This window comes from Nothobranchius furzeri, chromosome 12 (assembly GCF_043380555.1).
Source record: "Nothobranchius furzeri strain GRZ-AD chromosome 12, NfurGRZ-RIMD1, whole genome shotgun sequence".
Taxonomy (NCBI): domain Eukaryota; kingdom Metazoa; phylum Chordata; class Actinopteri; order Cyprinodontiformes; family Nothobranchiidae; genus Nothobranchius; species Nothobranchius furzeri.
The window spans coordinates 62,541,041-62,613,129 of NC_091752.1; the positions used below are offsets into that span (position 1 = coordinate 62,541,041).

The 72,089-nt window shown below is 45.9% G+C and overlaps 2 protein-coding genes across 4 annotated transcripts in view; both read left to right on the forward strand.

Moving 5' to 3' along the window:
* Positions 1 to 6,262: 6,262 nt before the first annotated feature.
* On the forward strand, positions 6,263 to 33,244 carry LOC107396232 (transient receptor potential channel pyrexia). Of its 2 annotated transcripts, XM_015975837.3 has the most exons (20): positions 6,263 to 6,354; positions 6,428 to 6,606; positions 6,945 to 7,065; positions 7,140 to 7,291; positions 7,727 to 7,813; positions 7,960 to 8,110; positions 8,208 to 8,369; positions 9,392 to 9,501; positions 9,585 to 9,696; positions 9,788 to 9,816; positions 14,657 to 14,748; positions 14,825 to 14,939; positions 15,018 to 15,188; positions 15,532 to 15,602; positions 20,982 to 21,149; positions 21,266 to 21,384; positions 30,632 to 30,836; positions 30,987 to 31,191; positions 31,268 to 31,326; positions 31,402 to 33,244. In XM_015975837.3, the coding sequence occupies exons 2-20, from the start codon at positions 6,520 to 6,522 to the stop codon at positions 31,700 to 31,702; spliced, it is 2,517 nt and encodes an 838-aa protein (XP_015831323.3). In that variant the 5' UTR covers positions 6,263 to 6,354; positions 6,428 to 6,519; the 3' UTR covers positions 31,703 to 33,244. The 2 variants fall into 2 exon arrangements, with proteins under 2 accessions (XP_015831323.3, XP_054590610.2); XM_054734635.2 differs by having other exon boundaries at positions 6,290 to 6,606.
* Positions 33,245 to 63,661: 30,417 nt separating this feature from the next.
* The window catches only part of ubr2 (ubiquitin protein ligase E3 component n-recognin 2), an 89,835-nt gene continuing 81,407 nt past the window's right edge, over positions 63,662 to 72,089 (forward strand). For both annotated transcript variants that reach the window (XM_070542801.1, XM_054750651.2), the window contains exons 1-2: positions 63,662 to 63,807; positions 68,796 to 69,064. In XM_070542801.1, the coding sequence (XP_070398902.1) occupies positions 63,679 to 63,807; positions 68,796 to 69,064 (398 nt within the window). In that variant the 5' untranslated portion in view covers positions 63,662 to 63,678. The remainder of the gene's footprint in view (positions 63,808 to 68,795; positions 69,065 to 72,089) is intronic.

The following is a 72,089-nucleotide window of genomic DNA, read 5'->3' on the forward strand; positions in this document are numbered from 1 at the left end:
GGATGTAAGTCACGGTCGGATGGTTTCATTATATTTATAAGTCATTAAATTTCAATGGTAAGGTTTTCCATGCACGTCTAGCCGGGAGAAGACCCAGGGCATGTTGGAAAGACTATGTCTCTCAGATGGCCAGGGTGCGGCTTGGAACTCTCCCGTAGGAATTGGTTCAAGTGGCTGGGGAGAGGGAAGTCTGGGCCTCTTGACTTAGGCTACTGCCCCCGCAACCCGACTTCGGATAAGTGGGTGAAAATGGATGAAAGGATATTTTCAAAAAGGTATACAGTCCTCAGCATAAATGAGTCCACCCGACTACATTTGTTAGAAAACCTTTCAGAATCAACATTTTCTATCAGATACCAAACTACTAAATACTCCCACTAATGTGGGACATTGATTGCAAACAAGATTTGTTCATTTTCATACAGAAAAGTGATTTTCCTATCAAATCCATGTTACAAAAATGAGTACACCCCAATTATAGTCTTAGGCGAAAAGTCACTGCAAAAAACATCTCAGCCAGAAATGCAACTGACTTCAGACATCACACAACATAAGTGCCCACTAGGTGGGGTGGTGGGTTTAGGACTCTCCACATGTCAGTTCCTGCAGCCACGATAAGCAGCGCACGTCGCCTCAGTCTGGACAGGGTAAGGAGGTCGTTGAGGTTTAGAGGGCACAGTGATTCCTGGAACAATTCGGCGGCCTTCACAGCCCGCAGTCCCGCCCAGGCTGGGATAGGAGACAGAGTTGCCATAGCGACGGCAGCATTCCACATTTCTTCTGAGGGGGAGTATATGCTACAGCCTTACAGGCTCAAGGCCACCAGATTCAGATTAGAAATTGTTTTGGGGCCAAACAGAGATACTTTCCTCTCTGTCTTAAAGTTCCGTTGGTCCTCAACCTCTCAAAATCCCAATAATGGCATAAATTAATCTATCCTAATCCGTGCTGATTCGTCCACTTTCTCCTTGATGGCATCCATCTTTTGTGCCAAAGCATGAATCTCAGCCAAAGTTCCAAGCTTACAATTCATCTCGACAATTATGTGAGTCTGTGAATTCACAGTGTGGTAAGCTGAATGTGTTGAAAGATAAAGAAGCAAAAATCACCAACAAGCAAATAAAGCACAAAAATTAAGTGAAGAATGGAGAAAAATAATCCTAAATAGCAAAAAACTGAAATCTGTGAACATTGTATAAAATCTGGACAGCTAAAATGTCTAAACACTTGTTATTTCAGTTGGACAAGTTTAACAGTTTAATCTTTACATTTAGCTGAACTGTGAAATTAGCAGCTAATGCTAAATTTGGTAACTGATTGCTGAAGTTGTTGAATAGCTGAAGTGAAGCTGAAACTAAGCTAAACTGGCAGATGAGCAGAATGTAGTGAAAGATGTGAAAGCAAACCAACAAGTAAATAAAGCACAAAAAGTAAGTGAAGAATCAAGCATACTAATCCTAAACAGCAGAAAACTGAAATCTGTGAATGTTGTTTAAAAAACTGGACAGCTAAAATGTCTAAACACCTGTTATTTCAGTAGGACTAATTTAACAGTTTAATTTTTACATTTAGCTGAACTGTGAAATTAGCTGAATTCAGAAACAGATAGCTGAAGCTGCTGAATAGCTGAAGTGAAGCTGAAACTAAGCTAAATTGTCAAAATGAGCTGAATGTATTTAAAGATTTAGAAGCAAAAATCACCAACAAGTGTAATAAAGCTCAGAATATAGGTGAAGAATGGACAAAAAATGCTAAACAGCAGAAAACTTTAATCTTTGAACATTGAGTAAAAACTCGAAATTTGAAATGTTAAACAGCTGACATTTGAATGAGAATAGTTTAATGGGTACTTTTTTACAATTGGCTGAACTGCAAATTTAGAAACATTTGCTGATATCTGAAACTGATAGATTAACATATGTTCAGACTTGATAAGGGATGGATGAATGATTGGATGAATGAAATGACGGATGGATTGTTGGATGGATGTTAGATGGTTTACTGGATGGATGGATGGATGGATAGTAGCATGGATGGATTTATGTGTGGATGGATGGATTCTTTAGGCCAAGCCGATCGATTTGATGTCCCACTTGTGTGGGTGTGTAATTCCATTTAGCCAGAAGATGATTGACCTCTCTCAACCAATCAGGAAGCAGGGAGGGAGCGGTACCAGGTAGTACTCAAGGTACTTAGTATGTATGTATAGGTGGCCTAGTGTCCTTTTACCCCAATACTATTTTATCCCATCTCAAACACAGCACTTTTGGCTTTTTGGACATAATTTGAAGGACAATTACTGAAAAAGTAGACAGTAAAAGTAGTTTATACTTTGATCCCAGGTAGTACTTGAGGTACTTAGTATGTATGTATAGGTGGCCTAGTGTTCTTTTTCCCATATCTCATTTCAAACATGGCACGTTAGCTTTTTGTACGTATTTTGATGTACAATTACTTAAAAAGTACACAGTAAAAGTAGTTCATACTTTGGTACCTGGTAGTATTTGAGGTACTTAGTATGTGTGTATAGGTGGCCTAGTGTCCTTTTTCCCAAATACCATTTTATCTCATCTCAAACACAGCACTTTTGGCTTTTTGGACACACTTTGAAGGACAATTACTGAAAAAGTACATGTGACGCGCACAAGGTGTGCAGTCACATTTGTTTTTCTTATTTTTGTAATGAAAGTTAGCCGATATCTTGGTTGCTGCATTTGAGTTAGGGGAGCATGAGAGTTCTGGCAGGAATGAATCATTTCTCTGGTTAAGTTCCAAGTGCATATGGTTGTGGAGTATGCCACCAGGGGGCGGTGTAATGAGCAATTGTGGGTTCGCCAGGCGGGGGCACCCTTCTTGTTAACATGCGGCAGCTCTCCTCATACAAGGAAGCAAGGCTGCATCAAACCCAGTTAACTGCCTGCTGTCTCCTCATTTCTCCTGTTATTCAGGACATTTCTTCTGAGGCGGGTCTGCCCCCTAGACCGGACCCGTAACATACACAGTAAAAGTAGTTCATACTTCGGTACCAGGTAGTACTCGAGGTACTTAAGATGTATGTATAGGTGGCCTAGTGTCCTTTTTCCCAAATCTCATTTTATCCTGTCTCAAACACGGCATGTTAGCTTTTTGTACATATTTTGAAGTACAATTACTTAAAAAGTACACAGTAAAAGTAGTTCATACTTTGGTACCAGGTAGTACCATCGACATATATACTGGACAATTCTTTTCCATAGGCTCCAATAACGCGTTTTGTGCCAAAATGGGAGGTGGCCAACACCGCCATTTTGACCGTGCCACAGGTTCTGTCAAGCCCAGACAATTCCACAAAAGGGAAGACAGGTGGAGCTAAGGGTGGGGCTGTAAGGCTGGGATCAACTGACGACACCCGGTCGAACTAGCTACAAGCTAACCTGAATCTAACCCAAAGCTAACGCGGAGGTGGGAGCTAAGCTAACGGAGGTAGCAACTTAGCTACAACCGGAGTTAACTGTGCACAACACCAGAGCTTCTGAGATAGAGATACGCTGGGCTGACCGCTGGGTAAAACCGGGTGGAGCACAGAGGTCTCCCGAAAGCTGCTGAAAGCCGGCAGCCTGCGCAGCAGACAGAAGTCGCGATCAGACAGAGATGCGCCGAGCTGCGGGGAGGGGAGAACTACAAGCCGGCCGGCAGCCCGCGCAGCAGACAGAAGCCACGATCAGATAGAGATGCGCCGAGCTGCGGGGATTAATCTGCCCATCATTTGTGTTGAGAGATCAGCAGTGTTTGGATCAACAAAGTATGACTACTTTGATAGTGGAAAGTGTATTTATGGCTTATTTTTGTGCATTTAAAGTTCAGCCGCCATTGATAGTTGTTAAAATTTGTAAAACCTGTGCATATGAAACAAAAAACGCTTTTTGTTTATCAATTTATTGTGAAATAACGGAAGTTGTGCTTGCTCCCTTTCCTGTTGGGCGGTTGTGATTTCTGTCCATTGACTGCGGAGGTGCTTCCTTCGTTCGGCAAAAATAGAATCGATCCTATTTTTGCCGGATGGCGGAACGGCAGGCGGCGCATTGCGCCGCACGACCGCCGTAATGAAACAGCTCTGATTGACTACAACGGGACCGATTTTACTGCAGAGTTCATGCCGGAGCGGAGCGGAGGTGGAATTTTAGAGTTAGTCTGGCTTGCAGGCCAGACCGGCAGTCCCGCTTTTTTTGCGTTCCTTCCGCCTCCTACAACGCGTAACTGAGCCAACAACGATCCACGGAGCGTCCAAAGGCCTCGCTATATTCGGAGGGATGTTGTGGGAGCTTTGATACTCCTTTGTCATGGACATCCGGCAGTTGTATCTGATGCTGTATAGTTCCCCTCGGTCATACGTGAGTTTCGTTCCGCAATAGTCCATAATAAAACATAAAAAGACGGCACAACACATGGTAAAAAGCCTAAGTGAAGAGCTCAGATCCGCTATATCTGTGCGTGCCGCCATCTTGATCAAGATAGCTCTATCACCTAGGGACTGTGGTTCCCTAGACTGACTCTGTCAGTGTTTGGAGCAAGTTAATGAGTGGATGCAGTCAAACTTCCTCCAGGTAAACGAAGACAAGACTGAAGTTATTGTCTTTGGAAGTCAGAAGGATAGGATGGAGGTTATTGCTCAGCTTGGCTCTTTGAATTAATGTTCTTATGCTGCACCTTTTGCCCTGTATTTGCTCCCCTTTTAACTTTGTTTCTTTTTCATTTTTAAATTGTATTTTATGTCATATTGATTTTAATGTTCTTTATATTCTTACTAATGGAAAGCACATTGAATTGCCTCTGTGTATGAAATGTGCTATATAAATAAAGCTGCCTTGCCCCAAAATGCTTTTTTAAAAAAATATCTAAAGCAGTTATTTTTGGTTGGTTATTTACTTAACAGTTGCAGCTTCGATGGCTAGCAGGTAGTAACTCGCTTACATATTTAATTTAACCAGTAGATACACAATTCGAAAAGTAAAAGGCTCATTATACAATTGTACAAAATATAATGTTACAAAGGCCTCTGCACAGCCCTGCCCCTAGTATACTAAATGTGTAGTGCAGTGAGGACAGACTTGGTTCAGAAGAGCGAGGCGGACGCTGATATCACTCTCCTGCGCTGCTCAGGATGGCCAATTCAATTTGAATTATGAAACATTTTATGCAGGGCGGGCATGAAAAAGAAAAAAGCAGTTCCCCTTTCTGTATCCTTTTCATTAAGTCACAGAATGGGCAGTGATGAAGAAAATTGAATAGCAAATTATAGGATTGCTTCTTCATTTTTTGTATGTCAGATTTGGCAGTTCTATAAGGATAATGAAAAAGCATTTCTGCTAATGCATAATAATTAGAAGGATGTTACACATTTGCTTCCATAAATACCATGGTAATTAGTTAAAAACGAGTTAGCGGAACAAGCATCAATCGACCGACAAGACACTGAGACTAGACAGGGCTTAAATAAACTGGGGCATGATGGGAGGCAGATGAGCTGCAGGTGTGTGGGGAGAGGACCAGGTGAAAGCAATACGTAATCAGGGAGGGAACTCACATGACTTAAGAAAAACCCTAAAAACAAGAAAAGCAACCACATAACTAATATTCTAATGGGAAGGAGAACTACAAAGACTGGTGGGACAAAACGTATAAAAGAGACTAATAAAATGAAAGGCTGAAACTATAAACACTGCAGAGGGGTGACTGGCTGCAGAGGGGTGACTGGAGAAGACTAAAGGAACACAGGACCTGAGACATATATTTGGAAGGCTGAAGACCAGGGGACACATGAGGAACACAAAGAGACACATAAATGAGATGCAGACAAAGGACACACGAGGGCGCTATGAAACACAAAAGGAGGACCTGGAGTGGGAACTGGAGGGGCTGGGGAACAAAGGGACACAGAACATGACACCCTGTTTTAGGCGTAGGGTGAGGTGTAGAGGTAAGATGTGAATAGAATTTTTGTTACAGTTAGGTTTAGGAATAAAGTGGTGATGGTTAGGGTTAGTCATAAATGCAGTTACTAAAATAAATGGAAGTCAATACAATGTCCTAATATGGATAGAAAAAGACCGTGTGTGTGTGTGTGTGTGTGTGTGTGTGTGTTTTATTTCCCTGCATCCAAACTAAAACTTGTTGAGTTCATTACAAATCAGCTTGAATCCTTCAGTCATAAACTAAACCGCGGACCTGGATCAGGACCATCCCTACTCCACCCACTGATAAGACCAACCTTTGGTCAGGCAGCCACCTGACAATCGTTAGAAGACCATGTGAGAGTCAGTTCAGTTCTTCACAACAACAAAGTGAAGCCAGGTTCTGGTCAGAGATGGTTCTGAGGTAGGTTTCATTACTGAACCTGGATGATGGACCAGAAACACCAGATGCAGCTCAGATGGTCTGGTGGTTTTAGTTACAGATCCCAGAGCTCTCTGTGTTCCTGCAAATAAAACACATCCAAAAGTTCTACCACAAGTCATCTTTGGAGAACTCCGTGGAACCAGGATGAAACAGGACAGCAAAGTCAGCTGGACAGGTCTGCAGAATCATGGCTTGGAGCTGGAGATGACAGAAACAACCAACACAACCCAGGTGAGTTTGAGGGTTTATTCCCATCTGCTGATTAATCTGATCAAGCCTACAACTCCTGGTGCAGTCCGGATCTCTTCTTGTCTTCCTGGCTTCCCTCAACAAGTGGTTCTGGTTTGGCGCTTCTCCAGACTGTCAGGTCTGAAGAAGGTGTTCTTTGGACATTGGCTAATTTTTCTCTCTTGTCAGCAGCCTGTCACAGAGACACAAACACTAAAGAGAACTCAGTTTAACGGGATCATTGAAGGCGTGACTGAGAATAACCAAAGTGAAAATGAATGAAGAAAGTCTTTGAACTGATTAAGAACACTGGATGTTCTCAGGTCTCTATTTATTTCCAGAAATGTGGATCTAAAGCTCAGCGGACTCCTCCAGAGACCAGATCCCCTGGGTTCATGGCTGCACCTCACTGGGCATCTTACTCACAACGCCGCTGGAGGCAAAGCAGAAGAAACTTACTTGGTAAGTGCATTAGCTTTGGTTCTGTCCACTCAGCTGCTCAGCATTTGGGACTCAGTGGCTTTTTTCCATTTCAGGAGTCCATCTGGAGGCAAGGTACAGCGGCCTGGCTGAGGCTGAGCAGGACCAGAGGGATGAAACGGACACCAAAAACATCAGCCAGCAACTCAATGAAAAACTCCTGGGTCACTTCAGAGAGCTGGCAGCTAACAACCAGGAGACCGACCAGGTAGGACTAACCAGGTTTGACTGACTAGATAGGACTGACCAGGTAACTCTGACCAGATAGGACTAACCAGGTAGGACTAACGAATTACTTATTCACAGGGATGCAGTCATGTATTTAATTATTGAGATATGCGATTGTTTGTTTTGCACTATCCTACATGGTGCTACTGTAGATCATTTTTTAATGTATATATTGCATATCATATTTCTATTTCACCTGTTCCTTTGTCTCTGCGACTGCTTTGAGCATGTACATGACACAAGAATTTCCCTCGGGATAAATAAAGTTGTTCTTATCTTATCTTAACCAGGTCTGACTGACTAGATAGGACTGACCAGGTAACTCTAGGACTACAATGACAAATGTAATCACTTACGCAATGAAGGACTCTCCACATGGCTTGTGAAGTCACAGTGTGTGTGTGTGTGTGTTCAGGTGGATTTTCAGTTCCTGGACCATGTGATCGCAGATGGAGCTGATCCAAACAGCTCGGACAGATTTGGTCAAACTGTCCTGCATGAGGTGATGTGTCTGATGTTTCTTCTGCTTGGGTTTCCTGTGATGTAATTACTGGCGTGTATACGTGGACGGGGGTCTCCAGGTACCTGTGTTTTGTCTCCTCATCTGAACTCAGGTGTGTGTGTGTGTGCGTGCGTGCGTGTGTTCAGATATCCAGGGCTTGGAGTGTGGATGTGATGAAATTCTTTCTGGACCGGGGCGCAGACCACCTTCGCTCAGACCAGTTTGGAGTTACTCCTCTTCATGTGGCCTCTGCGCTCGACTATGAGGATATGGTCTGTTTCTTGCTGGACCAAAAAGGTTTGTGTGGTGGTCTCCAGGGTCAACACTGAGCAGACCTCTACCCTTCAGGGAGAATAATAAAAGTGCAGTTTTGTGTTTCTGTGCTTTATGTCAGCTGATCTAGGGGCTTGCACCATCCTGGACCAGCAGACTCCTCTCCACTATGCTGCAAAGAATGATGCCGTTGGATCCATCAGACTCCTGCTCCAGGCTGGAGCCTGCATCACCTGCACCGACTACAAAAACAGAACACCTCTTCATCTTGCCGCCAACATGGGTACTGCGGACTTCATCACCAGTGACAGTGGCGTAGCAGGTTTTAGCTAGTCCCAGTGCAAAATCATTTCCCCGTGTAAACTTGTCTTCTGTTGGTTTGCACTTACACTAGAGGTCCTCTAGTTCCTAGTTTCTCTTTTAACCCTCCCACTGTCTTCATGGGTGACCCCGCAAAGAAAGTTGACCTTTGCGCAGGAATGATGGTTTATCCCTTGAGGTCCATGTGGCAGGGGTGAGGTGGTGCTCATTCCTCACCCCTGCACCCAAGAAGACAGTGGGAGGTTTAAACCTTGTGTAATAAACCCCTATGACTCTTTTATGACAAGTGCAAGGATTGGGCCCTTTAAACAGAAGAAGTGTTACGGCCCGACCACACAGGTTTCCTATGGGGACGTAACAACAATAACACCAACATTTTTTGGCCAACATTTTTATCTGAGTAAAATTTTGTTCACATTTATGAGTCGACTAATCTGTAATAGTTAGAGTGTTTTTTTTTTTCTTTTAAATCCCACGAAAGAGAAATTTGGGTCTCAGAAGGCAAAAGTTGAATTTAACATAATTTAACATCACCTGGTCCCTGGCCCATGAACAAAAATACTATAGTTTAGCCAGAACGTCTGACCCAGCAGCACCATGTTGTTACGAGTTCTTATATCTCTCTGTCCACAAAAAGGAGACGAGTCTGATCATCATCATCAGTAGGCTACCTGACAGTGGCTGTTTCTCACAGCTGGTATCCACCCTAAACCAGTTCCCCCAACATGTTCATGACAATCCCAAATGCACTCGAGTTACGTTTCATTAGCAAACACACAGAACACACCATGGACCATTAATGCGTCGTCACGTTTCTGATTTGAGATGCGTCCTCATCTCTGCTGTTGCAGCTCTGGCTGGCTGACTCTCTCTCTCTCTCTTCTGGGCCCGCGGGCCCTGTTGTACCGCACCGGTTGCACCAGATGCACCATACACCAGTGACATCACAGTTAACCACTGACATCATGGTGACTCTGCTTGCAGAGCGAGGTGAAGCAGCTCGTGTCCTGTTGGAGCTCGGGGCAGACGCAAGGGGGAAGGACTCTGATGGACAGCTTTGTATAACCGCTCTGATTGGTCGAATGAGTCATGTGGTAAAGAAGGACATCCCACTGTGGGGCATCAGCTCAATAATTGGCTTGTCTATGTTGTAGTGACATGGTAGTCTTGTGTTTAGGCTCAACTGGCACTTGGTCAGTTCCACGTGACGGACAAGATGACCAGGCAACAGTACTTTTACCTGAACCTGCTGGAACCAGAACTACACTCAGCCGAAGACAGTCTGCAAGGTACCATAGTCCGATACTTCATCTTAGGTTATCAGACTGTCCAACATGTCTCCTGGACTCAGAGCGTCCAACTATGGTTTCTGTGTTGCAGAAGCTGGAATGACAGAACTCACCTCTCCAGTAAGACTGAACATTACTCATGGAAAAGGATGGAATTGAAAGGAAACATTACAGATTACAGACAAAACATTACAGATAACAGATTAGATATTACAGATTACAGACTAAACATTACAGATAACGGATTACATATTACAGACAACACATTACAGATAACAGATTACATATTACAAATTACAGGCAAAACCTTACAGATAACAGATTACATATTACAGATTACAGACAAAACATTCAGATAACAAGATTACATATTACAGACAACACATTACAGATTACATATTACAGATTACATATTACAGACAAAGCATTACAGATAACGGATTACATATTACAGATTGCAGACAACACATTACAGATAACGGATTACACATAACAGACAAAACATTAAAGATAACTGATTACTTATTACAGATTACAGACAACACATTACAGATAACAGATTACATATTACATATTACAGACAAAACATTACAGATAATGGATTACATATTACATATTACAGACAAAACATTACAGATAACAAATTACATATTACAGATTACAGACAACACATTACAGATAACAGATTACATATTACAGACAACAGATTACAGATAAAAGATTACATATTACAGATTACATTTACAGACAAAATATTACAGATAACGGATTACATATTACAGATTGCCGACAATTCATTACAGATAACGGATTACACATAACAGACAAAACATTACAGATAACTGATTACATATTACAGATTACAGACAACACATTACAGATAACAGATTACATATTACATATTACAGACAAAACATTACAGAAAATGGATTACATATTACAGATTACAGACAAAACATTACAGATAACGAATTACATATTACAGATTACAACGGTATTACAGATTACAGATACCACATTACAGATTACATCTTACCTATTACAGACACCACATTACAGATAACAGATTACATATTACAGACAACACATTTCAGATAACAGATTACATATTACAGATTACAGACAACACATTACAGATAACAGATTGCATATTACCTATTACAGACACCACATTACAGATAACAGATTACATATTACAGATTACAGACAACACATTACAGATAACATATTGCATATTACAGATTACAGACAACACATTACAGATTACATATTACCTATTACAGACAACACATTGCAGATAACAGATTACATATTACAGATTACAGACAACACATTACAGATAACAGATTGCATATTACCTTTTACAGGCACCACAGTACAGATAACAGATTACATATTACAGATTACAGACAACACATTACAGATAAAAGATTACATATTACAGATTATAGACTACACATTACAGATACAGTGGAAAGTATTCAGACCCTCGCTATTTTTTCACTCTGTTATATTGCAGCTGTTTGGTAAAATCAGGTAAATTCCTTTTTCCTCATTAACGTACACACAGCACCACAAACTGTCAGAAAAACACAGAATTTTAGAAACCAATGCATTTTTATTTTAAAGTAAAATAAAATAAATGCCCAGCCCGAACCGGATACATGGGCTCGTCCAACTGTGGACCCACCACCCGCAGGAGGAACATGAAGGGTCCGGTGCAATGCGAATCGGGTGGCAGACCAAGGCGGGAGCCTTGGCGGTCCAATCCCCGGACAAGAAAACTAGTTTTTGGGACATGGAACGTCACCTCGCTGGCGGGGAAGGAGCCGGAGCTTGTGGCAGAGGTTGAGCGGTACCGGCTAGATATAGTCGGACTCACCTCGACACATTGCATTGGCTCTGGAACCCGAGACCTGGAGAGGGGTTGGACACTCTACTTTGCTGGAGTTGCTCCGGGTGAGAGGCGGAGGGCTGGGGTTGGCTTTTTGTTAGCCCAGAGACTCTCTGCCTGTGTGTTGGGGTTTACCCCGGGGGACAAGAGGGTAGCTTCCTTGCGCCTTCGGGTCGGGGAACGGGTCCTGACTGTTGTTTGTGCTTATGGGCCAAATATCAGTTCAGAGTACCCACCCTTTTTGGAGTCCCTGGGACGAGTGCTAGATAGTGCTCCATCAGGGGACTCCATTGTCCTGCTGGGGGACTTCAATGCTCACGTGGGCAATGACAGCTTGACCTGGAGGGGTGTGATTGGGAGGAACGGCCCACCTAATCTGAACTCGAGCGGTGTTTTGTTATTGGACTTCTGTGCAAGCCGCAGTTTGGCCATAACGAACACCATGTTCGAACATAAGGATGCCCACCGGTACACTTGGTACCAGGGCAGCCTAGGTCACAGGTCGATGATAGATTTTGTAGTCGTATCATCTGACCTGCGGCCGTATGTTTTGGACACCCGAGTGAAGAGAGGGGCGGAGCTGTCAACTGATCACCACCTGGTGGTGAGTTGGATCAGATGGCAAGGGAACATGCCGCGTAGACCTGGCAGACCCAAACGCATAGTGAGGGTCTGCTGGGAACGCCTGGCAGAAGAACCTGTCAAGACGGTCTTCAACTCCCACCTCCGGCAGAGCTTTGACCACGTACCGAGAGCAGTGGGGGACATTGAGTCCGAGTGGGCCTTGTTCCACTCTGCGATTGTCGAGGCGGCTGTTGCTAGCTGTGGTCGTAAGGTGGCCGGTGCCAGTCGTGGTGGCAACCCCCGTACCCGCTGATGGACACCAGAGGTTCGGGGAGCCGTCAGGCTGAAGAAGGAGGCCTACAGGGCGTGGCTGGTCTGTGGGTCTCCGGAGGCAGCAGACAGGTACCGGATAGCCAAGCGGGGTGCAGCAGTGGCAGTTGCCGAGGCAAAATCTCGGGCGTGGGAGGAGTTTGGTGAGGCCATGGAGAAAGACTATCGATCGGCTCCAAAGAGGTTCTGGCAAACTGTCCGGCGCCTCAGGAGAGGAAGGCAGCAACTCGCTCACACTGTTTACAGTGGGGATGGGGAGCTGCTGACGTCAACTGAGGCTATAGTCGGACGGTGGAAGGAATACTTTGAGGAGCTCCTCAATCCCACCAATGCGCATTCCGAGGAGGAACCAGAGCTGGGAGGCCTGGGGATGGACTGTCCGATCTCGGGGGCAGAAGTTGCTGAGGTAGTCAAACAACTACACAGCGGCGGAGCCCCGGGGGCGGATGAGGTTCGTCCTGGGTATCTCAAGGCTATGGATGTTGTAGGGCTGTCATGGTTGACACGTCTCTACAACATTGCGTGGTCATCGGGGGCAGTTCCTAGGGAGTGGCAGACCGGGGTGGTGGTCCCCATCTTCAAGAAGGGTGACCTGAGGGTGTGTTCCAACTATAGGGGGATCACACTCCTCAGCCTCCCTGGAAAGGTCTACTCCAAGGTACTGGAGAGGAGGGTCCGATCGATAGTTGAATCTCAGATAGAGGAGGAGCAATGTGGTTTTCGTCCTGGCCGTGGAACTGTGGACCAGCTCTATACCCTTGCAAGGGTGATGGAGGGGGCATGGGAGTTTGCCCAACCAATCCACATGTGCTTTGTGGATTTGGAGAAGGCTTATGACCGTGTCCCCAGGGGCACCCTGTGGGGGACGCTCCAGGAGTATGGGGTGGGTGGCTTTCTGTTAAGGGCCAGTCAGTCCCTTTACCAGAGGAGCGTGAGTTTGGTCCGCATAGCCGGTAGTAAGTCGGACCTGTTCCCAGTGAGGGTTGGACTCCGCCAGGGCTGCCCTTTGTCACCGGTTCTGTTCATCACTTTTATGGACAGAATTTCTAGACGCAGCCGTGGTGTGGAGTGTGTCGAGTTTGGTGGCAGGAGAATCTCGTCTCTGCTTTTTGCGGATGATGTGGTCCTCCTAGCTTCATCCAGCTCTGACCTTCAGCTCTTGCTGGGTAGGTTCGCGGCCGAATGTGAAGCGGCTGGGATGAGGATCAGCACCTCCAAATCTGAGACCATGGTTCTCGACCGGAAAAGGGTGGCTTGCCACCTCCGGGTCGGGGGAGAGGTCCTACCTCAAGTGGAGGAGTTTAAGTATCTCGGGGTCTTGTTCACGAGTGAGGGTAGGAGGGATCGGGAGATCGACAGGCGGATTGGTTCGGCGTCTGCAGTGATGCGGACGCTGAGCCGATCTGTCGTGGGGAAGAGGGAGCTGAGCCAGAAAGCCAGGCTCTCGATTTACCGGTCGATCTACGTCCCAATCCTCACCTATGGTCATGAGCTTTGGGTAATGACCGAAAGAACGAGATCGCGGATACAAGCGGCCGAAATGAGTTTCCTCCGTAGGGTGGCCGGGCTCAGCCTTAGAGATAGGGTGAGGAGCTCGGACATTCGGGAGGGACTCGGAGTAGAACCGCTGCTCCTCCGGATCGAAAGGAGCCAGTTGAGGTGGTTTGGGCATCTGGTCAGGATGCCTCCTGGACGCCTCCCCGGGGAGGTGTTTTGGGCATGTCCTGCCGGCAGAAGGCCCCCGGGTCGACCCAGGACACGTTGGAGAGGTTACATCTCCAATCTGGTCCGGGAACGCCTTGGGGTCCTGCCGGAGGAGCTGGTGGACAAGGCCGGGGAGAGGACGGCCTGGAGCTCCCTAATTGGGATGCTGCCCCCGCGACCCGGACCCGGATAAGCGGAGGAAGACGACGACGACGACGACGACGATAAAATAAATGTACATATATTTTTTTAGGGAAGTCATTTGAGTGGGTGGGCCCTGGTTAAAGTGGGTGGGCCTAATAGCCACACCCCTGATCTGTGTGCAGCAGGTACCAAAAAGCAGCTTCACCCTGTTTGGTTTTGGCCCGGGGTTCTACTAGGATCTCTGAGCGCTGCTGGTTGTAGACACTCTTAGATTACAGGTATTACATGTGAACAGATTACAGACTACTCTTCTGTGGTCACCAGCTGCAGGTCGTCGTTCAGGAGGGAAAACTGGACCTCATCATGAATCCTGTCTTTCTCAAACTAATCCAAGTCAAATGGAAACTCTATGGCAGGTAAATGTTTCTGATTGGTTGTATTTGTTTGACATCATCACTGTTGTGCTTCATGTCTGTTTGTATTGTGCTACAGGTTTGGTGCATGGCTTCTACTTGTCCTCAACTTCCTGCTAAATGTTTCTTGGACAACCGTCTCCATCTCTGTGTCTGTCAACCGACAGTCTCCTTACCGCTATGTCTTTCCCCAGGTACTGTGTCTGTCTCTCAGCTGCGTCTGATCGGTCTGTCTTCCCTGTCTTTACCTATCTGACCTGGGTCTTCCTCAGGACTGGTGGCGTGTTGTCCTGGTGGTCCTGGCACTCCTGCTCACCTTGGGTGAGGTGTGGAGGGAGGTGCAGGATATCCTTCATTCAAAGAAGAAGTTCCACTTGAGGCAGCAGTGGATGGAACGTCGTCTCCAAGAGGACCTGAAGTGCTCACATCCTATGTGGCCTCAGGTGGGATACCTTTTCCGATGACATCATCAAGACAAATGTGTTTACTGTGTGCAGGTAGTTTCAGATTCAAAGCTCTGTTTCACTCATCCTTGGCCCCACTGAGTCTGAAGCAGTTTTCCTGATTCTGCTCTGGTTTTGGCTGCGGAACACGAGTTTATCCAGCAGCAACTAATAACTGTCTGAATCACTTTAGCATCATGAAGGAACCTGAAGGTCCTCTTATACAAATATGCCAAGTGGACCAGCCACAGCTCAGGCAATTACCTTTCTGACAGCATGGACCATGGACACTGCTGTAGGATCTGTCTGTGAGAGGCTAGAAAAAGACCATGTGTGTTTGCAGGAGAGACGTTTTCTTCTGGATGAGACTAAACGGATTCACAAGATGAGGGGAAGCTATAGCCAAGATCTGTGGTACGAACACACACTCTGGCATCTGTGTAAATGGCCTGTATTTGTAAAACACCTTCTTAGGGTTCTACAACCCCCCAAGGCGCTTCACAACACTATCAGTCACACACACATTCACACGCTGGTGGGGATGAGCTGCGATGTGGCCACAGCTGCCCTGCCGAACTCTGACGCCACTGGTCTCTCCGACCACCTGTGTGAAGAAATTAGTGTCCACATCAAAGGACTTGAACCAGGTTGTAATCATGACTCATGACAGATCTGACTCTAGGATTTACTCTAGTCACATTGCTCGCTTGTTCTTGTGATGGTTGCACTAGAGTTCCAAGATGTTACATTTGAGCATCAACATTGCAATGCACATGAGCATTATAGTCACATCGCAGGTCCCACGGCAGTGACGGGCTCAACATGCTTTCATCTAAAGTTAAAGGTACCAGACATGCAGCAATCCACCGATCCCAATCCTTCCTGTGGTAGCAGACCACAGGTAGGGTTGGGTACCTTTGACATTTGAATCGATTCGGTACTAATTCCCGGTACCTAGGAATCGATACCGGTACTTAACGGTACCAATCTTCGATACTTTTGAGTGTTTATTATTTTAATTCTCTTTTATAATTAAATATATTTTTTTCTCAATATATAACAATATTTGATAAATATCACAATAAATAACATTCAACTGTTTGTATTTTAACATCGTCCTTGTAGTTTTATAAGCTGAAAATTAAACTGAAGCAAACATCTTTACTGTGAACTAAATTTACTGTGTATCATCATTCCTTTTACCGTCCTTTGATTTTTCCTACTGGGAAGTTAGAATTTCCGAGGAGAAAGCGAACGCACCATTAGCTGACAAAAACGGTCAAACGGTGGCAATGGAAGCTAACATATCAAGCTAACGTTATCTTAAACAGTTTATTTAGCTGCTGGAGCAGATTAAAACGATGATGCCTCACACTTAGATCATTGTCCCTGGTTTCATCTTCACCCAATCACCCGTCGCATTTAGTAAAGTGAAGCCAAACTTTAGAGCGCGTTCATGTTCTTCTAGTCAGAAATTCGGAGTTCCGAGGAGAAAGCGAATGCACCATTAGCGAAACGGAAGCTAACATATCAAGCTAGCGTTATCTTAAACATTTTATTTACCTACCGGAGCAGATTAAGATGAGGATCTCTCACTTAGATCGTTGTCGCTGGTTTCATCATCACCCAGTTACCCATCACATTTAGTGAAGTGGACCCAAGCTTTAGCTTGCATTCTTTCTACCATGCTGCTCTGTTTACAACTGGCTCGCAGCAAGTGATGACATAACGCTCTTGCGCATGCGCAGCTGTCTTGGCAAGTTCTCGTTATGAAGGACGGGTACCGAAACGAGGCACCGTTTGAAATGACGTGAATCGGTGCTCGGTCGGTACTATGGAATTCGGTCGGTACCTTAAAAAGTACCGAATTCGGTACCCATCCCTACACAGGTGTGTGTGTGTGTGTGTGTGTGTGTGTGTGTGTGTGTGTGTGTGTGTGTGTGTGTGTGTGTGTGTGTGTGTGTGTGTGTGTGTGTTTGCGTGTTGTTTTTACCTCATTTTCAGGAGGTTTCCCTAGTTTGTTGGTGGCACTGAGCTGCTGTAATTTTGAAGTTACGAATAAACCAAGAAAGCTAAAACCTGCCTTTTTTTCACCAACAACAAACCATATTAGCTAGCACACTAGTTATATGGTTACAAAGGTGCATCACACCAGGAATTATGGCAGAAAAGATGCAGATAACGGGTCGAAAACATAAAAATGAACAAGCATTGTACATACCTAAATTTTGGATGTAGGGCTTAGGGTGGAATGGGAGTTGAACCTTAAAAATACAGAGCAATGTTCTCTTAGACTCAGTGACTTGATGCAATTTGCTGGGTTCCTTATATAGGAAACATTTTTTCTGATTGGCTTAATGAACTGACCTGAATTGGAATGTTTATTACGTGAAGTGCCTTGAGACGACTCTTGTCGTGATTTGGCGCTATATAAATAAACTTGAATTGAATTGAATAGAACAAGTTCCCTCTTAGTCAAATGTGTTAATTCTCCAAAAGTTAAATGTACAACTGATTATTAAATGAGAATAATTTGATTAAAACTTGATAATGCTGAACCACATTGATTGCCTATAATTGTGGCAGAACGTGCACAGCTGCGGGGGAAAGGGAGACGACAGACCTGGTTGACGTGTTAGGTGCGGCAGAAGAGACAGCACTGGGGCGAGAATACACAGGTTCTGCAAATGACTGACCAGACTTGTTCTAGATGTATTCATAGAACACGGACAGAAGGCCCTCCATTCCCTAAGAGAGGCGCCGACTGCAGGAAGCAGCAGAGCAGCAGAAATAGTAAAGAAAATGTGCAGAAGGGTGGAAGCTGGTGTGTGGTGCTTTCTGTGTGACAATGTGTAGTTTTTATCGTTAATCTCTGGAAATATCCATCAAAATGTTGTTGAAAATGAACTAAATGATACACAGTTGTTGAAAAATATTGACTGCTTCTTAACATATAACCATAAAAATCAGGTCTAAAGTACATGGGAGCAGGTATCTCTGGGCAATGCCATGTTAGATGTTATGTTTTCTTCTACGGGAGCCCGTGAGGACAAAATGTATTTCCTGATTTGTAACAAACGGTTACAAAAACTATGACCATTCATAAACATTGTTGCCAGCAATGAAAGGAAATCTGGTGTGATTGTCAAATTGCTGAAGTTTGCACTCCCCAGGGCAAACAAACATTGTTCACAAATCAGTCTAAATGTGTGATAGTGAGCACCTGCGCTTTGCTGAGATGATCCATCCCACCTCACAGGTGTGCCACATCATGATGCTGATCTGACATCATGAGTAGTGCACAGGTGTACCTTAGACTCAAGCCTTCCAGTCACCCCAAGTCTCCCAGTCTCAAGCCTTCCAGTCACCCCAAGTCTCACAGTCTCAAGCCTTCCAGTCACCCCAAGTCTCCCAGCCTCGAGCCTTCCAGTCACCCCAAGTCTCCCAGCCTCGAGCCTTCCAGTCACCCTAAGTCTCCCAGCCTCGAGCCTTCCAGTCAACCCAAGTCTCCCAGTCTCGAGCCTTCCAGTCACCCCAGGTGATCCTGTCTTGAGCCTTCCAGTCACCCCAGGTGATCCTGTCTCAAGCCTTCCAGTCACCCAAGTTTCCGGAGATCCTTCCTTGTCCTCCTCCTCCAAGACCCCCTGTTCCCCGTCGCCGGCCTCCTAGGCTTCTTTGGTCCCGCCTCCTGGCTCCCAGTCGCCGGCCCTCTAGACTTCTCCGGTCCCGCCTCCTGATTCCCCGTCGACGGCCCCCTAGGCTTCTCCGGTCCCGCCTCCTGGCTCCCCGTCGCTGGCCCCCTAGACTTCTTTGGTCCCGCCTCCTGGTTCCCCATCGCCGGCCCCCTAGGCTTCTCAGGTCCCGCCTCCTGGTTCCCTGTCGCCGGTCTCGCGGGGTTTTCTGTCCCCTCCTCGCCTGCCCTTTTTGGGTGGTGTTTTGTTGATTCCCTCCTCTCCCTCCCTCTGGTTTTCTCGTGTCCTGTGTTTTGTTTTGTGCTTGTTGTTTGTTGTTCTTGTTTTGGGCGTCTGGTATCCGCCCCTGGGGGGGGGGGGGGGGGGGGGTACTGTCATGGTCTGCGTCTGCCCCCTTCTTTTTGTGCTTCCTGGTGTCCTCCATCCCTCTCTAGATTCCCTTTTGTGTCTCATAGCGCCCTCATGTGTCCTTGTCTTCGTCTCAGTCTTGTGTCTTATGTGGTAACCGGTACTATTATTCCTCCCAGGTCCCGTGTCATCTCATTCCTCCCCAGCCCCTCCAGGTCTTCATTTTCTGTGTCCTTGTAGCCCCCAGCCTCTCAGTCCCCTGCTCTGTGTGTGTGTGTGTGTGTGTATGTATGTGTGTGTGTGTGCTTGGTCATTTCCCAGTTCTGTTTATAGGTGTCAGAGTTTTGTGTGTGTATGCTTGTCCTGTTTATATTAGTGCATTTGTGTGTGATGGTATGTGTGTGTGTGTGTGTGAGTCCTTCCCTCAGTCTCTAGGTTTAAATTTTGTAATTTAGATTTATCTGCCCTTCTCTGTTCTGTTTCCCCATTTAGATTATTATTGTCACCTGCCTTCCCTCCAGCAGCTCACTCCGCACACCTGCTGCCTGTTTTCCTGATTGCCTCTCCCAGTCTATTTAAGCCCTGTCTTGTCTTTGTCTTGTGTCGGTCCATTAATGTTTGTTGATTCTGTCAGTTTAGTCCCTCTGTGTTTAACCAGTTTCTTGATCCCCAGATAATAATCTGCTTCTTGACTTTTTGGCTTTTTGGATTTTGACTCCCAGTTTGGATTACCTTGGTTTTTTGGCTCACCCACAAAATAAAGACTTTTTACTTAAAATCTTCATCCCTGCCTCCGTGTCATCCTGGGTATTGCATTTTGGATCCACACCACCGTATCTTGACATCCTGATTGGTTTATCATTAGTCACTTATTCAGTAAGCTGGTTGGGACCATTAATGTAAAGTGTTAGCCTGACCAGCCAGCCCCAAGCTTCCTTATGAGAAGCATGGGGCTGGGAACTCTCCTATTCAAATAACCCCACCCCCTGTGAACTCTGAGCCAATCGGCGCTGAGCAGCGTACGTCACACACCGCAATGCCAAGTTTCTCATAAACATGGTGGCTGAAGCGGAGTTTGCTGTGGCTCTTTCCTCTGTTCTAAATTACTTGGACATGTCTTTAAAACAAGAATAAGTAGAAGCGCTAAGAGCCTTTCTTCTAAAGAAAGATGTTTGCACCGTCGCCAGACGCCAATTTTGACCACAGCTTAAAAACTACTGCGTTGCGCGGTACAGTCGGCATTTCTGCCTTTTTTCTGATGGTTATTTCTGAGCTGGCTAGTCCTACCCCTCATGTGCCCCTCTGACTGAGAGTAACCAGACTAGTTCTGTGCAGACAGAGGACGAGTCTGGCAGGCCAGGCTTGTAAAGTGTTACCAGGCTTGGAATAGTGAGTTGGACATAATTAGCATTTCCAAGTGGTTTTGAAACCATTTACTGGGTCTACAGCTATCATTGTAGTCAGTGACTCGATGCCGTCTGCTGGGTTTTCTTACACAGGAAACTTTAACCTATCAGAACAATGCACTCAGAAGTAGGTTATTTTGGAATGTTTGTAAAGTGCCTTGAAACGGTGCTATATAAATAAACTGAATTGACTTGAATTGCTAATAGTCTCTTGTTGTAAATTCATATATTTTTCTATATTGCAATACGTACATGGATTAGAAAAACTTTGCAAAGTAGATTTCTTTTTCCTTGTGCAGTCCTAATTTCTAAAAGTGTTTTGTTTTTGTTTTATTGCCTTCCTGCAGGAACATCTTTGATTGGCTGGTTTACTCCCTGCTGATTGCTTCCTTCAGCGTCCATGTGACCGATGTGCTCCAGCCGTCTGCTTCTTTGCACACGCTCAGTCTGCGGCTGTTTTCCATCTCCATCATCCTGTTGTGGTTGCGACTCATGAAACACGTCAGAGCCTTTAGGTACACAACACTATATCAACACAACACACTTACAGTAAAGGCGCAATTGAAATGACCACTGTCTCCAGTGTCTTGTTGAAATGTGAGTTTATGACTAACAGCTGGATGTTGTGCAGGCTGATGGGGCCATTTATTGTCATGTTGGGGAACATTGTTGAGGATGTGATGCGTTTCCTGTTCCTGTATGCTGAGATCTTCATCCCCTATGCCTGCAGCTTTTGGATCATGTTTGGAGGTCAGACCATCTCTGTGAATGGATAAATGTCTTTATTACCACTGAAATAAGACTACAGTAAAATAAAGAATGACTGAAAAATTAAAAGTGGGGTTTACTGAAAAACCTTTCTCAGTGGCCTAGTGGTAGAGTGTCCGTCCTGAGACTGGGAGATCGGGGGTTCGACTCCTGGTCGGGTCATACCAAAGACTTTGAAAAAATGGGACCCAATGCCTCCCTGCTTGACACTCAGCATTAAGGGGGTTGGATTGGGGGGTTAAATCACCAAATGGTTCCCAAGCGCGGCTGTGTCTGCAGCTCACCGCTCCCCCAGGGGATGGGTCAAATGCGGAGAATAAATTTTGCACACACACCTGTGTGTGTGAGACAACTAATGTGACTTTGACTTTGACTTTAAAAGACTCCAAATCCTGCCATTAGAAGCCTCCAGGATGCAGCCACACCCTCAGTGAAAGGAGGCACCTGCTAATATATGCAAGCAAAATGGCCTCCACTTCTGATGTAGTAGTAAATTTTATTTATATAGCACTTATCACAGACATAGAATCACAAAGTGCTTCACATAGATCAAAACAAAATAAAACAAAGTCATAAAATCTTAAACAGATTAACATCATAAAATCAAAATACTCTCAAAACAGAATTAGATAAACATCAGAAAAAATAAAGTCATAAGATTATAAATTTTCATAAACAGACGAAAGATTAAAATTTTGAGTTAAAAATAAGAAAATAAAAGGCTTAGGTAAAAGCAGATTTAAATAAAAGGGCCTTTAGCTGTTTTTTTTAAAGTATCCAGACTGTCAATGCTGCGTAAGGATAAAGGAAGATCATTCCAGAGTCGGGGGTGCAACAGTCTGGAAGGAGCAATCGCCTCAACTTTTATATCTGGTCTTTGGAACTTCTAGAAGGTTCTGGTGGGTGGACCTGAGGGCTCGGGTTGGAGCATAAGGCTTTCTCACTTCAGTAATATAGGGAGGAGCTTGACCATGTAGAGCACTGAAAGTTATAGTCAGAATACTAAAATTGATTCTAAAGTTAATGGGTGATAGGAGTGATGTGTGCTCTTCTGTTGACTCCAGTTAGAAGCCTCACTGCAGAGTTCTGGACCAACTGAAGGCGGTCAAGGGCTTTTTTGTTAAAACATGTGAAAAGTGTGTTACAGTAATCTAGTCGGGAGGAGATGAAGGCATGGAGAACCATTTCAAGTTCATGTTTTGACACCAACCTTCACAGTTGGAGATATTTCTTAAATGATAAAAACAGTTTCGGACCAATGTTCTTGAGTGGCCTTCAAGAGACATTGATTGGTCAAAAATAACACCCAAATTCCTTAAGTTTGTCTTGACAGCAGAGGATAAATGACCAAGTTTTAGACTAATCAGGGGAACCATGCTGTCAGAGGCAATGATCAGACATTCAGTCTTTTCAGAGTTTAACTGAAGGAAGTTATCTTCTAGCCAGCTGGTGATAGCTGTTAGACTCTAGTAATTCAGAAAGTTTATAGAACTCAGAATCCTTAAAGGACCAGTACAGCTGAATATCATCTGCATATAGGTGATAAGAGACATTATGAAAAGAATCAAGTATCTGTCCAAGAGGGTGTATGTACAGTAGAAACACCAGTGAACCCAAAACAGAGCCTTAGGGTACCCCACAGAACAGATCAGTAGAATCTGACATGATTTAGTTTATACAGACACTGTAACTTCTGTTACTGAACAGTTCCAGAGATCCCCCCCCCCCCCCCCCCCCGAGTCACTAAGTCTGTTAATTAAGGTGATGTGATCAACAGTATCAAAAGCTGCAGAAAGATCTAACAATACTGACACTGTGAATTCCCCGTTGTCTGCTGCCATCATGATGTCACTGGAAACTTTAAGCAAAGCGGTTTCTGTTGAACGCTTTTTACGAAAACCAGACTGCAATTTATCAAAACTGTTGTGTTGTTTCAGAAAAGTTATCAGTTGATCTGACACAACCTTTTCCAATATTTTAGAGATAAAGGGTCATTTAGAAATGGGTCTGTAATTTTTAGGCTGAGATGAGTCCAAACTTGTTTTTTTAAGTATAAGTTCAATAACTGCATGTTTGAAAACAGATACAGAGCCAGATGGGGTGAAAAACTTGCCCTGATATTTCTGATTTTATTCTCAAAGAATGCTAGAAATTTGTTACAGTCAGACCTTGAGTAAACTGATATAAGTGGGGCGTGAGGTGAAACAATCTGGTTTATGGTGTCAAACAGGACTTTAGAGTTATTTTTGTTTACAGCAATCCGCTGAGCAAAGTAAGTGGCCCTGGAAATTTTCACCGTCTCATTCAGAGATGTTATCAGTTCTTAAAAGAACAGCCTGTGACTTTCTAATCTAGTTGAGTTCCAACGTCTCTCGGCTCTGCGGCATGTCCTTCTGAGACTGTAAATGTTTTGATTAATCCAGGGACTTTTTCTCTTGCTAGAAAAAGTAACCTGCTTAACAGGAGCTACTTTATCTAAGATACTGCAGCATTGTTTATCCAGTGACTGGATGAACAAGCTTGGATCATCACCCTGAACTGAGCTGCTGTCAAATAATCTAGAAAATCCATCCACTGCTGACTGATTAATGATACGTGTCTTTGATTTTAGGTTGTGAGGGACAGATTCAACATTAGATAGGACAATGAAGAAAATGCAGCTGTGGTCACTCACATGAACCTCTTCAACATGTAAATGATTGATTTTTAGTCCCAAAGAGAAAACAAGATCTAGAGTGTGGCCCATTTTGTGTGTGGGGCTGGAAACGTGCTGCTCTAAGTTAAAAGACTCCATAATAGACATGAACTCCACTGCTGTGCTACAATTAGGATCATTAATGTGTAAGTTAAAATCACCAAGGATTAAACCTTTTTCTAGTTTGATCATTGATGATAGAAATTCTCCAAATTCAGAGAGAAAAGGGCCAGCTGGACCGGGAGGTCGGTAGATTAAAATACAGTGAAATACATTTTGTAACCCTACTTTGATGAACTGACATTCAAAAGTTGTAAAAGGGCCATTTTTCACCAGATTACAGACATGTTTGTCCTTAAAGACCACAGCAAGACCTACACCACGACGTGTCGGGCGTGGTGTGGTAAACACAGAGCAGTTTGCTGGACATATTTCATTGAAATGTACAAAATAGCCATCTTGCTGCCACGTCTCCGTAAGAAATAAATAGTCCAACTTTTCTCTGGTGAACAGCTCATTTAAAATAAAGGATTTGTTTGAGATTGAGCGGGCATTTAACAGGGCCCACTTAACTGAATCCTGGAGAACATTTGTCTTCTTAACCTGTTGGAGAGGGATGGGTCGTAAACATCTGGTGTTCTGGGTTCTCCGGCCATGAATGCAGTTTATGTCTTTGCTGGTTGATAAATGAACTGGAATAGGGAAACTTTTGGGTTTGTCAGCAGAAGACATTTTGGGAATTGTCACCTTTGTAAGACACACAGAAGACTGTTGCATCATGGGAGGACTGTAGGGTGTGATGTTATTTGAAGTGGAGGTTTGAGCAAAGGCCAAAGAAGGTGAAGATCTCTGGGATATAAACCGTCATGTCTGTGGAAGGGAATCCACCATAGATATATATCTATGGGACTGCACAGCATACCGGAAGGTAGCTGTTAGCATGCTTGAACCATGTCGGTTAGGGTGAATCTCGCCTCAAAAAGGAGAAACGGTTCCAAAACAGGTTAAAATTATCGATGAAACCAAAACTGTGGGACTTGCAAGCAGACTGAAGCCAGGAGTGGAGAGAGAGCAGACGGCTAAAACGTCCATATCCATGAGAAACTGTGGGGATCGGGCTGGAGATGAAAACAGACATTCCACTGCTCTTCAGAATGTCAAAGAGATGGTTAAAATGCTGATTTTAAGATCCTTCTTCTCACATATAAAGCTCTTAATAATCAAGGTCCATCATACATAGGTAATCTGATTGTTCCATATGTTCCTAACCGAGCACTTAGCTCTCAGACTGCAGGTCTACTGGTGGTTCCAAGAATATCTAAAATTAGGATGGGAGGCAGATCTTTTAGTTATCAGGCTCCTCTCCTGTGGAACCAGCTCCCAGCTTTAGTCCGTGAGGCAGACACTTTGACTACTTTTAAGAATAGGCTTAAAACATTTTTATTTGATAGGGCTTATAGTTAAAATCTGATGTTAGCCTAAATCTGGACAAGTGGGGGATTACAGGGAGGTGGAGTGTACAGTCGGTAAAGACGGCTCTCCCTTGCCCTGCCTCCAACAAGACTACATCTAAATAGGATAGATTATCCAGAGTTAACAGGATTCTCTGGAGGTTACTTCCTGTTAAAAGGGAGTTTTCCTCTCCACTGTCGCTGCATGCTTGCTTAGTATGAGGATTGCTGTATAGTCACTGACACTAGTCAGTGACTTGATGCAATTTGCTGGGTTCCTTATATAGGAAACATTATTTCTGATTGGCTTAATGAACTGTGAATTGGAATGTTTATTATGTGAAGTGCCTTGAGACGACTCATGTCGTGATTTGGCGCTATATAAATAAACTTGAATTGAATTGAATTGAATTGTTGAGTGATGACAGACTCCCGGCGTGTAACATCGTTTGATCCCACATGAATGATCACTCTTTTAACTGAAGCTGGGATGGAGTACAGCTGACCATGAAGTTTATCCAGGAGAGCAGGTACGATTGCTGATGGAAAACATCTCGTCATGACGTTAAAAAAGCGGACATTCCTGATTATTGAATCACCTACCAGCAAAGTGGTAGGTGAAAACAGTGAACGAGGTGTAGAGGGCTCCTGATTTGTGTTCCCGTGGAGTAGTGGAGGATTCTGGGGTTGGGTTCCTGTGGTGTTGTGGAACTGGAGGGTTTGAGGTGGAGGGTTTGCCGTGGAGGAGCTCACCTCCTGAGCCAGGGCAGGAGGTCCAGCAGAGTGTCGACGCACAGAATCCTTTAGTATTTTGTGTCGGGCATCAGAGGTTGAGGTCTGGGGGGGAAGAGACTGCTGAGGTTGCTTCTTCTGGACTACAGGCTCCTGCTGGATGGGATCAGATGGTTGAGAGGGAAGAGGAGGCCTGGAGGAATCAGCTGGTTGTTCCTCAGCAAGTGGAGAGAAGCAGTTTGAAAGACTGAGGTCAGGTGGGGAGTTGGGATCAACCACAGGGGCTCTCCTACGGCCACGTACCACAACCTCTGACCAAGATGAAAATTGGTCAGGAGTAGAGTTGGAAGTCAGATTTCGTGGTGCAGAGGGATCCCAAGGAATGGTGTCTTGAAGCACAGAGTTTTGCATGGATATTTTATCTTCAAACTGACTGACAATTGTCTCAGACAGTGCAGGAAAACAAGATCTAAAACTATCCAGCACCATTTCCTTCTTTTGCAGTTCAGCAGTCGTCATATATCCTCTTTAAGGTTTTCAATTATTTTATTTGCTTTAGAAAGCATAAAGGCATCATTGTGGGGCAGATGCAACGGGAGGGCAGACATTCAAGATAGCTCCAAGGTTGCTTACACTTTAGCTGAGCTGCCTTTGTCAGATCCGAAAGATTTGTATTCCAAATAAAGGTCCAAGAAGTGAAAGAATCCAACAAATAAACAAAGGTCCAACAAAGTTCCAACAAAATCACAAAATCCAGAGATCAGTGACAGGAAAAAACAGGTTTTAGGAGGAATTAGAGCAGAAAAAGTAGGAGCTGAAGTAAACACGTCAGCCTCATCTCAAGGTCCAGATAACCCCTATGGTTAAACTCTGATGTTATTGTTTATTTAAGGATCCCCATTAGTCTTCACAATAGCGAAAACTATTCTTCCTGGGGTCGTCATCATCTTCCTCCGCTTATCCGGGTCCGGGTCGCGGGGGCAGCATCCCAACTAGGGAGCTCCAGACCGTCCTCTCCCCAGCCACCTCCACCAGCTCCTCTGGCAGGACCCCAAGGTGTTCCCGGACCAGATTGGAGATGTAACCTCTCCAACGTGTCCTGGGTCGACCCGGGGGCCTCCTGCCGGCAGGACATGCCCGAAACACCTCCCCAGGGAGGCGTCCAGGAGGCATCCTGACCAGATGCCCAAACCACCTGAACTGACTCCTTTCTATCCGGAGGAGCAGCGGTTCTACTCCGAGTCCCTCCCGAATGTCCGAGCTCCTCACCTATCTCTAAGGCTGAGCCCGGCCACCCTACGGAGGAAACTCATTTCGGCCGCTTGTATCCGCGATCTCGTTCTTTCGGTCATTACCCAAAGCTCATGACCATAGGTGAGGATTGGGACGTAGATCGACCGGTAAATTGAGAGCCTGGCTTTCTGGCTCAGCTCCCCCTTCACCACGACAGATCGGCTCAGCGTCCGCATCACTGCAGACGCCGAACCAATCCGCCTGTCGATCTCCTCATCCCTCCTACCCTCACTTGTGAACAAGACCCCGAGATACTTCTACTCCTCCACTTGAGGTAGGACCTCTCCCCGACCCGGAGTTGGCAAGCCACCCTTTTCCGGTCGAGAACCATGGTCTCAGATTTGGAGGTGCTGATCCTCATCCCAGCCGCTTCACACTCGGCCGCAAACCTACCCAGCAAGAGCTGAAGGTCAGAGCTGGATGAAGCTAGGAGGACCACATCATCCGCAAAAATCAGAGACGAGATTCTCCTGCCACCAAACTCGACACACTCCACACCACGGCTGCACCTAGAAATTCTGTCCATAAAGGTAATGAACAGAACCGGTGACAAAGGGCAGCCCTGGCGGAGACCAACCCTCACAGGGAACAGGTCCGACTTACTACCGGCTATGCGGACCAAACTCACGCTCCTCTGGTAAAGGGACTGAATGGCCCTTAACAGAAAGCCACCCACCCCATACTCCTGGAGCGTCCCCCACAGGATGCCCCTGGGGACACGGTCATAAGCCTTCTCCAAATCCACAAAGCACATGTGGATTGCTTGGGCAAACTCCCATGCCCCCTCCATCACCCTTGCAAGGGTATAGAGCTGGTCCAAAGTTCCACGGCCAGGATGAAAACCACATTGCTCCTCCTCAATCTGAGATTCAACTATCGATCGGACCCTCCTCTCCAGTACCTTGGAGTAGACCTTTCCAGGGAGGCTGAGGAGTGTAATCCCCCTATAGTTGGAGCACACCCTGCCGTCACCCTTCTTAAAGATGGGGACCACCACCCCGGTCTGCCACTCCACAGGAACTGCCCCCGATGACCACACAATGTTGCAGAGACGTGTCAGCCATGACAGCCCTACAACATCCATAGCCTTGAGATACCCAGGACGAACCTCATCCGCCCCCGGGGCTCCACCGCTGTGTAGTTGTTTGACTACCTCAGCAACTTCTGCCCCAGAGATTGGACAGTCCATCCCCAGGTCTCCCGGCTCTGGTTCGTCCTTGGAATGTGCATAGGTGGGATTGAGGAGCTCCTCAAAGTATTCCATCCACCGTCCGACTATAGCCCCATTTGACGTCAGCAGCTCCCCATCCCCACTGTAAACAGTGTGAGCGAGTTGCTGCCTTCCTCTCCTGAGGCGCTGGACAGTTTGCCAGAACCTCTTTGGAGCCGATCGATAGTCTTTCTCCATGGCCTCACCAAACTCCTCCCACGCCCGAGATTTTGCCTCGGCAACTGCCACTGCTGCACCCCGCTTGGCTATCCGGTACCTGTCTGCTGCCTCCAGAGACCCACAGACCAGCCACGCCCTGTAGGCCTCCTTCTTCAGCCTGACAGCTCCCCGAACCTCTGGTGTCCACCAGCGGGTACGGGGGTTGCCACCACGACTGGCACCGGCCACCTTGCGACCACAGCTAGCAACAGCCGCCTCAACATATGCAGAGTGGAACAAGGCCCACTCGGAGTCAATGTCCTCCTCCGGCCCTCTCCTGCGCTTCCCCGGCTCACAACCTGCTCCCTCCTCCAGCCAGCAAACTCACGTCCCACAGTCTGCTGAACATCTCTGCCTATAACGGACCTCTGAATCAGAATCAATGCTCACCTATGTTCTCCCCCTTCTAGACGCTGAGCTGTCATAGCAGTACCTACCACAGACTTTTCTGTGCATCCTCAGTTCCTTCGTTCTAAATAAATCATTTTTTACCCCCCGTTCTTGGTCTGTGTTGCATTCTGCATGTCTTAGGTTAGGTACCTTCCTCCAGACATGACAACATTATTTAAATCTTCAGTATTTGAACTTGATGTTCTATAACAACAACATGCCAGTATGGGTTTGCAATATGGAATGTGCACCAGAATCCACAATGCTTTAGTGCCAGACCTGCCAAGATCATTTCTTATTTTAACCAAAATATCACTCTGTTTGAGTTTATTTGGCTTGTTATCATGATGGTTAGAGCACAGTCTCACGTTAGAGTTTTGTCATGAAAACACTGAGATACCTCACATACTGATGGCATCTAAAAAAATAAAAATTTTTGTCAAAATAAAGAATAATTTTAATCACATCTGAAATGTACAATCCTGGAATAACCTCATCCAAACAATGTGCACATCCTGTTTTCACTGATTGGATAGAAATCCCTCCATCAAACTGTGTGTGTGTGTGTGTGTGTGTGTGTGTGTGTGTGTGTGTGTGTGTGTGTGTGCGCGCGTGCGTGTGTGCAAGTTTACACCTTTGTGAACAATAGCATGGGATAAGTACTGTTTGCATTTCATGACAACCCTGATTTAAAGCACACTACAGGGTGCATTCAATTGCACATACAGCTATTTGTATGCTTTCGTTCTTTTTTAAACACAGAAACAGTTTTGTTTACCTGTTTGTAGCTACGGTTTCGCCGACAGCTGCCGGCTTCTTCAGGCTGACGCTGATGAACCGTAGCTACAAACAGGTAAACAAAACTGTTTCTGTGTTTAAAAAAGAACGAAAGCATGGATTTACAAAGACACAGCAAGAACACACCTAAGAAGCTATTTGTATTTCCTCACTGCTGAAAGCAGAACATAGGAGCTCTTTTGGAGTGATGCTTTAACTAAAGGTATCTTCAGTCAGACCACGCAGGGGCTTGCTATATCTATATGAGTTGTTCCAGGTGAGTCGACTGAAAGGAAGCCAGCTCTGCAGCAGCAGTCAGAGATCACCAGAGACCCGGCTAGAGTAAAGTGTTCTTAATCCAGTCCTATTATTGTTTGTTGTTTCATCGTTGTGAGGACCAGGATCAATTTCTAAACATCAAGGTCAGTACGTCCTCACTGATGATGATGTATGTCTCTGCAGGTTTGTCCACAGTTCCCAGCATGCAATCTGTCTCAGGCCTTCTCTACAGCCTGTACCGGATCACTCTGGTAGATGAATATGAGTATGCTGCCATGGTAGCAGTAGATGGTGTCATGGCTCCTCTGCTGTGTGGGACGTTTCTGGCTGCATCCTCCATCTTATGTGTCAACCTGCTGATTGCATTGCTTACTGACACCTTCCAAAGGTAAGGGTTCACAACTGGTCCAACAGCTGGGCCAATATTTTCATCAACATCCTGATCCAAAACCCAGACTGGGATTTAGGTGACTCATACAGACATCACCAAAATACCTGGGAGTCTTACTGACTGACTGACTGACTGATTGTGTTTTAGGGTACATGATAACTCAAAGGCTAATGCGATGATGCAGCAGGCAGCCGTCATCCTGCAGGTGGAGGACTCCATGCCCCGCCTCCGTTCCTTCTATGATGATCAGTATATCTCCAAACACTGCTCCCCATTGGCTGATGACTGTGATAACATCACAGTAAACCCTAGTTATCATCATGAAATGGGCCACATCAAGGCAGAAATCAAAGTTTGTATCACTAGAGCTAAACACTTTCCTTTTACTTATATTTACTGGGTCATAGTAGCGTGGGTTTGTCGTGCAGGAGACTCTGGACCAGTTCCTGGTTCTGCAGAGGAGCATGGAGGCAGTCAGAGGATCAAGGTGAACACCATCAAAACACAAAATGGCATTTGGTGCAAATGTGAGCAGCCAGTGTAACAGATCCACCTTTACTAGACTTCAGAAAGAAGATGATCAGCAGAGCCAACAGCTTCAGAACCAGGAGCGTCGGAACCAGAAACAGGAGCTCCAGACCCAGAACCAGGAGCTTCAGAACCAGAACCAGAACCAGGAGCTTCAGAACCAGCAGAAACAGGAGCTCCAGACCCAGAACCAGGAGCTTCAGAACCAGCAGAAACAGGAACTTCAAGCAATACAAGCAGAGTTGAAAGAGCTCCGGACTCTTGTCCAGCAGCTGCTTCAGAACGGGAATGAACAGACTAGGTGCAGAGATCTGCAGGACTTGAACATTTTCTAAGCTGCTAATAGAGAAGCTGCTGGTTGAGAAGCAGGTCACTGTTATAGGGGTTTCACATCGACCCGCATTGCCTATATTGTTTTCACACCAGAGTGGCCTGGTACTTTTCCTTATCCTACCGGTGGTGGTTTCAGCTCTTATCTCTCGGTTGGTTCGCTCAGGGCTGGTCCAGGCCAACGACTGTGACTGATTGGCTGGCTCAAATACACGCCTACCATTAGGGAGAGCCTCCAGCTGGCACATAGAATCAACCAGCAGGGGCTTCCTGCATGCATGATTCATTATCATTCTGGATGCTGAGACTAAAGCAGCTCTCTGTCTCCCTCTCGCTGCTGTGAGGAGCACACACACACCCACACACACACACACACACACACACACACACACAAAACCATATTCACCTTTGTTTAAAGGAGACACCACAGACTTTTCCTCACGCCCACGTGCTCTGAGATTTCCCCGTTCCTGAGATGTGTGTGTGAACAAACCCTACCGGTGCAGGAGCCGGACAGATGCCACCCAGCCTGCCCTGGTCCATGCTGGTCCAGATGGAAAACTGCCTTTAGCCTTGCAACCCATGCTATACGAATATAGATCCATTACTGCGTGACGTCACATGCCCACACCCCCACCTCCCTGCTCCAGGCTGGAGGGCACGAAGATGGCCCCTCCCCGTTGACCACAGTCATGTTGATCTGTCAGCTGTCAATAAACAGAGGTGAACAGCAGTGAAATAACATTTATCCGCATGGCTAAAGCCAGGCAGACACAGTGCAACTCGTAGCGTTCAGCTTAAGCTCAAACTGTACGACTTCCTCGCAGAACAAATCTCACGAGTCATTTGCTCTAACTGTACGACCCAGTTTTTGGATGCGACCTGACTGCTCACGCTGTGTGTCTGGTAGCAACACATCGGGCCTAAAACTATGTTAAAAGTAGTTTTACCACAACATGCTGGACTCTTTTTGTGTTGTTAGATGCCTGTCGTCTTTCGGGAGTGCTGCAGGAGGACAAAGGGATTTATGGGGTTGGAGGAGGAAAATGAAAGAAATTAAATCAAAGTTTTATCAGTTTGATTTGACATACCGGTAAACACGCTTTCTTAACAATCCTTGTCATTGTGTGCGAAAAAAAAGTAGCCCACGTGTTTTAGTAGGTGTAGAGATATCTATATGTAAATTGGGTTAAATTATAATCAATAAGATGTGATGATTCTATATAAATATAGAGTATCAACCTGATTGATCTTTGAACGTTTAACCAGAAGAATTTTAGATTCTTTGCTTATTCGGTGACCACAAACACACTTCGTATTAATTCAGACAGAGTCAAGTATATAATTAAAATAACTTTTATTTTCTAGGCTAACTGTAAACATGACAAGTTATGAAACGATATGTGAAATAGATGAATATGTGTGGATGGAATGTGGTGTGTGATTTTTATCAGAACCTTGTATCTGAAAGAAACGGAGTTCTGGGTGTAAATATTTTGGTCTGCTATAACTAGAGAGTTGATTTATTAATAAAAAAAAACATCAGACGCAATCCTGCTGTGTCTACGTACCCCTGAGGAGACCCCCGTGGTAGATCCGGAGGGTCAGGAAGTCCGGTGGACCTCAAGGCACCAAGGTTCGCAGAATAACCGCAGCACGACCAGTTCCAGTCTAGGGATGCCTCCTGGTCACAACAACAGGTGGACTTGTTTTGCGTCTCGAACGGTCGGACTCGTAAGGAGTCTTGCTGTGTCAGCTTTGCAGCGTGCAAAAAAGGTTTTGACTGTATGTCAGAGAGATGTCTCAAAGAGGCTGGTTCCAGATTAGCTACTCCGGAGTATCAGCTGGAAACAAACTTAACTCGGCTCGATGAACTTCAACGAACCGAATAACTCGGGAAGTGATCTAAGGTTTATTATTCCTGTGCTATGATTTTATAGCAGATCACAACATGCCATGTTAAGAGGGTTTTACCAAGCAAACCTCAGAACACTCCTCCTTCAGATAAAAGATGCTTTGATTTGTGGATAAGAAAACTTTATGTGCAGTGACGTTAACTTTAGCCTAGTGATATGCACGTGTGAATGAGTGTGTGAACTTGTCACCTCTCGTACATGACGCTCAGTGCTAAATTCGCCCCGATCTCGTAGATTCTCGCACGAGGGTAAAATCGTCATACAGTGTTCGCCTGGCTTAACACACACAGCCCTGTTGGCAGCACAAGTAGACGTATGAAGGACAGAAAAGTTAAATTTTAAAGGTTTCCAGCTGATAAAATATGCTGACAGCAGTGGTTAACGGGCAATTCTATAGAGCTCCGGACCCCACGTGACTCTCAGTTAGTGGACGCCATTTTGGCATGCAAAAAAGGTAAACAAACACGGATGTAACCATGAACATGAACGGGATCCGCTTGGATTTTACTTCGTCGGAGTTTACTTCACACTTTAAAACAGAAGAAATCGTTTTATATAGTCAGAAATTAAATAGACTAAACATCTCCGACCCTTACCGTGCCCCTGGGATACTTTTTAAAAATGCCAGAAGCTGTCGGAGCGGATTTCTTACCGGCACAACACCGGACCTGACCGGGGAACCCCTTGGGATTCCCCCGGCCGGAGGAGCTGGGGAGAGGTCTGGGACTCTCGACTCTACTGCCCGCTCCGACGCCAGAAGCTGTCGGAGCGGGCTTCTTACCGGCACAACAGCGGACCTGACCGGGGAACCCCTTGGGATTTACCCAGAGGAGGTGGCTCCGGCGGCTGGGGAGAGGGAAGTCACGCTACTGCCCCCGCAACCCGACTCCGGATACGCGGATGAAAATGGATGGATGGACGGACAAATAACAGATTTACACGTAAGTAGTCTCGGTGAGACAGATAATAGCAATCCAAAGTGCTTTTTAAGTGTGATCTGACAATTGATCAACCATTGCTTAAAAATTAAATACAGCTTAGCCGGTTAATTGCTGTCATCATAAAACACGTAAACAGCAGCACGCAGAAACACGAGGCAACGTTTTACGTGATGTTTACTTGTTGCTATGAGTAATAAGACAGAAAAAGCCACGCCAAAATAAGTTTAGGAAGCCCACTAAGAATCATAATAAAAGCATTTAAAATAAATACCATACACAGTTGAGGAAACGTTGGTTTAAGTACCTGATATGAAGCGGTCGCTGCATAAGCGAAAACCTTTACTCTCGGGATCCCACAGCTTCATTTTCGCTCAGTCACTAGCGCGTTTTATTACAATGATCCAACATTTGCGGCGCTCCGGATCTTGGGGAATCCTGTAGATGGCTCATTCCTTATGTCGTCCGCGTCTATTCTCGCATCCTGGGGCACAACAGGAATCTACCATATTTCCCGTTTGATTGAGTTTTCTGACAATAACATATAGTCCAGCTGCCGGCTTCTTCCTGCCAAATGGCGCTGTTTCGATTTGAACTGTTGCATGCTGGGAGAAGTGACGTCAACTCCTGGAGCTCTATAGGACAAACCACCCACACTGTGGCAGGCAAAGTATCAGGACAGAAAAAAAGTCATATATCTGCCCCACAAGTCCAGAAACAAACATGCTACAGCCATCTAAGGACTTCAATGATTTTTTTTAATATAATTATATGCAACTGCGAGGACGAGGATCCGGCCGGGGGAGAAGCCAGGGGAGAACCGAACAAGCGGATCCAGCAACGAGGGAGAGCTGTGCTGCAGATCAGTCCTGAAAAATAAATGTGTGTGAAAACGACAATGCTGGTGTGGTGTGTAGTTCTGTGTGTAACCCGTTGTAACAGTCTTGTTACAATAATTACACAAAACGCAGGCAGCCGCTAATGACGTTTGTGTTTATGTTTACGTTGCTCGTCAGAATAAACGGAGCATCCTTTAATCTCCAAAGATGAGCGGTGTCACGGCGATCGTTCAGCATTAACCCGCAAAACGCAGAAGAGATCCAGTTACTCCTTCGGTTCAGCTGTGAGAAGTCCAGACGGCCGGTTCTGAGGACTGTCTTCTCACAGCTAGCTAGCTGTTTCAAATGCATCTGGAAGCTTTGTGCTAAACATCATTAGCTTTGAGATGTTTACTTTTTGTTCATCTATGTAAAGATATGTTAGATAATCTAAAGTTGTGGTATCTAAATCCCTAGGTTTTATGTTGTTAGCTTAAATCGCAGAGATACAGCTCTGCATAATGGCTGGAGACGGGGTTCTTGCCCTCCAGCTAGTGTGGATGTGTGCACTTACCCGGATTTAAACAATATCATGCAATAGGTCTGTATAGTCCTGCCACAGCCCAAAGACAGATCCCAGTCTGTTACGGTTGTCTTTCAAACTGTCTCCAAGTGCCATTGGACACAATGAGCAATGTGATGATCTCACTGCTATGGATGCCAGTCAATGGGGCAGTCCGCTGTTGAGGGTCTGACCTCATGAGGAAATTACTATGCAGTGATTTTCTCCAAAATGACTGTGCTTAAATTGCTCTGAAAAGCAAATAATCACATCAGCGCCAAGAAACTTCATTTCCCATGATGCTTTGCACACGGAAGCATTGGGATGATGTCACCGCCTAATACCAGAAACACGTTCTGCGCATGTGCGGGAGGCGGGAGCTTGGAGCTTTCCCGCGACTTCAAAGACTATAAATCATGAATGAGACAAAGAAACCTCGTTTTTTTTGCCCAGGATACCTGGCGGTTAGGACACGCTTGTCGAACGCTCCGACTTCTTTGAGCACGCGGAAGCTCTAAGAGCCAAGTTGAGCCCACGGGACCGCTGATCTGCTCGTTTCTGCTCCCCTCCAGCTGATGTTTGAGGACACAGAACCAGCGGAGAGAAACAACAACTCCATCCAGCTCTCAGAAACGCTGTAAGTTGTCAAACTCAGCCCAAAAGGAACTTCGTTTTCTTTGTGTCCAGCCGTGGAGAAACACTCGTGGAGCCAAACAACGAGAAAGCATCAAACCGACGGATGACGCTGGAAACTGCGGAGAAAAACGGAGAACCGTCAAATCATAACAGCGGGGGACGCCTTGCTGCTTTGGTGATCAGAAAACTCATTTTTTTTCTCTCCTTTTCTTCTCCCGTTTCCTCTATAGTCCAGAATAAGCAATAAACCGCGTCTATTGCTTAAAAAGTAGCTTCGTGTTTTCCTCTTTCGTTCCAAATTCGTCCTTCGGGTCATTTTGAAAGAATAAACTGCTTATTAATCATTGTTTGGTATCTTTAAATGTTCGGCCATGGCCAGGCTGATAAACTAAGGATATTAACTCGTGATTAATCTTTTGTGTTGTTGCATGATCCTTTGAAATGTTTTGAGTGATTTAAGGTTAAGTTACTACTGATTCTAAGTGCTTTGGAAGTTAAAGTGCAAGTTGCCACCCACACTTTAGCCAGACAAAGGAGTCAGCCATCTTGTATTCAAGACTCCATTTTGAATCCATACACACGCACACACACTACTCCTTTGTGAGAACAAAGGACCCCATTCATACATCCTACATACACACAAAACACCTTGAACATTATTTTGAATATACATCCTTTTATTATATCACATGGTTATTATTCATTTATGCCACTGTTTATTCATTTGACAAATTGTTAATTAAACGTTATAAAATTCAGATTTTCGTCTCCAGTAGCTTTGTTGTGTCGAAGAGAAGTCTCTGCTCCAAGGATTCTACGAACTTCAAGAAAGACTGATAAGAGTTTTGGATTCAATTTTTCCCCGGTTAAAGGGGAATGGTGCCCCGTATATCTAAGAATATCTTAATTAATTAATAAATCAGTAAATATTTACATATTTACAGAATTTATTGAAGAATCCAAAAGTAAGTTAACGCTTACGAATTGTTCGCTCCTAATAACCCCAACATTTTATTGGTGCGGCCCGCGTGAGGCTTGGATACACAGAGACTTTCTATCCGGCACAAACAAACAAATAAATCCAAAGAGCTTGAATTAAAAATAATCAGTTGTTCAGCCTTGAACCAGCAACAGAGTGGTGCTGATTTCGCTGAGCAGGAAGCTGCATCGAACTCTCACCAGTAACTCAGTGCTTCTTTAAAGGTGCAACGTGTAAATTAATTCTGGTTGACCTTTTAGGTTAAAAATTCAGTTTTCCTTAAAGGTGCAACGTGTAATTAATTCTGGCTAACCTTTTAGGTTAAAATTCAGCTTTTCCTTAAAGGTGCAACGTGTAATTAATTCTGGCTAACCTTTTAGGTTAAAATTCAGCTTTTCCTTAAAGGTGCAACGTGTAATTAATTCTGGCTAACCTTTTAGGTTAAAATTCAGTTTTTCCTTAAAGGTGCAACGTGTAATTAATTCTGGCTAACCTTTTAGGTTAAAATTCAGTTCCTCATTAAAGGTGCAGCGTGTAAGTAATTCTGACTAACCCTTTTAGGCTAAAATTAACTGCTAATTTAGCGACTTTAACTCACAGTGGCTATTGTAACTAACTGAAACCTTCACTCAAAGACTGATAACACCTTGTTTGCTAATATTCTGAAGGAATAACTAGCATATTTAACACTGCAAGTGTTGTAAGACGTTGCTACGGCAACGCACCAGCTTTTGCTAAATACTGAAAGGAATAGTATTTTAGGCGTTAGTCACGGCATTCCGTGCAATCTTAAAACGCTAAAACCTGTGCGCACAAAGGTTAATTTAGTGTTTTTCTGCTACAAAACTAGCAGTTGCTGCCAAAAGGTGCAGCTTTGAGCTATCTGCAGAAGCTCTACTAGGCTATTTTTGGTTCGGTTGTTAAAAATGGAGGGACAGAGTAGTGAACTGACCAACTCCCAGCAACCAGGTGGCGCTGCGGCCCACGACTATGAACCTGGCCTACTTTCTGGACAAATATTGTCCAAACTGGTCGCGGTTGCTCGAGAACCCGACTACCCTTCTAGGGATTTCACTGAAGAACAGCGTAGCGTCGAGCTAGAAGCTGTAATCGATCAAATAGAAAACCCGGATGGTACAAAACCAATCCAGGTTCACTTAGCTAAGTTAGCCCTGATCCTCTATCAGAGAGGACTCCAACGTGGTCAGAAGATCATGAACCTCCAGAGTATGCTAGCTGAAAAACAGCGAAATGGAAGGCTGATCGAGGAAGACGACACCCGCACCGATTCTGGGGAAGATGGGGAGGAGACCCCGCCCCCCTCTGCTGATGACAACAGACAGTGGGAAGGGGGGAAACACCAGGACTCTCTGGACGGACGCACGCCGCAGGGGAGAGATGAAGCTCATCTGTTCCAACCTTCGGCCCCGTTCCCTACACACACTATAGGGCATTCAGGACCACCTAGGGGCCGAGAGCAGTTCGCCCTCGAATCCCAGGTTGGACCACCACCCTCATCTTCACGGCCTTCTCAATCAGTGAGAAGTCGACCAGCTGAGCGGCACCTCTATTTAGACCGCTCCCCCAGTCCACGAAGGGTGCAAGGTGCCGATTGGGGTTATGCACCCCAAGCTGCACCTCAACCCTCTACCCATCCTAGCTACTCCGGTATTCGGCATGCCGATAACCAGCTGCATGACAGAGCATACTTCGCAGACGTGCCCCGGGAGGAGGACCTCCCAAGACACCCACGTGACGTGCCAGCAGCCCGCCACAACATGCCGGACCCCGATTTGGGCCCCAGGAGTCAACATTGGGAGCCCAGAGCACACCAGCGATATCCAGCGCCCTCTGAGACAGACCGTGGGTCAGAGTCAGAGGATGACGCGCCGTACCGTGAGTCAGGGCTCCGTGTACGTCAAATTGAATCGCTAGCTAAAGACATAGAACGCTTTGATCCTAACACCAATGAATCCAATGTCGACGATTATCTCAGGGAGATAGAACGTTGTCTGCTTGATCTTCCAGCACCCTCTTCAAGGGAAAAGCTCAAGCTAATTTGGAAAACCACATCTAGAACGGTGCACGGTTTCATGGAAACTCTACCACCTGACATTCGTGATCGGTACTCCTCGCTCTGCCGAGCGTTGAGAGATGAATACGCCACGTATGCAGACTCTGCGTCAGCTACAATGGGGGCCTTCTCCATCAAACACGGGAGGAACGAACCCCCCAGAGAGTATTATCGCCGACTCAAAAGTGCTTATTTCCAAGGTCGAAACGGCCCTGGGCTCGAGGAAGACCCTGCCTTCAGATCCCTGTTCATTCACAACCTGCACGAGTGTGTTCGATCCGAAGTCTCAATGTATTGTCGGATGAAAAAACTGACAACTCAGGAGATTAGGAGATACGCTCAACAGGCTTGGGAAGCCGGCGGAAAGCCCCAAAAGCCTGACGCACATCACCGCGTCATGCACCTAGCTCCCGACGCCGAGCCGCGTTTGGAGCTTGAAGGCACAGAAGCTCCACCCACTAAGCCAAAATCTGCTAAACCTAGACCTGTTAAACCGCGAGAGCAGTCCCAATCTCCTCAACAGGGGAAGGGGGGTGCTAATCGGCCGCCTAGGTCTGGACAATCAGACAGGAAGTGGCCCAACCAAAACCAACGGCAGGTAGGTTGGAACAGTGGAAGGTTTAAGGAGCGCCGCCCACAGGTAGGTCCCGAACACAAGTCCGCAGGTGAGTACTTGACCAAAGCCGACCTCCAGGAGATGTTTCAGCAGTTCCTAGCTAAACAGAAGGAACAGCTGAGATCTGCAGGAGAGACCCCTGCACCAAAGTCTTCTTCTAAGAAGCCAGACCCAGAGCCAACGTCCGCATGACTAGGCGTGGCTCAACCTCCCAGCGTGGCCAGGACCTACCTGATCAGCTGGGGGAACACTACTGGTAGATCACAGGAGTCTCCTGAAATCTACCCCCCAGAGAAACCTGATACTAAATTTCTGAAGTTCCTTGGTGACTTAACAAACCATGATCATGCTCGCCGTTTGTACTGTAGCACCAACGTAGGTGGATGCATACAGGTTGATGCTCTGCTGGATACCGGCTCAGAAATCACCCTGATGTGCTCCACGCTGTTCCATCGCGTGTCTGACACCATGCGGTCACTCGGGAAACCAGTCCAGGTAGAGCCCTGTGACCTGAAAATCACCAGCTACACCCAGACCCGGGAGTGTATCACTCACCGGGCGTGGCTGGATATCACCTTCCAAGACATGACTCTGGTTCACCCGTTTTATGTCTGCCAGCTAGACACTGAACCACTTCTCAATGGTCAGGACCTGCTTGAACGTCTAGCTCCCCTCATCGACTGCCAGAAGGGTCAACTGTGGGCCCAGGTGGAAACACCTAAGCCCTGGAACCCGGATAGCAGCCGACCATCCTCCATTCTTGAAGTCAGCCTAAGTGAGCCGCAAAACCCTTGTTCCAAGGTCATGCCCCTCCCTACAGCTCCCACAGACGATGTCCGCCTGCAAAGGCATGAAACCGCTCCTGGAACTCCGTTCCGCACACATTCATCTTTTCTCTGCTCGCTGAAGAACGTCAGCCTGCAGCCATATGCACCACACATAGTTGGTGGTCTTACCATCAACTGCACCCACATCTCAGATGCTCGCCTTGCTCTTTGGTCTGAAAAGTCAGCCATCAGCCAGCAGACGTTTGAACACCTGCGTCAGAAGGACCCCCTTCTGGTCAGTGTGACACGTAGCCATCGGCTCTTGTCACCTACTTGGCCGCAGAGGCTCCTGAAAGCGCCAGAGGTCTGCTCTCTGACTATCCAACTTGGAGCAAGACAGCTCACACATACATTCAGCATCATACCACAGCTTGATCCACCTGCACTCATTGGAGCAGATCTGCTGGTTCGACTAGGTGCCCAGCTGGACACTTGCAATCAAGTCCTTTGGGCCCGGGCCACACCTTCCTCTGAGCCTCGCTCAGAAGGCCGTGAACACTTGCTGTCCGGACAGACCATTCCACAGGCCTGCCGTGCAGTGGTTGAGGCCAGCACGGTTCTGCCCCCACTGGTCAAAGGAGTGCCTGTTCGTCTGACTCTGATGAAGCATCAGAAGCTGCCAGGCACACAGGCCTTCTTCCAGCCATCACCACACTTCTTGGAGCTCAACTTAGCCGTCTGTGGCACGCCACTCTTGGAGCTGAACAATCGTTCTGCGTACTTGTTGGTCGAAAATCCGACCCAGAGTCCTATCCACCTGCCGGCAGGAAAGCCCTTGGGCATGCTGATAGATAGCTCATTCCATGACTTCGAACTTTCAGTCCCCGTGATCGGACAACTTCCGTTGTTCTTGAACGACAGACAGGTTGGTGTAGACACATTCAGTACTTTCCCTTCACAAATGATTACCATCAAGCGGCATGAAGCCCTTCCTGAGGAACCTATTTGCAGTGCAACCTTAGATACTGACTGCGGTCAGTGTCTAACGGTTTTTGCAATAAATACTCAACCCTCTGAGTCACCGGTTGAAAGCCCGGAACATCAGAGACCCTCCTCCTCTGAACCTTATGACGGCTTCGAGGCCGAAGTCAGCCAGCAGCTTGACAAAGCGGATGCGCTGGAGTCAGAGGAGCAGAGAGCAGCGCTTAGAAGCCTGTTCTATGAGTTTCAGTCCATCTTATCCAGGGACTCCCTGGACTGTGGACTCACAAACCTGCACACGGTTCGCATTCCGACGAACCCGAATGCCCCTCCTATTTTTGTACGTCAGTACAAGATTCCCCTCGCTGCTTATGAGTCGATCCAGGAGATCCTCGATCAGCTGAAGGAGAAAAACATCATCAGAGAGTGTAACTCCACTTACAACTCTCCCATCTGGCCGGTTCTGAAACCGACTGGGAAATGGCGTCTCACCATAGACTATCGTGCACTGAACAAACAAGTACCTCTCTCCAGGTGGCCTATGATCCATTTAGATCAGGAGCTAGCCAGAGTCAGAGATGCTCGTTTCTTCTCTACGGTTGACGTAGCCAACGGCTTCTGGACCATGAAGGTTGAGCCGGCGGACCAGTATAAACTGGCTTTCTCCTTTGGAAATCGCCAATATACTTGGAACCGCTGCCCCTTTGGCTACTCTAACTCACCTGCCGAGTTCAACATCTTCCTCCACAAAGCCATGTCAGATGCTGCTTCCAGAGGGAACCTCATATATGTCGATGACATCTTGATGAGGAGTCGAACCTTCGAGGAGCACCTGGCCGAACTCCGTCACGTGCTGCAACAGCTCGCTGACGCCGGAGCTAAATTGGCGATTCTCAAGGGACAGTGGTGTCGAACCAAAGTGGAGTATGTTGGACTGCTGGTTGGCCCTAATGGAGTCGAGCCCCAAGCGGGACGCATTAGAGCCATTCAGGACATCAAAGCCCCAGCTAATCTGACCGAACTCAGGAGCTTCCTCGGAGTCTGCAACTACTCCAGGCAGTTCATTGAGGAGTACGCTGAAATAGCGAGGCCCCTCACTGAGCTGCTTCAGAACGACACACCTTTCGTGTGGGACAGACCCCAAGAACACTCCTTCCAGTTCCTAAAACAGAAGTTGGCGTCCACACCCTGTCTGGCTTACCCAGACAAGGATAAAGAGTTCTACATAGAGGCTACTTTCTCCTCTCACTGCCTGAGCGCTGCTTTGAAGCAGAAACACGATCAGGACATGAGAGTTGTGGCATACGCCAGCAAACCTCTGAGCAAGGTGGAACTCCAGTTCTCAGACTGCGAGAGAGCTCTCCTCTCTACAGTCTGGGCCGTCGAACACTTTCGTAGTTACATCGGTGGACAGAAAGTGATCATTGAAACGTGTCATCAGCCTGTCACCTTCCTAAACAGCCAGCGTCTGCGCGAAGGAAGAGTGTCAAACAGCCGCATTGCGACGTGGATGATGGTGCTCCAAGGATACAACATTGAGGTCAAGTATGGTCAGAACACCAAGCTAGCGCTAGGACAAGGGCTAGCAGGCTGCCAGCACTGTGACTCTGACTCCGTCATGGGCCCCCTGGACACACCTGCCGCAGTCTACCCAACCGCATCCAATCATCGCTACTTTGATGAGAATGTTTGCCAAGGGCTTCCGAAAGTTTACACTGACGGATGTGCCTACCTTCACGAAGGCCAGCTCCGTGCCGGGGTTGGAGTCGTTTGGGTGGACTGTGACACTAAGCAACCAAATCACTACCGGTTGGGCCAAAAGTCTAGTCAGTACGCTGAAATTGCTGCAGTGTTGATAACCCTCCAGCAGGCGGCAGCCTTGGACATCACTCAAATCGTCCTTTGCTCTGATTCAAACTACGCTAGACACAGCTTCATTTCTCACTTCCCCATGTGGAAGGAGAACCACATGAAAAACTCCAGGAACAGAGACGTGAAACACTCGGAGTTATTCCTAGCGTGTGATCTGCTCACCACTGAGAAAGGCATAATGGTCTACTGGAAAAAGGTCAAAGGTCACTCCAGGACCCTAGGTCCGGAGAAAGATGGTAATGACGAAGCAGACCGCCTTGCTAAGCTCGGTGCTGACCAGGGAACCTGCTGGGAATTCAAAGACGAGTGGCTTCCACCCAAGGCCGTTCACGAGGTCTGCGCGATTACTCGTCGCCATGCTAAACAAGCAGACGAACCTCGGACCGTTGGGGTACCCGTGTTTCTAGGCAGAAAACCACAGGACGCGGACCTAGTCACCATGCAGGAACAAGATCCTGACCTGAAGCTCATCCGCGAGCTTCTCCAAAAGGGCCCGATGTCTAAACAACCATCACCACCTATTGGTGCAAGCCAAGATTTGGTAAACCTGCATCGTCAACTCACGCACCTGAAACTACAAAACGATTTGTTAGTTTACATGCGTGACGATCACAGCCCGCCGCGCTGGGTTGTTCCACTCGACCACAGAGGAGTGATGCTTGCCTACGCCCACGACACTCCGGTTGGAGGTCACCGCGGAGCAAAAGCTACCCTCGCGTCACTGACAGAAGTAGCATATTGGCCGTCGATGTCCAAGGACGTACACAGCTATGTCCAAGGCTGCCTCATCTGTGCCCAGTTTCAACCCTCCCAGCCGCTTGCTAGAGCACCACTGCAACGCAGGGGAATAACCTTCCCTTGGTCCCACCTGCAGATCGACTGGGTTGGACCGGTTCCCAAATCGGCAAGAGGAAACAAATATATGCTAACTGTAACTTGCAGTTTCACAAAGTGGGTTGAGTGCCTTCCAGCGCCAAACGATACAGCCGTCACAACCGCTGTACTGCTGATTAACCACGTTTTCAGTCGATGGGGACTTCCACTCTGCATTGACTCTGACCGAGGAACTCATTTCACATCCAGTGTAATGACGTCCCTGTTTGAACTTCTGGGAGTGGAAGTGAGATTCCACCTTCCCTATCACCCACAGTCATCCGGACAGGTCGAACGGATGAACCGCACGGTCGTCTCTATGCTCAAAAAGTACGTCTGCTCCACTGGGAAGGACTGGGACGTCAAGCTCCCTCTGGTCCTGATGGCCATACGGTCCACTCCACAGCGATCCACTGGGGTTACGCCCTTTGAGATGATGACCGGCAGACTGATGACTCTACCACTGCACCTCCTGTATCACCCAGAGGATGTCAGTGTTGCCACTGCCTATACCGCTCATCAGTATGTGGCAGACTTGAAAACACACCTCAGAGCTACGTTCGCGCACGCTCAGAAGAAACTGGAGACCAACGTAGAAGGCGCTAAAGCCTACTACGACCAAAAGACAACCAGCCGCGAATACGAGGTGGGTGACAAAGTATTCTACTTTCGGTTCGCCCAACCGGCACGCAAACCTAAGAAGTTCCTGCCCTGCTGGTCAGGACCATTTGAGATCGTGGCAAAACTCTCTCCAGTTGCATACAGGTTACGCATCACCAAAGCGAGACAGGAGCCTGTCTACAAATGGGTACATGCAAACCAAATCAAACCCTACGTCAAACCATCCCCGCGGGTACAGAGACCAGACTCCCCGCAGGAGGTAGACGTAGTCGCTACATAGTTCTATGCATGGAAATGGAAAAGGGGGGGAAGTGCACGTTTAACCCACTAACATGTACTAACCGACAAAGAACCAAGCCCCCCCCGCCGTCATTTTCACTAACCAAGAGAAACTCCTCCTAGAACGCTAACAGGAAGTACTTACTAAAACCTTACAGGGTACTCTTGTAACTGTCAACCTACATTCTGCTCTGATTAATGAATCTCTACGTGCAATCAAGACTTTGTCTGAAACCATACATCAGGATATTGTGTACACATGAGTGGTGAGAGATTTGATGCAGGACCTGCTCAGGGAAGTAAGTTCCACGCTGGACAGCTTGGTTGAAAGTCGTATTTCCCCGTACTTGGTACCACTGGACCTGCTCAAAGATAGCTTGACAGCTGCTACCCCTCTACTGTGCACCTTTCACAAATCCACCTAGCGTACAGCCTAGGTAGTGCACTTCCCATTCACGTTGATGCAGAAAATTAGAACTCGGTTTCCTGTTACATGTTCCCATAATTGTGACACCTCACATCTATAGGTTTAAGTCGATGCTGAACATTGGTATTTGAAAGGACGGTAGGCATTTCCACTTTGAACTAGAAACCTGACACTCCATCACCTCAACCTCGAACAGCATGACTCAGAGATTGAGATCATGGACGCTTTCCGGGGTTGTAACTTTGCCTTCGATTTAGAAATTGACCAACAATTACTGATTGAAGGAACCAAATTTGCTAAGTTCACACAAAACCCGCGTGAACTTACTTTGACGCCCAAGACGCTACATTGACACAGATTATACGACTTTAATCTGCACATTGGTCGCCCTGGGGATGGAATGGCTCATCACGGCCGTGATAGCTTATTCCGCCTACAGGCGTGTTAATAAACTCCAAGATAAGATGCACTTGCTCACCTACGGTGTGCCTCGTAACCGCGTTCGGGGAGACTCCAAGCGTGAATGTACCACACCTGTCTAAAGGGGGTGAGCAACATTTTCTTTGTTATTCTGTAAACCTAAGAGTAGTTCTCAATTTAGTCTACCTCACATATTTATCTGAGTGTTGCAGTATGTCACATTCTTTATTTTGAATACACACTGACTGTATGACCTAAGAATGTATTTTATGAGACCTCAAGGTTGCTATGAATTTTCTTGGATGTTATATGTTTTTTTTTGGGTTTTCTGTATTTTTGTTTCTTACTTGGTCACATATAAACTAGTGGTTATGTGCCGGCCCAGCTCAGTCTGTCAATGACTCTGTCTGACGCACCAGCACATTGTAGTACCTCTTAGTTTTATGGTCCTTGTTTTAGCCCAAAGACTGTCCTGATCCACCCTTTGGACCAAAAAGGGGGGAATCTTCGGACCACATAGGTCAATGCGCGTTTGCGAACTATGGACCTCGTACATCACCGCGTGCTCCATAAACTGAACTGTATGGCCGGCGGTGAGATGCCTTTGTGTCCACTCGTGGAGTTAACCGCCCACCGACCTTCCTCCTTCTACACTACTACCTCTCACATGGACGACATCATCATTGCGTACCACCTGCGTGAGTGGCTTCTTCTCGTTATGCGCGTTGGGGACTATCCCGTTTCCTATCCTCTTTTGTTTTGTGCCTGACCAGGATCCAAGACAAAGACCAAAGGCGCCAGGATCCAAGACAAAGACCAAAGACAAAGGCGTCAAATGAGACCAACGTCCTAAGGGACAAACCCACCTGTGCTTCCGACAATCAAGTCGACCTACGTTCATGAGGAACAAACCCATCTGTGCTTCCGACGATCGAGCTTTGGGCGCGATCCCCGAAACCAAAAGGGGGAATGTTGAGGGTCTGACCTCATGAGGAAATTACTATGCAGTGATTTTCTCCAAAATGACTGTGCTTAAATTGCTCTGAAAAGCAAATAATCACATCAGCGCCAAGAAACTTCATTTCCCATGATGCTTTGCACACGGAAGCATTGGGATGATGTCACCGCCTAATACCAGAAACACGTTCTGCGCATGTGCGGGAGGCGGGAGCTTGGAGCTTTCCCGCGACTTCAAAGACTATAAATCATGAATGAGACAAAGAAACCTCGTTTTTTTTGCCCAGGATACCTGGCGGTTAGGACACGCTTGTCGAACGCTCCGACTTCTTTGAGCACGCGGAAGCTCTAAGAGCCAAGTTGAGCCCACGGGACCGCTGATCTGCTCGTTTCTGCTCCCCTCCAGCTGATGTTTGAGGACACAGAACCAGCGGAGAGAAACAACAACTCCATCCAGCTCTCAGAAACGCTGTAAGTTGTCAAACTCAGCCCAAAAGGAACTTCGTTTTCTTTGTGTCCAGCCGTGGAGAAACACTCGTGGAGCCAAACAACGAGAAAGCATCAAACCGACGGATGACGCTGGAAACTGCGGAGAAAAACGGAGAACCGTCAAATCATAACAGCGGGGGACGCCTTGCTGCTTTGGTGATCAGAAAACTCATTTTTTTTCTCTCCTTTTCTTCTCCCGTTTCCTCTATAGTCCAGAATAAGCAATAAACCGCGTCTATTGCTTAAAAAGTAGCTTCGTGTTTTCCTCTTTCGTTCCAAATTCGTCCTTCGGGTCATTTTGAAAGAATAAACTGCTTATTAATCATTGTTTGGTATCTTTAAATGTTCGGCCATGGCCAGGCTGATAAACTAAGGATATTAACTCGTGATTAATCTTTTGTGTTGTTGCATGATCCTTTGAAATGTTTTGAGTGATTTAAGGTTAAGTTACTACTGATTCTAAGTGCTTTGGAAGTTAAAGTGCAAGTTGCCACCCACACTTTAGCCAGACAAAGGAGTCAGCCATCTTGTATTCAAGACTCCATTTTGAATCCATACACACGCACACACACTACTCCTTTGTGAGAACAAAGGACCCCATTCATACATCCTACATACACACAAAACACCTTGAACATTATTTTGAATATACATCCTTTTATTATATCACATGGTTATTATTCATTTATGCCACTGTTTATTCATTTGACAAATTGTTAATTAAACGTTATAAAATTCAGATTTTCGTCTCCAGTAGCTTTGTTGTGTCGAAGAGAAGTCTCTGCTCCAAGGATTCTACGAACTTCAAGAAAGACTGATAAGAGTTTTGGATTCAATTTTTCCCCGGTTAAAGGGGAATGGTGCCCCGTATATCTAAGAATATCTTAATTAATTAATAAATCAGTAAATATTTACATATTTACAGAATTTATTGAAGAATCCAAAAGTAAGTTAACGCTTACGAATTGTTCGCTCCTAATAACCCCAACACCGCCATACTTCATCGAAGAAGAAGAAGACGTAAATACATCCTTTTCTAAATAAAGGACTCAAGTACCTCTATCTGCTCTTGACTCAGAGAAAAGCGCGAGTCTAAATAATCCAAAGTTGATGCCAAAGCCGTTTCAAATGAGCTGTCACCATCTTGTTGTTCTGCTCTGTTGCATCATCCTGCCCACCACACTGATAGAGCCCTGTGACTGGACAACCACACCAATAGAGCGCTGTGATTGGACAAGCACACCAATAGAGCGCTGTGATTGGACAAGCACACCAACAGACCGCTGTGATTGGACAAGCACACCAACAGACCGCTGTGATTGGACAACCACAGAAACAGAGCACTGTGATTGAACAACCACACCAACAGACCGCTGCGATTGGATAACCACACTGATAGTGATTTGATTGGACAATCACACCAAAAGATTGCTGTGATTGGTCAAACACACCAATAGACTGCTATGATTGGATAACCACACCAACAGAGCGCTTAGATTGGACCACCATCTGACCACTTAAAGCACCTTCACTCAAGTCACATTCACACACACACACACACACTAGTTCACAAATAGGGAAAATGGGGGGTTTAGGTGTTGTGAAGGAAGCTGGAATGAAGCCAACGTTCAGTTGCTTCTTGTAACATCCAGAAAGGGTCCATTTTGGCCTATATATTGACATGCATAGTGACCGGTCACCTACAGACATAATTCCACTATCTTGGTGACTTTGCTACGCCAAATACGTAATTAGTAAGTAAAAATACGTAATTTGACACCAAATTCCAGATGTAATTCCGAAGTTCATACCGGCGATAATACAATTTTGGTTAATATTCCAGACATCAGTTCTGAAGCTGTGTTCATTTTAGCGACACAGACATGCGTTTCTTATTCCTGTGCATAGTTAGCTTGACTTAGCTAAAAGTTGCTACAGTCACAACTCCGTGCGGACGAGCGGTCATGACGTGAAATTCTGTGAACCTACCGCTAAACCGGCTAATTATTACGAGAGCCTTGCGTGGTATGCCGTATTCTGCCAAAGGGTTTTCAAATTTTTAGCGATTTAAACCAAACGTCTGGACTCATCGATCCAGGCCTGCTAACGTGATAAGCAAAGCTAACATTGCTAACCGCCACTGAACCAGATTTAGCGGTGCTATCATCCATCTGTCGCAGCGACTGTCTGCGTCTCTACTCACTATCCCTTTTTAGTGCTCGAATGCCCCATCTTGGCATCTCCTACGCACTACTCCTTCTTCTTGTGTTCTGTGACCCCCAAATCCCACTACCTCCGCTCCGCCCCCGCCTTCCGCAGCCGCTCGCTTCCGAACCATCGTTCCGAACTCAATTTTTACTGGTACCCGCTCTACAACGGCTCCGCTCCGGTGCGGAGACCTGAGGTGCGCAAACAAGCATGCGCGGGATTTTCGAGATCTTGCGATACAGTCCGAGCAATAAACGCGGAAGTTATATCCAAACACCCGTTGTGTGGGAGAAGCATCGGCATGAACTGTTTAATCTGCCCATCATTTGTGTTGAGAGATCAGCAGTGTTTGGATCAACAAAGTGTGACTACTTTGATAGCAGAAACTGTATTTATGGCTTACTTTTGTGCATTTAAAGTTCAGCCGCCATTGATAGTTGTTAAAAGTTGTTAAACCTGTGCATATGAAACAAAAAACGCCTTTTGTTTATCGATTTATTGTGAAATAACGGAAGCTGTGCTTACTCCTTTTCCTGTTGGGCGGTTGTGATTCCTGTCCATTGACTGCGGAGGAGCTCCGGCGTCCGGCAAAAATAGGATCGATTCTATTTTTGCCGGACACCGGAACAGAGGGCGGCGCACTGCCGCAGCACGGCCGCAGTAGTGGAATTGCTCTGATTGACTACAACGGGACCGATTTTGCTGCGGAGTTCGTGCCGGAGCGGAGCGGAGGTAGTGGAATTTGGGGGTGACTCTAGTGTGATTAGTCATGTCTCGTCAGGAAGAGTTGAGCCCACTGACTGTGGGAAAACAAATAATCGATTCTGTACTGACTTGTGTTGGTTCACCTGGTCTGACTGCGTGTGACTATGATGATTCCTTGCAGGACCACACGCCCGCTGAATTTTTAGACACGTTATGGGATCACGAGGCAAGTTTGTCGAGCAAGGTTGGGAAAGTTAGAGCAGTGGCATGCACCAATTATTTTGGGCAGTTTACTGTTTTCCTGGCTTATCTCGAGAAATTGGTAAATATCTCTATGACTTGTTAAAATAATTCACCTTGTTCACATTTAAATGTTAAGCAGACAGTATTCTAACAAGATGGTTTGTTTCTGTAACGGATAGTGTAGAAGACTTGCTTGGGTGGCGTGGGGCAGCTGCTCCGGCGTGTAGAGAAAACCTGAGATTTGTGTACTGCAGCATCTTGTGTGAGCTGAGATATAGCGCTGTGAAATGTAAGTGTTCATAACAACATCCATGTAAAGTTTCCACCAAATTTAAAGGATTGTTGCATAATTTAGTTTCTTTTATTTTCCTTGTGCGAGCAGTGAAACGCTGAGATTTGTGTACTCCAACCTCCTGTGTGAGCTGAGATTTTGCTTTGCAATGTGTGTTTATAACATAATCCATGTAATGTTTACGCTGGATTTAAATGAGGGTTAATTTAATTTTATTTCTTTTATTTCCCTTGTGCCATATTTCTTTTATTATATCTGTGATAACAGTTTCTTTATTTTAATTTGTTTGTGGGAAGTTTGACGACCATCCATGTTCCGAGTTCTAAAAAATAAAACCAACTGCACATTAAGAACCCCCAGTTATTGTGTACCGTGAGACCAATATCTTACGGGCTACACTAGGTTTTTTCATTTCCCCTGGCAAAGTTTCAATGGACCCCTGTAAAACAGCTTCAGTCACAGAATGGCCTATTCCCCTGACATGCAAGCAGCTACAGAGGTTTCTGGGATTTGCAAACTTCTACAGGAGGTTCAGGAACTACAGTTCTATTGCCTCACTGCTGCAAGCACTCACCTCCTCCAAGAACAGGTCTGTCTGGTCCGGACATGCAGAGAAGGCTTTTACCAGACTCAGGGGCCTTTTTACATCCGCACCGGTTCTCGAGTCACCTGATCCTTCATGCCAGTTCATGGTAGAAGTTGACGCTTCTGATACGGGTGTCGGAGCTGTACTGAGTCAAAGGTATTCTACTGGCAAGATTCACCCATGTGCCCTCTTTTCCAGGAGCATTTCTACAGCCGAGAGGAATTATGATGTGGGGGACCGGGATCTACTGGCTGTTAAGCTGGCATTGGAGGAGTGCTGACACTGGCTAGAGGGAACCAAGGAGCCGTTGGCCTCTATGATTCTGAAATTAAATATCTTCTCCTTCATAAGAAATGTCTTCCTACAGTTAAAGGGAACATCTATGGGCTATTCTTTTGCCCCAGATTATGTCAACATCTGTATGGGCTACTTTAAACATAGATTTATCTATAATTCTGAGGTGAATCCATTTCATAATACAATTCTAAAATGGTTTAGATATTTAGATGACATGTTGTGAATATTCCAAGGGGAACATAATGAAGTGATGGCCTTTGTCTCATGTTTAAATGATTGCAACCCTGATTTGAAATTCTCTGATGAATGTGATCTAGTATGTATCTCCTTTCTGTATATGTGGGTAGAAATTTAAAATGGTTGTCTTCACTTCAATGTACAAAAAACCCAACAGACTGAAACACCCTTTTGATGGCATCTAGCGTTCACCTGATATCTTTAAAATATGGCCTTCCTCTGAGCCAACTCTATAGACAGAGATGCCAGTGCCATTCAGATGAAGGCTGTATACAAAAGAGCCTTGAGATGAAGCAGTGTTCCCAAGATAGAGGCTACCCCACTCATTGCATTGAGAAAGCCTACACATCTGCATTATCCAAATCTAGATCTGCCCTCCTGAGGAAGAATACAAAAAAAGAAACATTCTGTTGCCTGCATGACCTCCTTTACTCCTAAGGCTTATATAGTCAAGGAAACCATTTTAAAATATTGGCACATTCTATCTGGTGATCCAACCTTAAAGCAACATTTCCAACATCCACCTCTTTTTGTCTATAAAAGACGATCAAATCTATGTGACAACATGGTGAGGGCTGACATACAGCCTCCCTGAAAACACTTCTAGCCCCGACACAGCAAGGAAACTATCCCTGAGGACACTGTGCAGTGTCACAACACTTGGAAAAAATCTGAGTTCAGACACTCTCAAACTGGGAAAAGATTTTCCATAAAAGGTATAATTACTTGCAATACAAAATATTTTATAGATCTGTTAAAAAGCCCATGTGACAGAATCTATGTTGGTGAAACAACACGGCCGTTAAAACAGAGAATCAGTTTGAGATTATCGTCTTGGCTCAAAAAATTAGAAGGCTGACGCCCTTTCTCGCCATCACACTCGTTCAGCCCCGGCCCAGGACCCAGCACCGATTGTACCGGCCCAGCGGTTCCTGGCCTTGCTGCACTGACCCCTGGAGGGCTCTATCCAGACCACCTTCCCATAGGATCCGGCACCTCCCAAGACCCTGTCTAATCGCCTCTACGTTCCAGCTGCCTGCCCCCAGGAGGCCCTGGCCTGAGGTCACTCTTCTGTCATGGCCCCGACTCCATGGGCCCCACAGCACACCTAATCCTCTCCATAACTCCACTACCCTGCATGCTCCTCACCGGACTTCCGACTCACATCACCAAACCCAGCCTATATATGGAAATACCTGACTTTCACTCTACTCAGTCTTTGTTTTTCAGTCCGGTTTTAGAGAGCATCACAGCACTGAAACGTCATTAGTGAAAGTTACAAATGATATTCTTATGGCCTCTGAGAAGAATCCTGTGTATGTTCTAGTCTTGTTAGATCTCAGTGCTGCTTTTGACACAGTTGATCACAATGTTCTTTTAGAAAGGCATGAACATGTTGTAGGGATCAAAGGAACAGCGCTTGGCTGGTTTGAATCCTACCTGTCTGACAGATTTCATTTTGTTAATGTACATGACAAATCTTCATACTCCAGGGTTAATTGTGGAGTGCCACAAGGTTCAGTGCTTGGACCAATTCTTTTTACTATATATATGCTTCCAATTGGTAAAATCATTTGACAGCATGGGATAAACATGTTTACAGCCTGGTACCAAAACATGTCTTTTGTTTAAATTATCTAGTTTACACTCATGACAACTCTGAGGGGGATGAATTTTTTTCTCACTATTCTGTTTAAGTGTATTAAAAGCCTAAATTCTGTATAATTAATGAGCATCCGACACACATGACCGCCGCCTCAGACCCACGTGACCACAGAGCTAGCTCCGTGGAAAGGCCTCTGTAGAGCCTCGGTCTGGCTTGGAAACTGCTCCGGCATTTTGAGTCTCTGTGTTTGTGTATTCTTTTTTGGATTTTTTTTGTGCGATTGTTGGACAAAATGACTTGCTGTGGCATTGATTGTACTAATAGAGCATCCAAGGAGTCTCCACTTCATTTTTTTCGGTAAGTAAAATTATATTTATGTATTTTAGGTCACTGCCGAGCTGAGCTTAGATTTTAACATGTACTGTTTAACCATGAAATTTAAATGTAATAGGGTAAAACCCAGTGCATTTAACATAATGCTGCACTTTAGAAAATGGGTTGAAATATAACATGTTGGTGGAGCTGGGTTCCGACTAGCGGCTTGTGGAGCTCTTGGGAGACCGATGTTTCCACCCATTTCTCCCCTCCCCGCAGCCCGGCACATCTCTGTCTGATTGCGGCTTCTGTTTGCTGCGCGGGCTGCTGGCTGGGTCTCCCCGCAGCTCGGCGCATCTCTGTCTGATCGCGGCTTCTGTTTGATGCGCAGGCTGCCGGCTAGGTCTCCCCGCAGCTCGCCGCATCTCTTTCTGATCGCGGCTTCTGTTTGATGCGCGGGCTGCCGGCTGGGTCTCCCCGCAGCTCGCCGCATCTCTTTCTGATCGCGGCTTCTGTTTGATGCGCGGGCTGCCGGCTGGGTCTCCCCGCAGCTCGGCGCATCTCTGTCTGATCGCGGCTTCTGTTTGATGTGCGGGCTGCCGGCTTCTGGAGCTCTGGGATGGAAACCTTTCCACCCGGTTCTCCCCAGCGGCAGCTCTGCGCATCTCAGATCGCAGCGGCGCTTGTCTGCTGTGCGGCTGCCGGCTTGTAGAGGTCTCGGAGACCTCTGTGTTCCACCCGGTTTTACCCAGTGGTCAGCCGGGCGTATCTCTGACTCAGAAGCTCTGGTGTTGTGCACAGTTAACTCCGGTTGTAGCTAGGTTGCTACCTCCGTTAGCTTAGCTCCCACCTCTGCGTTAGCTTTGGGTTAGCCAGGGTTAGCTTCAGGTTAGCTTGTAGCTAGTTCGACCGGGTGTCGTCAGTTGATCCCAGCCTTACAGCCCCACCCTCAGCTCCTCCTCTCTTCCCTTTTGTGGAATTGTCTGGGCTTGACGGAACCTGTGACACAGTCAAAATGGCGGTGGTGGCTACCTCCCATTTGGCCTCAAAAACGGGATATTGGAGCCTATGGAAAGGAGATGTCCAGTATATTTATGTAGATGGGTGGGGTGAGCCATCCAATAAAAGGTAGCTGCCTGCTCTTTCAGCATGACAGCTCTGGCATGGCACTTCAGGTGATGGGGTAATGAGAAACTCCAACTGCAAGCTGCGATCATAAGTACACTCCCTCCGTGTTGCCGGTGCAGCGTTAGTTCATGCTCATTTCTCCGTCTTAATTTGTTGGTAGCGGGTGATCGCAGAATGGAGCTGTGCATGAGGTTAGAGGGTTAACATTTCATCCAGGTACTCCTTGTAAGCTCTCTGCCCGTGCGGGTAAGTCAGCTGTATGAAGGCTGATCCGATCCAGCGGCGCAACGACCGTAAGTCCTCGTCTCTGCTTGGGGAGGGTTGTGCTGATCCAGGGGGACGATGTCAGTTTGTTTGTTTGCAGTGTGGCTGCCCGCGCTGTTTGGCTTAAGAGCTGTTTCTTCATCCGGCTTTGCCTGCAGTGCTCCACCGAGATTAGCTGAGATTCTGATGTCTTCGGCGAAACACCGACCCCTCTGCTGCTCCATCTCGCCATCCTGCCACGAGCAAGTCTATCTCAGGAGCCGGTGGTGTGCCCAGAGAGCTGCATCACTGCTGTTTCGTCTGTACTGATTTGTTTCTTCTACATCGATTGGTATTAATGAATTGTTGGGCGTTGGACGCCTGGTTGCTGGGGCAACCATCAGAAAGCCCACAGGCTTAAAAAGAAAGTATCCAGATTTTGTTTGTTATGTTTTTCATATGTTTCATTATAATTATTAATATTATTATTTGGTTTGTTTTGTGTGTTTAATTTGTGTTGGTGGAACTTCATTTAGTATTTGTTGGCCCTAGGCCAATGTGGTTACTTCTGGTGGACTAACTGGTGATATTAGACTCCGAGCACGCAACTCCCTCCGTATGTTTTTAGTATAGATATTTTCACAAAGAATTGTTTTATTGGAAAGATACCATCTGTTCCCCACCTGTGATTTTAGAACCTACGGGCCTTTATTCTACCCTTCTCTGGGGGGGTTAACCCAGGGTGGAGTTGTTGCAACCTTTTTAACCTTTAATTTATTTGTTATGACTTCCACTTGCCACACTTCCAGTACCCTCCTCAAATCCCAAAACACCGAACGACTCCGTAAGCCACTTTGTCTTCCCCTGACACATTCCCAATGCATCGTTCTTAGCTCACCAACCTCTCCTCTCTCCAAGATCCCAACCAGTTCCAGACTCTCCAGACCCAGCTCTATCTCCTGTTCATAAACTTTTTGTTACTTACCTCAGCTGTGTTTTTGAGTGGTGTTGCTCTAGGATCTGGTACAACCGTTCAATATGACACCTTGTCTACTTTTAAGACTAGGCTTAACCCTCCCACAGTCTTTATGGGCGACCCCGCAAGGAAAGTTGACCATTGAGCAGAATTGATGGTTTATCCCTTGAGGTCCACGCGGCAGGGGTGAGGTGGTGCTCTCTTCTTACCCCTGCCACATGGACCCAAGGGAAAAACCATCAACCCTGCTCAATGGTCAACTTTCCTCTCAGAGTCACACCTATTAGGACAGTGGGAGGGTTAAAACAATTTTATTTGATAGGGCCTATAGTTAAAATCTGATGTTAGCCCAGATCTGGACACGTGGGGGAGTAGAGGGAGGTGGAGTGTACAGTCAGTAAAAATGGCTCTTCCTTACCCTGCCTCCAACATGCCTCCATCTAAAAGGCTAGATTAACCAGAGTCATCTCTGTAGTTATGCTGCTATAGGCTTAGACTGCTGGAGGAAATACTGGCCACTTTCCACACTCTACTGGTTTCTTCTACAATTAGCTTTTTAGGTCATTATTTCCTGCAATTTCAGCTGTTGACTTCATTTTTTCTCTGTTTCTCTCCCCAGAAGAAGCTACAATGATGTTCTGCTGAGCTGTGGTGCCCTCGTGGAGTATGTAACGATAGAAACATTACTTGGTGTGTGTGTGTGTGTGTGTGTGTGTGTGTGTGTGTGTGTGTGTGTGTGTGTGTGTGTCTGTCTGTCTGTCTGTTCTGTCTTCTCCATCCCCAGTGAGTCGTGGTGGATGGCTGCTTGTACTGAGCCAGGGTCCTCTGGAGGTTTCTTCCTGTTGAAAAGGAGTTTTCCTCTCCACTGTCTCTATATGCTTGCTTAGAATGATGATTGCTGTAAAAACTCTGACACTAGTCAGTGACTCGATGCAATCTGCTGGGTTCCTTACACAGGAAACTTTATACTGAATGGCTTAATGAACTGACCTGTATTGGAATGTTTACTGTGAGAAGTGCCTTGTGATGACTCTTGTCGTGATTTGACGTTATATAAATAAACTTGAATTGAATAGAATCGTTGCAGGTTTTACCTGAACCTTGTCCGGAGTTTAATCTGACCAGCCAGTCTCTTGCTTAGACCCGCCAGTCTGCCCAATCAACCAGCTGACTTCCTGTAAGTCTTTTCTCTTTACTTTGGAATCGTAGGACGCTCCCATTCCCCTTCGGGTCGCGTGCCTCGATTCCAATAATAACTGCGTATTTACCCAACCCAGCATCAGTCACTCCACATTTGGGTTGCACATCACGCCACAATTGAACTCCTGTCATATCCCGATCAGCTCTAAACTCATATCTGTTACATGGTGCTGCAGAGACTCCAAGGTCTCATGCAGAAGAGACTTTTCCCTTTTAATAAAATGATTCTTATTTTGGTTGCATAAATGATTTCTTAACTTTAGAAGTTATTTACAATCATATTCTGTTTTATCCAAGTGAATTAATAATGCCTTGACTGGTTCACAGTAATGAATGAATCAAGATAAATGTTTATTATTTCTTGCCTTATTTCAGATCTTAAATACACCAAATGAGTATACTTGATTATTTAATAATGATTATTCAGTCATCCTACATATTAATATCAGTATCAGTAAATTACTTCGTCTTCGTCTTCGTCTTCCTCCGCTTATCCGGGTCCGGGTCGCGGGGGCAGCATCCCAATTAGGGAGCTCCAGGCCGTCCTCTCCCCGGCCTTGTCCACCAGCTCCTCCGGCAGGACCCCAAGGCGTTCCCGGACCAGATTGGAGATGTAACCTCTCCAACGTGTCCTGGGTCGACCCGGGGGCCTTCTGCCGGCAGGACATGCCCGAAACACCTCCCCGGGGAGGCGTCCAGGAGGCATCCTGACCAGATGCCCAAACCACCTCAACTGGCTCCTTTCGATCCGGAGGAGCAGCGGTTCTACTCCGAGTCCCTCCCGAATGTCCGAGCTCCTCACCCTATCTCTAAGGCTGAGCCCGGCCACCCTACGGAGGAAACTCATTTCGGCCGCTTGTATCCGCAATCTCGTTCTTTCGGTCATTACCCAAAGCTCATGACCATAGGTGAGGATTGGGACGTAGATCGACCGGTAAATCGAGAGCCTGGCTTTCTGGCTCAGCTCCCTCTTCCCCACGACAGATCGGCTCAGCGTCCGCATCACTGCAGACGCCGAACCAATCCGCCTGTCGATCTCCCGATCCCTCCTACCCTCACTCGTGAACAAGACCCCGAGATACTTAAACTCCTCCACTTGAGGTAGGACCTCTCCCCCGACCCGGAGGTGGCAAGCCACCCTTTTCCGGTCGAGAACCATGGTCTCAGATTTGGAGGTGCTGATCCTCATCCCAGCCGCTTCACATTCGGCCGCAAACCTACCCAGCAAGAGCTGAAGGTCAGAGCTGGATGAAGCTAGGAGGACCACATCATCCACAAAAAGCAGAGATGAGATTCTCCTGCCACCAAACTCGACACACTCCACACCACGGCTGCGTCTAGAAATTCTGTCCATAAAAGTGATGAACAGAACCGGTGACAAAGGGCAGCCCTGGCGGAGTCCAACCCTCACTGGGAACAGGTCCGACTTACTACCGGCTATGCGGACCAAACTCACGCTCCTCTGGTAAAGGGACTGAATGGCCCTTAACAGAAAGCCACCCACCCCGTACTCCTGGAGCGTCCCCCACAGGGTGCCCCTGGGGACATGGTCATAAGCCTTCTCCAAATCCACAAAGCACATGTGGATTGGTTGGGCAAACTCCCATGCCCCCTCCATCACCCTTGCGAGGGTATAGAGCTGGTCCACAGTTCCACGGCCAGGATGAAAACCACATTGCTCCTCCTCAATCTGAGGTTCAACTATCGATCGGACCCTCCTCTCCAGTACCTTGGCGTAGACCTTTCCCGGGAGGCTGAGGAGTGTTATCCCCCTATAGTTGGAACACATCCTCTGGTCCCCCTTTATAAAAACTGGGACCACCACCCCGGTCTGCCACTCCACAGGAACTGCCCCTGATGACCACGCAATGTTGTAGAGACGTGTCAACCATGACAGCCCTACAACATCCATAGCCTTGAGATACCCAGGACGAACCTCATCCGCCCCCGGGGCTCCGCCGCTGTGTAGTTGTTTGACTACCTCAGCAACTTCTGCCCCCGAGATTGGACAGTCCATCCCCAGGCCTCCTAGCTCTGGTTCCTCCTCGGAATGCACATTGGTGGGATTGAGGAGCTCCTCAAAGTATTCCTTCCACCGTCCGACTATAGCCCCATTTGACGTCAGCAGCTCCCCATCCCCACTGTAAACAGTGTGAGCGAGTTGCTGCCTTCCTCTCCTGAGGCGCCGGACAGTTTGCCAGAACCTCTTTGGAGCCGATCGATAGTCTTTCTCCATGGCCTCACCAAACTCCTCCCACGCCCGAGATTTTGCCTCGGCAACTGCCACTGCTGCACCCCGCTTGGCTATCCGGTACCTGTCTGCTGCCTCCGGAGACCCACAGACCAGCCACGCCCTGTAGGCCTCCTTCTTCAGCCTGACGGCTCCCCGAACCTCTGGTGTCCACCAGCGGGTACGGGGGTTGCCACCACGACTGGCACCGGCCACCTTGCGACCACAGCAGTAAATTACTGTTTAACATATTCCCTTCTCATATTTATTTCTATGTGTCTGAGAAAGGGTAGGTGTGAGGACTCTTTAAAAACGCCTATAAAAATTTCTCAAATCTGGTTGGTCCGAAACTTAACTTAAAAGAGGAAACAGTTCCTTTAATCGGCAGCTAGCAAGGTGTCCAGCCTTCATGCTAAATTAAACTCTAGTTGGAAGATCAAAGCAGACCTTTTAACAGAATATAATTTTAGCAGCTTAAAAAACACCCTTTTCAAACTCAACCAATCATTATTTGTTTAATCTACAAGTCATCAGACATGAAACAGTCCACCAGAAGCCACTCAGGAAGGATCTCATCGACCAGTCGTGCGTAGTCTGAGAGGGCCTACGACTCAGAAGGACGCTGCCCTCTCATTCACTGGGGTAAACCACAACGTATAGGCACCAAGATGGGGGGCAATAAGTACTGTAGGCTCACCCCTGCTCTCAGTGAGAGCAACTCCAGAGTGGTTGAACGTCCAACCCCTCTCAAGGAAACTGGTTCTAGAGCCAGAGCCATGAGGTGAGGTGAGTCTGACTATATCTAGCCGGAACGTCTCAACCTCACCCACGAACTCTGGCTCTGTCCCCACCAGAGAGGTGAGATTCCACACACCGAGAGCTAGCTTTTGTAGCTGAAGATCAGACTACCAAGGTCCCTGCCTTCAGCTGCCACCCGACACACAACACACCCGACCACTTTGGCCCCTCCAACAAGTGGTGAGCTCATGGAAAGGGGGACCCACGTCTTCTCTTCAGGCTGTGCCCAGCCGGGCTCCATGGGTAAAAGCCCGGGCACAAGGCGTTCGCGACCATGCCCCAACTCCAGGCCTGGCTCCAAAGTGGGGCCCCGATGACCTGCGTCCGGACGAGGGAACACTGTTTCCTATTGAGGTAATCATCATAAGGGGTCTTTGGGCTGCACTTTGTCTGATCCCTCACCCAGGACCTATTTGCCATGGGTGACCCTACCAGAGACTTAAAGCCTCAGACAACTTATCTCCTAGGATCACTGGGACACCCAAACCCCTCCACTCTGGGATGGTGGCATCCCAGGAAGGGCATTAACGATAATGTCTGCACTTTTTGTGATTTGAATATTGAAACAACGGATCACCTATTTACCATAGTATGTAATTTTTGGTTACCATTCCAAGCTTGGCTGACAAGCAAGATTCCATCATTGTCACCTTCTCTGTCAAGAGACCATACCTTTTGTTTATCTTTAAAAGACAACATGAAGAACTTTGTATTAACATAATTATGTGTCTGGCTAAACATTTCATTCACAGGAAAAACAATACACAAGTGTGCACCGTCTTTTCATAATTTGAAGAATGATTTTCATCTGTATACCATCCACGACTAGCCCTGCAACTCAAACTTTCTTTTCTGCTTCGTGCATCTTCTCCCTGGACTCTATGGACTGATTTGTGCTTCACACAGTTGTTTCCTTGGGCTTGTTCTACTCTATGAACTTATGTTGTCACCAGGCCCGGAGTGGCTAATCGGGAGGGTCTGGAGAATTCCCGGTGGGCCGCGCGATGTTTGGGCCGCATGGGCCGGTGCTCTCGTTTTTGTTTTTTATCATTTTATTTTTATTTTTTGGTGCCGGTGTTCAGTCATGGCACTGAGGCCGCCGGGCTGATCTCATAATGCTCCTCCCGGCTGTCTCTACCTGCAGGCTGCAGCTCGGTTTTTTTCTTTTTCCCCTATATGCGCCTGTGCGCACCACGTGACCACGCAGTTGACGGAAAGATGGAAAGTAGAAAGAGCAAGGGTGGCGCAGAAAAGGCAAGAATTAAAAAGAGTAAAGCGCTGGAAACAGATGCAGCTAAATGTGCAAAAATGAGCACCTTTTTTCCTCAAACAAGCTTGCAGTCTTTAACTTCAAATGAAGATAAAATGGGTAAGGCAAGTCAAGATGTTAAACTTTACCGGCTGCAAATCACCATTCAAGTTAATTAAGCATCAATAATGAATTATATGGCGTCATGACATAACGTTATGTAATATAGTTAACATGATGTGACTGATGCCACCAAACTGTCTTGTAGCCCACAAGATCCAGTAGGCCTAATAAGCACCAGGCAGAAACCCACAATTCCAGAGCGGACATGTACAGGTACTACTTATTGAGTCAGTGAACTGAATATTATTAAAATTTGTATGATAAAAACTATCCTGGCTCTAAAATGCTAGATGATTCAGCATTGATCAGAAAGTGTGTAAAAAAGGAAAATGAATGCTGAATTGTGACAATTTTCACACAATGTGATTTAGTGTCAGAAGAACAGCCAGGAGCCAGCAGTGAGGGTATTGCTCCTGTTGGGATAGAAGGTGAGCCAACTCATGTGCAAACAAGCAAACATTAGTTTCATTATAATAATTTTAATGTCCAAATAATAGTAGGGACCTGTTGTATTTTTATTAGTAAATGCACAAAGCCCACAACAGATCGCTATTAGAATGAAAGTAAAATTAAATAAGCCTGCATATTTTGCCATAGAAAATATTTTAATTGGTTACAAAAAATGTGTTTTCCATATCAAATGTGCTAAAGCTTTACAGATGATTATTTTAATTGTGTGCAGGTGAGTCTAGGGAAACTGGAAAAAGTGTGAAAGGGAGTGCTGAGTCATTTCATTTTAAAGGTTTGAAACTCTCAGAACAGCTGTTTGAACAGAAGGTAGATTGTTATATTGTTAGAGAATGTGTTGTAAAGAACAATGTTGGAGATGTGCACTGATGTTCAAATAAACCTACATTGTAAAGCAACTCTTTCTTGCACTGAATTACAAGGCTTTACCGAGTAGTGTGCTTTTGTAGACTATACATATAAAGTTCTAACATGATTTTAATAATAATTTGTTAAGTGGGCCGGTCTGGGGTCTGAAACTCCAGGGCTGAAAATGTGTCCCACTCCGGCCCTGGTTGTCACTACTGTATTTGTTTATTTGTTTGTTGTACACGACGTTTGATTAAATAATGTAAATAAAAATAATTGAAAACAGATCACGTGGGATTACTTTTCGAGCCTACCTGACAGGATTTTATATTTAAATTTATTTTGATAAATTATATTTATATTTTAAGTATCATCCATAGTCATACCTGTTTTTGTGACGGTGTCGGTACAGGATCTGCTCGAGTGCACCACTACAGTAGGGGGCGGGTACAGAACAGAACGGTAACCACGCACCGTTCTGTTCTGTACCCGCCCCCTATTGTAATGGTTTCCGGTTCCGGTGTCTTCTCCAGTAAGGCAGAAGGAAAGATGGCGGCGGCAGAGTCCGACAGAAATGCATCGTCCGCTCTGTGTACCGAATTCGTGAACTTCTCCGCCAGGGACACCGCCTCGGTAAGCGTCTGTCTGTGCCCTCCACCCCACGGACTCGGTCCGGCCCGGTCTGGTGTCTGGTGGCGGGAGTTTGGTCCGCCACAGAGAGCTGTGGCTCGGCTTGTAGTTCGGTTGGGCTCAGGCTAAGCTGTTAGCGCCGTGAAGAACATCTGGATGTAACCAGGTTGTGTCAGGTCCAGCTGTTGACCCAGACTCCAGCTGTGGGACCGGCTCGACCCATCTGGGCGTTTGAGACGGTTGTCGTACGCTGATTTAAAGGTTTGTTTACGTGGTTTTAACACCGAGGGAATAACGCCAGTGCGCTTCGTGAACCCTGTGACCCTGCTTCGGGAGGTTCACGCGCTGTCACCGTGAACGGCTCCATCAGGGAACGTGACACACATTTAAACACGTTCAAGGAGGTGCTGCTTTGCAGTTTCACTTGGACAACAGGTGTTTTTTCAGGTGTTCTTTTGGTTACCATGACAACATGATAGGTGGGCTGGTCCGGCAGAGGGGCACTTGGAGACCTGAGCGCGTGCCGGACGCTGGAGGGTGGGTTGTCCCATGTCCTCTCTATGTACAGCTGCTCTGCTTCCAGGATTGTCACCTGGTGTCCAGGTGTGGTCCCCGTGTTTACTAAGTGAAACCAATGTCATTGCTGAGTTCTGAAAGCTAAGCTACTTCCTGTTGGTGAAGATCCAGACAGGCTCACTGCGCCTGTCACCAGCTGCAAGTGTGTTGTGGCTGTTGGCCGTATCCAGGTCAGTGTGAGCGGGTTATGTAGTAAGCGCGGATCATTGATGACCTGCTGGTCGCTGACTGACAGTACCTGCACCAGCCATAATGGTGATATTATTATCGAATGTCAGTGTCAGCCCAAAAACGTCATATCGGTGCGTCACTATTAACCAGTATATTTATATAGCACTGATTTTATTCAGCTGCTGTCGTTCACTCAGCAGCATGTTCATCTCAGAAGGATGGGTTTCCTGGGCCAGCCTGTCAAATGATGCAGATTCCTGAAATATAGAGAAAAGAAATCTAGTTTACCAGCTAACAACTATGATTGTTTTTCTAACAACAAGATAATAAACTTCAGAACAGTTATACATTTAAACATGCTTTTCCATTTTGCAATAACGATAATATCTTCTTCAAATGTTTTACACTAATTATCATTCTGACTTGCAACTAAACGGAGAAAAAACCACTTGTTAGCTTTTAAGGGATAGCAGCTACACGTTTGTCCGTCTCAGGGGATACGCACTTTATCTCCGTTTAAACTCTAAAGCACAAGCCTTGTCTCCGGCCTGCAGCTGATGCCTGAAACCTGGATGCTTTGTGCGGGGGACGCATCGTGCGTTCCAGTTGTCCTCAGAACTTGACGTAATGGGCTCGTTTTGCATTCCAGCTTCCAACTCGGAAAAAATGAATGCCACCAATGTTGTTGAGTACTAAACCAAAAGAAGTATATAACCAAGTATTCTTCGCATCTAAATAATAGTGACGCACACGCCCTTCGACAGTTGCCACATACCACCAGAAATACGTTACAAATCAAATGTAATTCACCAGGAAAAGTAAAAACCATAAACACCGGTAAATTTTGGCGGCAATGTTAAAATTTTCAACAACGCAACTATTGCTAATAACGATAAGCAACTTATCGGTGCTGTTAGATAGCAAAAAGAAAGAAAACAGAACATAAATGAGAAAAAAATAAGGATGATATCTACTTTCTGGTAGCACTGAAGTAATATAATTTTTACTGATGTGTGTGTGTGTGTGTGTGTTTTAATGCTTTTAAACTGTTATGGGAATTTGTTGTCATTTAATTCTGTAAAGCACTTTGAGTCACACTTTCGCTTGAAAAGCTCTTTATAAATAAAATCTGATGGATTGTGCACTGGGCGCAGCCATCTTTAAAGTTGGGATCTCGGGTCATTTGAAACCTACGAGCTTGCGGCTCGTAATTCCGAGTTCATTGTGTAATTTCCAGCTAACTTATCTAGGGAAAAATGAGTTCCAAGGACAACTGGAATGCACCAGTAGTGCTGTTGTGAACCACTAGCTTAGCACAACGTTAGCTTAGCGCAACTGAGGTAACAACTGGTTGAACTAGTTTAACGATGGTTAATGTTTTTGTATGTCGGTGTTTTACAACCTCCTGTTTGTCTGGACATCATGTTCATCTTTGTCCACAACAGAAAATTACCGTATTGACCCCAATAAAGGAACCCCCTGACCCCCACCCCCACCCCCCAAGACTAATCTTCAGGAAAAGACAAAAAAATCATTTTTTAAATAAACTATATGTTTTTAAAATTGGAGAACAAATACTGATAAAAAAACTACTTTAATGCAAATTATCAAAACTTTGCTGGCAAGTGAAATCAAAAGTCACATGAGGCTTTTATTCAGACGCCCTCTGCCTTGCTGTACTCATTCTCATGCTGCTGCAGTCCCGGTGCACCATCATATCGCTACACCTGTTGGCTCCTCCCAGAAAGTCTTCCTCACGGCCATCCAAGACATCCACATTGGACGCCTCTGCTGAATTGACCACCGTTATCTTAAAATTAGCATCATAACTCTGCCTTAGTAGCTTTGCCCCACTTTCGGGCCACTCTGCTCAGGACCTCCCTTCTCCATTTTTTTCCTGTTGAGATCACAGCCTGGCGCCCTCTGCTGACCCCAGGCAAAAATCAGCATGGTTCAGAAGAAGAATGTTCACTCATGCAGTCATAAAGAGTCTGCTTCACGTGAAGAAAGTAAGGCTAATGGAGTTAACGTTTCTGCCAACTGAAGCTTTCTCATCGTGTTCGGGACTTGGTGGATGTAGAAATGATGGTAAAAACACCGCTAAAAGTGACCGATGTAGCGGGAAGGGTAATATGAAAGTCAAAGAGGGCCACAAAATCAAATGAATATTCCACATATCCCAGCCGTCTGTGAAAGAAAGAAAACAATCTTTTATACAGCACCTCTCAAGATATAACTAATGAGGCGATTCACAAAGGCAAAAAATAAAAAAATAAAAAAGATTTCAAAAAATGATTACAGTGATCCCTCGCTACTTCGTGGTTCGTTTATCGCGGATTCACGACTTCGCGGATTTTTTTTGGGAGACTTATTCAAGGGAAATTCGCCGATTCGCGGTATTTTTCTATGCGAAATGTCAAGAAATTCTAATTTATTTTCATCAATTTCATCATAAAATGCACTTTTTGTAATAAAACTAAAAAAAACCAAGTAAAAAAAATTTTTTTTCTCGAGTTTTACCCACAAAAAAAGAATGTGATCATACGATAATTCAATATAGTACTGTATGTCAGACTGGTCGGCTGGATTCGGGAGTTGAGCTTGTAGGGAGCGTGGTGTCACAGACCCGGAAGTGAGAGCGTCGGTGAAACGCCGGTGTTCTGTCCAGTCGCCATACCTTGTCAGACACACCGGCTCACGATTAATCTAGGAAACCCCCGAGCGTTCGAGCGTCAACGAAGTGACACGGAAATGCCGGGCTTTCCAGAAGTAAGTAAGATAACTTACTATGAGCTGATAGTTCGTTGGATTGATTGGTAGGTTGGAAACTCTGATCATGAATTTGAAGAAACGATGACTGAGTGGTGAGCTGGAAAGGCGACTTCCGTTTGGTTTATAGCCGCGGTTTGTGACGTAGGTGCGACGTGGAGGGAATCCCCGCGAGGGGCATGCTGGGAGTCTCTACTTCACGGATTTTCACCTATCGCGGCCAGGTCTGGAACGCATCTACCGCGATAAACGAGGGATCACTGTACAGAATATGTTTAAAATGAGAAAAAGTTAATTGTGATAAAAATGTAAGGAAAGGGAGAGAGAAAATTAATAGGAAAGAGTCATGTAATTAGGGTAACAACAAAAGAAGAGTTCGCTGTGCTGAATCAATATATTGGATCAAATCAAATCATAGTAATCGATTCTAATTCTTGAGAATCAGAATCAAATCTATTCTTGAAATTTGAATCGAAGCCCAGCTCTGCTCGCCACCCCCCACCCAACCCTGCAAGAGACAACCGTTGTTCCATAAAGGAGAGGATCCTTATTAGGGATTTCCCGTTCCGATAGTGATATTGATATCAAATGTCATCCCAAAAACACTATCGGATTATATCGGACAGCATCAAAAATCTCAGATATTAGCAGTACGTTTCGCTTTAAATTCCATTCCAGCAATTCTGTCCATCAGCGCCCAGATCCAGCATGCAACGTCCACGTGATCAGAACAGTTTGGGCTAGCAAAGTGGCAAGGAACAATGTCGGCCATGTGGCTGTATTTTTTGTTATTGTCTGAAAAATACAGTGTGGCTCAGTGCAACACTCGTCATGCACAGCTTTCCCGTGGTGGAACAGAACGGGGAAGACTAAAGGCTGATTCATGCTTCTCCATCTGCGTCAGTGCGGAGACACGCAACGCCATTATCCGTCCTTGCGTAGGGCCTCGGCAGGCACGCAAGTACGTACGGAGTCGAGCCCACTTTTTTAAACATCCGTCGAACAAGACGTAGAACGCAAGCTTGTGATTGGTCAGGGCACCGCTGTCGTCTACACTGCCGCCATTGTGCCCTCAAAAACATAAAGAGAGCCGAGAATAACTAGCGGCAGACACAGAGAAGAAGAATAGCATAGAACTCTGATAGTTAATTCTAGGCCGCACCCATTGATATTCTACCTGGAACCGAAGCCGACAGGTGTTATTCTTTTAGAATTGTTTCTGGTAGAAACAGCACGCACATTGTTGCAAAAGACTTCCCTAAAGGCCACTTGGTCGTACAGTTCTGGTTTCTGATCAGAGGCATGTCTCTGTGGACCACTAACCCCTTCATTCCCTAGTGAGTCAGAAGTGATTGGTTAGCATTGAGTGAGACATGGTTCACGTGAGAAACTACAGATTAATAAATACAATATTGATGTGATCAGTTATTAATTCTCCTCTCTCTAACCCCAAACCCCATTCTTCTCCTCCTCAGCGGTGGCTGGCAGCAAACAACCTTCAGCAGGAGGTGTATCATCACCTGGCTGAATATGTACCCAGAATCTTGTGCTTGGGGCTGAGTGGTGGCAGCCGGGAGGAACAAAGAGAGGAGCTAGCCTGTCAGTTGCTCCTCTTTGCTCCTTTGGAGTGGCTCCTGTTGGGGGAGGATCCATCAACGGGTTTGGTGCCTCTGCAGAAGAAAAACTTGTCCTCACCACTGTGTGGCCATGTCTTTAAGGTGGGGGAGCCCACCTACTCCTGCAGGTACCTGACACACCTGTACTCTCTGGTATTTCAGTTTTTTTTAATGCCTTTACTGCAAAGTTCTTTGAATTTGGCAAGAATCGTTGGTAAGAAAGTTCCATTTTTCTTTACCTTTCCCGACAGTTTCTGTTTCTCGCTTGGAGCCTCCTTCGTGGGTTGATGCCGACATGGTGTATGTCCATCATATATCCGTACTCCCTGTCATGTGGAAGGATGAGTGAATCTGTCAAGTCTCCCACATGACAACCCACGGAGAAGGCTTCAAGAGAGAAACCGAAACTGTCGACAGGTAAAGAATAATGGAACTTTCTTACCAACAATCCTTGCCAAAAAGAAGAAACTTTGCAATAAAAATACTTCTGTACTCTGACCAATGTAATGGTAATTGAGCTCTACTTTTATAGCACATAGGGCGTAGCAGCCCTTGACATCAATGAGTATAGGAGAACGTCTGTGGTTTTGGCCATTTACAGGGTATTAGTGGATCCTTAACAAGTCTTAAAAAGCCTAAAAATGACAAGTAATCCTTGACACCAGCCGGCAAAACGCAGCAGCATTTTTGTAAAGTTCCTAATCCAGTAACGGGAGCGACCCAGAAGTTATTCCTGTACCCCTAAAGGTTGGTTTATGCTTGACGCGTCCGCGAGGTCCGTGCGGAGCGTCATTTTGCGTCATTTTAACAACCACGCCCCCCACTGCGTCTCCGCACGGCCCAAGATTTCCGCAACGCGCACCTTGGAAAATTTCTAACCACGCGGACGGACGGACGCGGAAAAACATGGCGGACCGGCAAGAACTAGTATGGCAGAGGTTCGTAAATACAGACATTTGTATGATTCAGCTCTCAAAGGTCACCGTGATCAACATGTAGTTAATAATTCTTGGAGAAATAGCTCGCACTGTCGGAAAAGACGAGGACGCTGTTAGAAATGCTGAAATACCATGTTGTAAACAGTAATTTCTACTTCTACTATGGTGTAGTGTTGGGTGCATGCCGTAGAGCTCCATGCTGCCCCGTTCAGTTTGGGAGAATATTGGCTCACCGCAGAGACGAGACGCACTAACCATAAACGCTGCGAGTTGTGAAGCGCGTTCCATCCGCGAGCCGCATCACCTCGTGGAAAGTGAATGCGTCAAGCATAAACCAAGCTTAAGAAGCCACGACATCTTTGTGTTTTACTTTAATATCAGGAGAAGCAGGCTAGAGGCTAAAAATGCTAACGGGGCTAAAAATGCTAACGGTGAAGTAGAAAAACAGTCAGCTCTTTGAAACACTTGAGCTACTTTTTATAAATGACAAACAACTTGTTATTACAGTGAAATGTATTTATCTACAGTTGTTCCAATAAGTTCACACAACCTGGTAGTTTTTTTTCTATTTTCTCAAAGAATATGAATGAAAACACAAAACCTTTTTTTTCACTCGTGGTCACTGATGCTGTGAAGCCATTTATTGTGTGTGAACTCATTTCAAATCACCATAACAAAAAATACCAAAGCGACCCTGTTGAAACGTGTACACACCCCCAGTTCCTGATAGGGAGCCTAAGGCTCCTCCCCTTCCTGTCGGCTCATGGGTCCCAGAAAGGGCTAAGAGCTATTTTCTAATTCACTTTACCCTAGACCTGATCACACATGTATTGTACTTCAGTTTAAATGAAAAGTAATAATGTAAGTTTTAGGGCTGAAACGATTCCTCGAGTACCTCGAATAATTCGAGTACAGAAAAGCCTCGAGTCAAATTCTCTGCCTCAAGGCTTCGTTTAATTCATGTTTAATTAATTCATGGCTTTGCATTCGCCCGGGGCCATGTTTCATCTGGACTGAAACAAGTGACACACATGCCCACTACGCTGAATGCACACGCGAGTAGCGAATATAACTTAACTTTTTCTTAAGCAATGGCAGACAACGTGGACCCCGGTGGAGTGCGCAAAAGACAGAAGGTGTCAAAGGTGTGGGATCATTTTTCACGTCCTAAATGGATTTAGCCTACCACAACACCACATCCTGTATTTAGACAAATATCATTTAATACTTTAATAAGTGCAGTCTCAGTGCTGTGGGGTTGTCTACAGCCTGACTGGAAACTATCCAGCAGGTTGTTTGTCTCTAAAAGTTGTTCAGCTGGATCATCACAGCTTTTTCTATCATGTTCCCATGAAAGGAGATTAGAGATGGGTCTGTAGTTATTCGTCACTATGAGATCTAGTTTATTTTTCTTTAGGAGAGGTTTAACAGCAGCAGTTTTCACTGATGTAGGAAAAATACCTGACATTAAGGAACAGTCAGCAGTTTTCAGTACATCATCTTTTAAGCAGCTAAAACATTTTAGAAGAAGTTAGTTGGCAGGTTGTCCAGACAGCAGGTAGATGAGTTTAACCCTTAGGGGTCCCTCATGCATTTTTTTGCGCAGGCGGTCATGCTTTATTTTTTTTAATAACTTTGGCCGTGTTGATGCAATTGTTTTTATTTTTTTGCTCTGGTGTGTGTTTTTGGGTAAGTTTACAAAAAATCAAATGTCTCCGATACTCCATTTAAAACATTGTGTAGACAAAAAGGAACATTGAGGTCCCTGGACATTTTTTGGTGCCTTAGACTCTCATTCAAACTACATTTTTCTAACAAAACTAAATATCACTATAAATATTTTTTTATTTCACTCCACCTGCGTTCCTGCAGCCACTGGGGACTGAAATAGTAGTTTTTAATTTTCTTCCACCAAATGGCATAACATTTCTATAAATGGCAGGGCATTGATTTATAATACATTTTAGTAATTTATGTTTAGAGTATTTTGTGGCCCCTGGATTCACAATGCAATAATTTTTTGAACAATTTTTGTTTGTGTTTTTTAGAGATACCGTAGACTAGTGTGCATGTGTGTTTTCATAATTTATGTGACTATGTGTTTTTCAGTTTTCATTAGAAAAATCAGTTCTCACCCAAAGTCTAATATCAAGACAAAATCCTAAACACCAGCTGTATATGTGCTTTTTGTGTGTGTTTCTGCGCACATATATGC

Coding starts and splice junctions, on each gene's coding strand:
- LOC107396232 (XM_015975837.3), top strand. CDS start 6,520: ATGAAACAGGACAGCAAAGTCAGCTGGACAGGTCTGCAGAATCATGGC. Junction 8,111..8,207: donor TTTCTTGCTGGACCAAAAAG/GTTTGTGTGGTG, acceptor GCTTTATGTCAG/CTGATCTAGGGGCTTGCACC. Junction 15,603..20,981: donor AGCTATAGCCAAGATCTGTG/GTACGAACACAC, acceptor GCCTTCCTGCAG/GAACATCTTTGATTGGCTGG.